Source organism: Chiloscyllium punctatum, chromosome 11 (assembly GCF_047496795.1).
Source record: "Chiloscyllium punctatum isolate Juve2018m chromosome 11, sChiPun1.3, whole genome shotgun sequence".
Taxonomy (NCBI): Eukaryota; Metazoa; Chordata; class Chondrichthyes; order Orectolobiformes; family Hemiscylliidae; genus Chiloscyllium; species Chiloscyllium punctatum.
The window spans coordinates 4,254,053-4,326,141 of NC_092749.1; the positions used below are offsets into that span (position 1 = coordinate 4,254,053).

Genomic DNA, 72,089 nt, shown 5'->3' on the forward strand with positions numbered 1-72,089 from the left:
AAATTGGCGAGCTGAAAGAAGACAGAGGGTGGTGGTTGATGGGAAATGTTCATCCTGGAGTTTAGTTACTAGTGGTGTACTGCAAGGATCTGTTTTGGGTCCACTGCAGCTTGTCATTTTTATAAATGACCTGGATGAGGGTGTAGAAGGATGGTTTAGTAAATTTGCGGATGACACTAAAGTCGGTGGAGTTGTGGACAGTGCAGAAGGATGTTGCAGGTTACAGAGGGACATAGATAAGCTGCAGAGCTGGGCTGAGAGGTGGCAAATGGAGTTTAATGTGAAAAAGTGAGGTGATTCACTTTGGAAGGAGTAACAGGAATACAGAGATATCTGTGTGTCAATGTGCAAAGATTCCTGAAATTTGCCACCCAGGTTGATAGGATTGTTAAGAAGGCGTACAGTGTGTTAGCATTTATTGGTAGAGGGATTGCGTTTTGGAGTCATGAGGTCATGCTTCAGCTGTACAAAATGCTGGATGGCCGCACTTGGGGTATTCCGTACAGGTCTGGTCACTGCATTATAGGAAGGATGTGGAAGCTTTGGAAAGGGTTCAGAGGAGATTTACCTGGATGTTGCCTGGAATGAAAGGAAGGTCTTATGGCAAAAGGCTGAGGGACTTGAGGCAGTTTTTGTCAGAGAGAAGAAGGTTAAGAAGTCTCTTAATAGAGATATATAAGATAATCAGAAGGTTAGATAGGGTGGACAGGTATGGTAGATATGGTGAGAGCCTTTTTTTCCTCAGATGGTGATGGCGAGCACGAGGGGACATAGCTTTAAATTGAGGGGTGATAGACATAGGACAGATGTCGGGGTAGATTCTTTACTCGGACAGTGGTAAGGGTGTGGAACACACTGCATGTAACAGTAGTAGACTTGCCAATTTTAAGTGCATTTAAATGGTCATTGGATAAACATATGGATGAGAATGGAATAGTGTGGATTAGATGGGCTTCAGATTGGTTTCACAGGTCAGCACAACATTAAGGGCTGAAGGGCCTGTACTGCGCAGTAATGTTCTGTGTTCTATGTGCTATTTTATTATAAAACCACCATCCTGCTCAACGTTTTTGTTCTGAAGTGATTCACATTTGTTCCTTTCTGTGAAAGAATAACCTTGCTAATACTGTCAGTGGAACAGTGCCCCTTTAATTAAAAACAGGAACAGAAACAGAAACGGTTACGTTGCAATGACTTTCTGCTGGCTGCACTATCAACAGGAAGCCAGTTGGTTTGAATAACATCTTTTTGAGAAATGGAAGCAGGAGGGAAGATATCCTGGCTGGAGGATGAGCTCTCATGCCCAATTTGTCAGGATATCTTCAAGGACCCTGTCTCTCCCCCGTGCCAACACAATTTCTGCTGGGCTTGTCTGACAAGCTACTGGAAGAAGAAAGGGAACTCTGAGTGTCCTGTTTGCAGGGAAATGTATTCCATCAAAGATTTAAAATGGAATCGCACACTGGCCAACATTGTGGAATCTTTTCTCAAGGAGTTTACAAAAGAGCAGGAGGTCAGTCAGCCAGACCCAGTGTGTAGTCTGCACAAGGAGCTTGTGAAGCTGTACTGTCAGGAGGACCAGGAGGTGATGTGTGTCGTTTGCCTGCATTCAAAAAAGCACGAAAACCATAGATGTCGTCCCTTGGAGGAAGCAACTAAAGAGTCAAAGGTATGGTGAGAGTAAGGATCAGTAAAGGAGAGGGTGGTCTGCTGTCCAAATACTTGGGAGCAATAATTATAAACACAGCACTTGAGGCACACTGACATATTTATACCGTATACTGCCTGAGTGGGAGAGTGGGAGAGGGTCAGCATTAACTGCACAGAATGGAATGTTCAAGAAGCTCTTGGCAGAGCACTGCCCTGGAAGGTCTGCTCAAAATCTATTTTTCCTCTTTTGTTTTTGTCTTGAGATTGAAAATCTGCCAACTGCCAACTGAACCAGAATCCATTGTATCATTGTGGAACAATGCATGATTTTCCAGAGGAGTATTACATGGCTATTACAGACAGCAGAAAAACAGACAGGCCATGCATGCAGCACACTGCTCAAACCCCAGCTCGGCTGCTCCATCCTTCTCCCTACTGTGTATGGCCCTGACTGTACATGATCTGAATAGAGTGCCCCTGGAACCCATCAGCAGCTTTATAGTTTTAAAGTTTGGATCTGGCCCTTTAACTTTGCATGTGGGCTTTTAGCCAAGGGTTTTAATAGGAACTTAAGTTCATCCCTTTCAGGAGCAGGAATAGACCTTTCAATCCCTTAAACCCACTCTGCCATTCTGTACTATTGTGGCTGATCAGGCTTTGGTCAAAGTTACATTGTCCTGTCAGTTCTGTCTCTTTGTCTAGCTCAACCCTGAATATTTTTAATGACCCAATCTCCAATGTTCTCTGAAGCAAGAGAATTCCACAAACCTGCGAGCTACTGAAAGGAGAAATTCCTCCTCGTGAGTAAACGAGACCCTCCTGATTCTGAAACAGTGCCCCCTTGATGTAAATCCAGTGTGAGGTCAATGGTTTCAGTTGGCTGCTGACCAGTCTGTCATAGCATGAGGGCTTGATGTTCAGAATGACCCTTCACCATTCCCCAAGTGTCACTGGCTACTGACCAGTGTTCAGCAATGTGTACGAATACCTCAGTAATGTGGACAGAACACCTCTGGGACACCCACACCAACCAACCCAACCGCCCCGTGGCTGAACACTTTAACTCCCCCTCCCACTCCGCCAAGGACATGCAGGTCCTTGGATTCCTCCGTCGCCAGACCATGGCAACACGATGCCTGGAGGAAGAGCACCTCATCTTCCGCCTAGGAACCCTCCAACCACAAGGGATGAATGCAGATTTCTCCAGCTTTCTCATTTCCCCTCCCCCCACCTTATCTCAGTCCCAACCCTCGGACTCAGCACCGTCTTCTTGACCCGCAATCTTCTTCCTGACCTCTCCGGCCCCACCCCCTCTCTGGCCTATCACCCTCACCTTAACCTCCTTCCACCTATCGCATTCCCAACACCCCTCCCCCAAGTCCCTCCTCCATACCTTTTATCTTAGCCTGCTTGGCACACTTTCCTCATTCCTGAAGAAGGGCTTATGCCCGAAACGTCAATTCTCCTGCTCCTTGGATGCTGCCTGACCTGCTGCACTTTTCCAGCAACACATTTTTCATCACTGACTGGAACAACATTTATTTGTTACCTGTCCCTCATTCCCAAAGGGCAGTTAAAAATTAATGAACTACATCGCTCTGGGCTTGGAATTGCCTCTAGATCAGCAGGTTTCCTTTCATTGAAGATATTAGTAAACCTGATGGATGCTGATAACAAAGACTGCGATGTTACTTTCTGCTTGCTCCCCAGCCCCTCACTGAATTTACATTTCACTGATTTGAATGGGAACGTTAGCCTGGTGTTCTGGAATTACTAATCTGGTGAGATTGCCACTCTGTCAATAGCTGCCCTTATCAAGGGTGGTCTGAACTCCTCTTCTTCCTTGTATTGTGAGAGTAAGGTAAAACATTTCAGCTTCCCTTGATCTTCATTAATCACTCCCTTACCCTGTCCTGCCATCCTCCATGATTTCAGTGCACACATAGCCAGGTCCCTCTGCTCCTGCAGCCCCTTTCCCATTGGATCCTGTAATTTAAATTGTCTCTCCGTGTTCTATCTCAGTGAATCACTGCACATTTCTCTGCATTAAACATAATTTGCCTTCCCAGCCTGTCTCTGTCCTCTTGAACTTCTACACGATCCTCCTAATCACAAAAAAGCTTCCAGGTTTTGTATCACCTGCAAATTTTGAAACTGTGTTAGAAGTTGTCAAGTTTTACCCTGTTCCTTACCCCTTTTTGTTGTCTGTACTACATTAAATTCTCCCATCCTCTCTGTCTCTCCCACTGACAGATTTGCCCAGTTTATTGTGGACAGTGTCTTATCACAATTAGATTAATCTCACCCAAAACTAGAATCTTAGCAGCTGTTTCACATTTTTCTCTCTCTTTCTTTCAAATATTATGTTGAATTTGTTCATATAATGATCACTCTTTGATAAATGTTTATGCAGCATTAGGCTGTAACTAACTCATTATTGTTGTTCATTACACTAACTCTCACATTTTCTGTTCACTTATTCTTGTTGAAAATTATGCCAGACACACTCAGGACATTCCAGACATACACCAATCTACCTGAAAGTTACAGTTCCCCATTAAAACGTCTTACTACCCATATACCTAATCCCAGCATCCGTGTAAAGGAGCACTTCAGCACTGACACCAAGTGACTCTGTAGCCAACTGTTACTGCAGCCCTAATCCCTTCCTTGTTCTGAATGCTTCCTGTAAAGCCACAATTTTCCTCTCATTATATTATTGCAACTGAGTTAGCAGGGAGTGAGTCAACTGATTCCTTATCCCTCGACTGGTCATTGCAAATTATAAAGGCCGATAATATTACCAATGATCTATGTATCAGGTTTATTCCATATAGTTTCAGAAATGATGCAACCACATTTCATTTGTTAACAAACTAACTCGTTACAAAGAAAACTTACTCAAGCAATGACATAAAGATTAATAACAAATTGTTCAAACCGTGCAATTACATAACTGCCCTTTTCTGTCTCTTTCTCTCACTTACACACACACTCACATGCACACACACACATACTCATACACACACACACACATATACACACAGACACACAGACACATACACTCTCTCTCTCTCACACACACACACATACTACACACAGAGACACAAGTGTGAAAAAGTAAAGGGTCTCGTCTTCAAAGAACTTTTACCAGGTGACAGTTGAAGTCAGGAGAAAGGGGTCATTAATGGATTGTCCCAAATGTTGACCTGTAGCTGAAGTTACTTTTACATCCAAGCTGTTGGAACAAGGGTGTCTTCCTGGATCAGTTGTGGCTGGTCAAAGTCTACTTTTGGGAGACAGTTAGGTAAATGCATGTTTTCTTTAGGAGCCCTGCATGAGTGGTGAAGCACTGTTGTCAGTTCACACACTTTGATGATAAGAGTTTCAACAATTGAGAGAGAGGGCAAAGGGCCTCTCAGCCACATTATCTCCGACTCTGTCTATCTGCATTCAAAATTCAGTGGCTTCATTCCCCCCCAGAATGGGCCGCTGTGATATCTCTGTGAAAGTCTTGTGGATGGGTTGTCTCTATTCAATCCCTGTTCCTTGCTGCTGCAGCCTCTTTGCTGTTGAAGCGAGCTTTCTTGACATTGAAGAGTATTCTTTTTAAAAAGTTCAAGATTTAAGCATGTGTTTTGTCAATTATATTTCAAAAAGCACACCTTCATCACAATATCCTCTCTTTTCATTGCAGTGATTTCATCCTGATTCACAAACTTTACTTGTGCCCCTGTATCAATAGACTTGCTCTGTTAGTCCATGTCCTGATTGCCTTGAGCCCTGTCTCAGCAATAGCAACTCCGCGATCCCCCCAACTCTGAGTTTGTGGCTGCAAAGTATTCGATTGTTACATCATTCATTCATGGGATGTGGGTGTCACTGGCTGGAACAGTATTTACTGCCTGTCCCTAGTTGCCCCTTGAGAAGGTGGGGGTGAGCTGCCTTCTTGAACCGCTGCAGTCTGTGTTCTGTATGTCATTAGGGAGGGAATTCTAGGATTTGGACCCAGTGACATTGAAGGAACGGGGATATATTTTCAAGTCAGGATGGTGAGGGGCTTGAAGGGGAACTTGCAGGGCCTGGTGTTCCCATTATCTGTTGCCTTTGTCCTTCTAGATGCAAATAGTTGTGCATTTGGAAGGTGTCATGTAAGGAATTGACCCTCATTTGTTCCTCATGCTCTGATGATGTTATCAAAAATATTTTACAACATGAATTAGCACTTCAACAGGTTTGGGTTCAGCTGCCTGACCTAAAACATCTGTTAATATCAGAAAAGGTTGGATATGGCTCTCCACAGTGTGTAATTAATCTCAGGTTAAATTGGCCATCTGTCCACTTCCATCCAACTTGTAGGATCGAAATCATTCCCACATATTTATCTGCCTGTTTAAATTGAATCGATGTTAAATATATCTTCAATGTATCTTGCAAGTGATTGAGAACATAAGTTTTCATGTCACTCACTTAGAATACATTCCTGAATTACCAGCCCATTGAACAGAAGCCTAAAGTTAGCCAGACTTTCTGAAACTTCTGTCCTTGGAGTTGAGGAGAAACTACTTGTCCCAAAGAGTTATGAATCTGTGGAACTTGTTACCCCAAAGTGCGGTGGATGCTGAGACAGGGAGTAAATTTAAGGAGGAGTTAGACAGAAGTTTAATTGGTAATAGGTTGAAGGGATATGGAGAGAGGGTGGGAAAATGGGGGTGTGGAGCATATCAGCCATGATCGAATGGTGGAGCAGACTTGATGGGTTGAATGGTCTACTTCTGCTCCTATATCTTATAAAGGTATGGTGTGTCCATCGGGCTTGGGAAGTCTGTAGTGAGGTGGTTGTACAGACTTGATGGGCCAATGGATCTTGTATGCTTTCGCGCTCTATGGCACTAACCCTGTGGTTCTGTTCACTCTGTTATTCAAAATACACCTTTCCACTTGTAGAGAAATGGTCAGCATCAATGTGTGAGCCTTCTTGCTAGCATCACAATGGTAACTTATAACCATTTATTTATTTAAAGCATCAATGTGAGAAACTCACAAAGTGTCAGACCTCGGTATAATTTGCAGCTGTTTCCTGTGGCCGTGAAAAAATAGCATCTCTGTGTGTCGACTTGAGTAATCTCTGTTGAACACACTGGTCCCTGATGTCTTGCCTATAGTCCCCAAGCCTGAGCTGTTGTTATCACACTCATACTCTCTTCCTCTTGCTTTAGGCAATGAGCCATTATAAAACTGAATTTTTCAACAATTATTCTTTCAGGAAGAGTTGAAGATCCTGATGAAGTCTCTACAATCCAAGGTGGTAAAATTCGGTGCAATCAGAAATGAGTGTGAGCTCACCTTAAAGCACATCAAAGTAAGTTCCCAGGGATTACGCTCAATGCAGAACTAACCTTGAAGATTAGGTTCATCAAGCCTTGTTCTGAAATAAAGTAAAACTTTTTGTCCCTCTTCAGAATTAGAATTCTAAATCCGTGGTCTGTAAGTGAATAAGGATAAGATTGTCATGAATGTTTGTGAATATGCAGTTTTGTTGTTTTAGATGACCCAGTCTTCACTCACTCACTCACATAGTGCTCCCCACACGGACTGATAGTTCAAAAGTTACATGTAAACCACAAAATCTGCAAAGCAGATCTGGATACGTTAAATACTAATTCCACCGAAATTTGAGTAAGGTTAACATGTCCAAATTATCACGGATGCACATAAATATTCAGTGAAGGCAATAACAAAAATAAAATGATCACCTTAACTACTGAAGCCAACCATAGAGCAACTAATGCCAGATCTGGTATTGAGCAATGAGTCAGGCTTAACTAATGATCTCATAGTGAAGGTCCGGAGTTTAGATTAGAGTGGTGCTGGAAAAACACATCAGGCAGCTCCTGATGAAGGGCTGATGCCCAAAACGTCGATTTTCCTGCTCCTCGGATGCTGCCTGACCTGCTGTGCTTTTCCAGCACTACTCTAATCTAAACTCTGGTTTCCAGAATCTGCAGTCCTCACTTTTGCCTCTTAGTGAAGGTCCCACTAGGCAGCAACAAACACAATTTGATTGAATTTTACATTCACTTCAAGGGAGAGAAAAGTGGGCCCAAGACTTTTTTTGAAATTAAATAAGGGCATGAAAGCAAGGTTGACTAATTGAGATTTCAGGATAGGTCGCTAGGGATACAAAGGCCAAGATGTAAGGAAATACTTTGAATGCATGGAATAGTTACATTCCAATGTGTAACAAATATTTCTCGGGACAGATCTAATATCTGTGGTTAACCAGAAATGTTAAAGTTAGTATGAGAGTTAGTCACAGGTCAGAAGTGGACAAAGTATAAAATGTAACAACTATCTTCCAAACCCACGACCACTTCCATCGAGAAGGACAAAGGCAGCGGATAGATGGGAACACGACCCCCTGCAAGTTCCCCTCCAAGCCACTCACCACCCTGACTTGGAAATGTGTCACTGTTCATTCCCTGTCACTGGGTCAAAATCCTGGAATTCCCCTCCTTAAGGGCATTGTGGGTCAACCCATAGCACATGGACTGCAGTGGTTTGAGAAGGCAGCTTCCCCCCCCCACTTCACAAGGTACAATTAGGGACGGGCAATAAATGCTGTCCCAGACAGCAATGCCCATATCTTGTAATTAAATAACATCATAAAGCATGATCATGTTTCAATTAAATAAAACAAAGAACTAAAGATGCTGGAATTCTGCACCTTAAACAGAAACTTCTGGAAAAACTCAGCAGATTTGGCAGCAAGTGTGGAGAGAGAAAACAGAGTTAATGTTTCAGGTCCAGTGACCCTTCTTCAGAGCTGATAGCAGTTGGGAAAGATGGTATTTATGCTGAAGATGGGGGTGTGGGAACATTGAGGAAGGAGTGAGTTGAATAGATGGTTCCTGTGCTGAAAAATGTGTTGCTAGAAAAGCACAGCAGGTCAGGCAGCATCCAAGGAGCAGGAGAATCGACGTTTCGGGCATAAGCCCTTTTTTAGGAAGATTCCTGAAGAAGGGCTTATGCCCGAAACGTCGATTCTCCTGCTCCTTGGATGCTGCCTGACCTGCTGCGCTTTTCCAGCAACACATTTTTCAGCTCTGAGCTCCAGCATCTGCAGTCCTCACTTTCTCCTAGATGGTTCCTGTGCCCAGATAGAGAGGGAAAAAAATACAGGGAAACAGGCTTTGTCTTAACTCCTCAGAAGCTGAATAATTACCCCGTGAGTGGAGTTGGCATTTTCAGGTCGTTTAGAAAAAGCTTTATCAATGACTACAAGTGTGGATGGTGAAGTGAGATAGTCTCTCTCATCTCAAAGCTAGAATCCTTAGCCAATCTGATACAGAAACACAACAATTCAAACAGAAACTCAGCAGGTTGTAGACAATTGTAGAGTCCTACAGCACCGAGACAGGCCCTTTGGCCCAAACTGGTACATGCTGACTGAAATGTCCATCCACACTAATCCCATTTCCCATCACTTGGCCCATTTCCTCCTAATCCTTTCCTATCCATGTATTTGTCCAAATGCCTTTTAAATGTTGTTAACATACCCACCTAACCACTTCCGCTGGCAGCTTATTCCATATGCGTACCACCCTCTGTGTAAAACAAGTTGCCCCTCAGGTTCCCTTTTATTCTTTCCCCTCTAACCTTAAACTGATGTCCTCTAGTCCTCGATTCCCCAACCCTGGGAAAAAAGACCTGAGTGCATTCAGCCTGTCCATGCCTCTCATGATCTTATACACCTCTATAATGTCCCCCCTCAGTCTCCTATGCTCTGAAGAGAAAGATCCTAGTTTGCCCAACCTCTCCCATTGACTCCAGGTAACAACCTTGTAAATTTCTGCTGCACTCTTTCCAGTTTAATAACATCCTTTAATAGTATCAAATAGGTCTGGCAGTATCTATGGAGAGAGAAACAGGGTTGACAATTCGATTTGGCCTGACTGTTTGCCAGAACTGCTAGTTTATATTTTCAGTCTCTAGCATTGTCAGAATTTTACTTTCATTTTCATGTTGATAGACTATGGATCAGGACCTTGACTCCAAACACACAATGTAACATTTCTCATTCCACTGAATTGAAGTTCGATTTCTCCTCAGTCAATGTGCATAGCTTCCCAGATCTGGATGACGATGTTAAGGAGAGTGGGCTAATGCCAGCACAATATATCCCACTATCCTTTCTCAGTGACAATATAGTGTTTGTGTGCACCCCTTGTTCCCCCTCACAGCATCTCCTCACCACCCATTGATCTCAGGCTGAGTTTGTTTGGATCTGAGAAATGTGAAACTAGTTATTGTTCAGTGTTTTCCTTGGCTGTGTGTTGCTGCCTGACTCACACACCCAGCTGTGACTGATCCAGACCCTGGCAAAAACAGCCTGTAATTTACCAGGGATAACTCTCCCACAAATATAACCCTCCAGCAAATGGAACATATCCTCTTTGCAATAATCCACCAAAGCTAAAGCTCATTTCAACAGCCCCCAACTCCTAAAAACATCTCACACTGCAGTTTCCACCCAGTCAAGAAGGATCTGCCAAGTGCAAATCCTTCAGACTCAAAAAAAAAGAGAAAGTGTTGGAGAAACTCAGCAGGTCAGGTAGTGTCTGTGGAGAGAGAAACAGAGTTTACGTTACAAGTCTGATGTGACTCTGCTTCAGATGAGTTCTGATGAAGAGTTGTACCAGACCTGAAGGAAGGGTCACTCAAACCGAAATGTTAACTCTGACTTCTTTCTACGGATTTTGCCAGACCCGCTGAGTTTCTTCAGCACTTTCTGTTATATTTCAGATCCCTAGCATCTGCAGTATTTTGCATTTGTTTGTCAGACTCAAACTGTTTTGGTTTCTAACAGAGCCAGGCTTCGGGAACTGAGAAACAGATCAAACAGGAATTTCAGAAGCTTCACTGTTTCCTTCACCAGGAAGAGAGGATTCTCATGAGCAATCTCCAAAAAGAGGAAGAACATCATGTTCAGTTAATGAAACAAAAAATCAAGGAGGTCTCTGAGGATATTTCCTCATTAGAAGCTACCATTCAGTCAATCGAGAGTGAGCTCAGTCAAAGGGACTCAGCCCTTTTCTTACTGGTAAGTAACAGTAGCTCAGGGAGCATGAGGTTACAGGCAGAGGGTTTGGGTTAGTGGGAAACTAACCAGCAGAGAGATGGAAGGAAGGATTGATTTAATGTCCTTTTATTTAACAACCTCTGTGTTTGGTTCCATCTGTAACACACCATATTTGATTTATTTATTTTTACACCATACAGTGAAAAGTGTTGTATAATGTTGCCACACTCAGGGGCATCTTAAAACACAGAAAAATAAACCAAAACATAGAATATAAAGGCAGAAAAATAAAGAAATAAAGAAAAAGTGTTAAACATTACACTCCTTCTTAAGTGCTCCACCATGGCCACCACACCACCGCTGCAGAAACTAAAGACACCAGCCTTCAGCGCCATCTCACATCCACCAGTGCCCTCACCACTGAGTCCTCACTGGACCTCGCCAGTACAGACCGTACCAATGTCACCGGGTACCACATCAGCTCAAACATGACTCCACCACCATAGCCATATCAATGCCTGCCGGTGATATTTATGTCAGTGTGATTTGCTATCACAGCGAGATCCCAAACACTTTGAGCTGAGGAGCTGTCTGGTCAGATTCGGGTGGGGGGGTGGTTTAGGGAGAGCTGTTAACACAGACACTAAAGAAGCTGGTGCGCTACACCACCATGTGATGTTCTCGGTGAGGCATTCAACCTCAGATTGTCAGCTGCATTACATTTACCCCATGTCAACCCTGGATGTTCAAGCACACATTTTATTGCACAATAAATACACATGCATCGTATATTATATGTATATACATTGTATATTCAGTGGATTGTTTTACTTTCCTTTGTTTGGTAAATTTTATTTTGGTTTGTTCAAAACCACCATATCTTTATTCTCTTACTACCTGCCTTAGTCAAACATTGTCTATTTTACGTGCAGTGTAATGTTTGGGAGACATTAGCCTAATGGTATTATCACTGGACTGTAATGTAATGATCTGAGGACCCAAGTTTGAATCCTGCCAGGGCAGATAGTGGGAATTGAATTAAATAGAAATCTGGAATTAAGGATCTAATGGCGAATCATTATAATAATTCATAAACCATGAATCCATTGTTGATTGTCAGGAAAAACCCATCTGGGCCACTAATGTCCTTTAGGGAAGGAAGCTGCCTTCCTTACCTGGTCTGGCCTACATGTGACTCCAGACCCATAGCAATGTGGGTGACTCTTAAGTGCCCTCTGGTGAATTAGGGATGGGCAATAAATGCTGGGCTGGCCAGAGACACCCCCACATCCCATGAATGAAAGCATAGATAAATAAACCTTGTCCCTTGTCAGTCCGTTACATAGATTTGTCAGTCAGTTCTCGTTAAGGATCATCAGAAGAAGTTTTGGGAATTGGATGAACAAGTTTGTCCGTGTTACTCAGCATTTCACCCTTTCTGTTTTCTCTTTCAGAATCTTCCAGCAACAAGGAAAAGGTATGAACAGCTCCTGGCTGCCCCTCGTTTTCTGAATTTTTCCAGACTCCATACTTAGAAGTGATATGGCGGCTCAGTGGTTAGCACTGCTGCCTCACAGTACCAGGGTCCCAGGTTCGGTTCCAGCCTCCGGCGACTGTCTGTGTGGAGTTTGCACATTCTCCCTGTGTCAGTGTGGGTTTCCTCCGGGTGCTCCGGTTTCCTCACACAGTCCAAAGATGTGCAGGTGAGGTGAATTGGCCATGCTAAATTGTCCATAGTCCAGCAGAGGGAAATGGGTCTGGGTGGGTTACTCTCTGGAGGGTCGGTGTGGACTTGTTGGGCCGAAGGGCCTGTTTCCACACTGTAGGGAATCTAATCTAATCTTAGCTCCTTCCCTGAGTGAGTTCATGGAGGTGAACCATCAGACTCCTGACCCTGTGATGATGGGCAGAGGTTTGATGAGGCCAGCTAACCTCTTTCTCGGGAGTGCTGAGAAACCCCGATACTGAAATTATTGGAGCTGAGCCTGGTCTGAGCTGCTCTGCAGCAGGAGCCGGAACATTTGAGCTCAAAGGTTGTGGGAGGAAATCTCAGACACAAACACGACTGAGTGTCTCCTGCAGCACTGAGGAATGTAGCATGGCATGGCCTGATCAGGCCATTCAGCCCTGCTATCACTCCCAGCTGTGATGATAAACTGAGGCCACATCTGTCCTGTTAGATAGAGAAGGAATATCTCCCAGCCACTGGAAGCAGAGGGTGCCTCCCAATGCCCTGACTAATATTTAACCTTCACTAACTATCATTCAGCAAGGTGATCTGGCCATTGCTGTTTGCAGATGCTTGAATTTATATTGCGTCTGTTATCACCACAGAGCACCTCCAAGTGCTTTAAGCTAATGAGCTGCGTTAGCTATGCACTCACTGTCATGATGTGGAATCTGTAAAAACTGATTGCTTCACTCCCTGCATTACAACCTGTGGTTGTGTTACAGAAATACCTCATTGGCTGTGAGAGTTCAGAGACTTCGAGTTGAGTCTTGTCAGGACATCAGCAGAATTTGAACCACGTGATTGTGTTGATTTGTGCCTGGTCTCCATGTGCACTGATCACGAAAAGAGCTGGGGAAAGTTAGGGTGATGTTTATGGATAAAGAGGTACTTGAGTTTATTATTGGAAGGACAGAAAATGAAAGCAAAGCAATGATGGTGAGCTTCAGTCTCGCTGCTCAGCAGGATCACAGAGGACATCCAGATCAGTAAAAGCTGTCAGCCAACTCTCAGCTACAGGCTCCAGGTGGAATCAAAGATGCTGCATTTGTGCTGTGTTTCAAAATGTATATAAACTCCTTAAGAAGAGTTCAAGTGATAGTCAGCTGAACCTTTTTCCTTTGTTTTGGTTCTTAAATTACTTGCTCCCATCTCAGGGAGAGGCAGAGTTTAAATCAGCAGTTCCTCATTTTTAATGTACAAGAGTGACCTCAGAATGCGTGTGAAGGAGAACAGCATTAACGCCTCCAACACGTTGTCTGCTTACAGAGCAAACTGCACTCCCCAGTGTCCAGAGACAGTCTCTGCCATGATTAATGTCGGTCGCTATGTTGGATCATTGCAATACAAAGTCTGGAAGAAGATGCTGAACATTATCAATCCAGGTGTGTAACATATTGACAATGCATCTTTATCCAGCTGTAAAATTATCCCACTCTGTTATAATAGAACGAAAGGATAAACTCTATTAAGTCTTGCTGAAGCTGTACAAGTTGCTGGCAAGACCACGTTTGGATTATTTATTTTAGGGAAGGTATCATTTCATTGGAGTTAGCTCAGAGAAAATTCACTGGGATGATCCCTGGGATGGAGGGATTGTCTTATGAGCAAAGGTTAAATAGGTTGGGACTCTTACTGGGGTTTAGAAGTGTGAGAGGCGATCTCATTGAAACCTACAGGACTGTTAAGGGGCTTGACAGGGTCAGTGCTGAGGGAGTGTTCCCTCTCATGGGAGAGTCTAGGGCCAGAGGGAACAGTGTCAGAATAAAGGGGCGCCAATTTCAGACTGAGATGAGGAGGAATTCCTTCTCTCACAGGGCTGTGAGTCTATGAAACTCCTTACCACAGAGAACTGTGGGGGCCTGTCTGTATTTAAGACTGAGATAGAGAGATTCTCGGTCAGTTAGGGAAACATGGGTTACTGGGCAGCAGAATGGACCGGGAGCAATGTCGGATCAGCTGTGAACCTGTTGAATGGTGGAGAAGGTTTGAGGGGCTGAATGACTTCCTCCTGTATCTTTTGTTGTAATCTTAATGAACCTTTCTTTGGAAGATAAGCATGCACATTTTACCATTAAATACTAACTTCAATTTCAGCATTTCAATTTTCTAACAAATAATATATACGTTGAGCTGAGAATGGATTATTGGATGTATGGAAATCTGTGACAGTAACTCTCATTTTTAATCAAGCCAAGAGAATCAAACATCTCACCAGCTAAGAAGTGTGCCTGCTATTTGCCTGACTGTAGTATTAAGCTGACCCAGGCTGCTCGCAATCATCCTGGAGGCTTTAGTTGATGCTCTGCAAACCTCCGTTGCCATGACCACCAACTTCCATCTTTGTAACATTGTCCCAGTCCTGCTCAAATTCCATCTGTGTGCAGCTGAAACTCTCATCAGTGTGTGTGTTACCTCCAAACGTGACCATTCTAACTCTCTCTCTGTTTGGCTGCCTTTATCCCACCTTCCAAAATCCCACTGCCTGAAATCCTGCTGCCTCTATATGAGCTCCCACCAAATCCCGCTCACCATTCCCTCTGTGCTCACTCACCCACGCTGACTCTGGTCAAGTAATGCAGCAATTGTAACAGTTCACACAGAGTGAATCTCCATCAAACTGAAATATCAACCGACTCTCTGCTGATAGAGCCAGTGACAGGAACTGGCTTCCATGCTTGTTGACTTGCTGCTTCACCAGATGGTTGCCACTTCCAAATCCTTCCATTCCCCAGCTCCTCCTACCTCCCTCCAGCCTCCATGACCCTCCAGCCCCCATCACCCCCAGCCCCAGACCCCTCCAAGGTGTCTACGCACCAGGAATTCTGGCCTCTTGAGCATTCCCCCTCCAATTCCCATTGCTCTGTCTTTGTCAGCTGTACATTGAGCTGATGAGGACCTAACTTGGGAATTCCCTGCCAGAAACTCCTTGTCCTCCTTCAATCTTATCTCTTTGAACAAGTTTTGGGCCAAATATGCTCCTTGTTCAGCTCAATGTCAAGTGTAAACTTATTACACTCCTGTGATGGTACCAAGCTTAGATAAACTCAATTGTTATTGGAATAAGTAGGAATAGAAATGAGAAAAGTTATATGTTCACAAGTGATTGGCTCCTCTGGATTATTGTCCAGACAGGAGGAACACTTTCTATTATTCTGAGTGTCGCTGCTTGGGCCAGCACTTATTGATCATTCCTCATCACCCAGAGGGGAGGTAAGTCAACCACGTTCCCCTGGGTCTGGAGTCTCACATAGGTCAGACAAGGTAAGGAAGGTGGATTGCCTTCCCTGAAGGACATTTGTGTTATGTTTTTGGGACAGTTAACAATGATTACTTGGTTACTGTATGGCCACCTCTTATTCCAGATTTATTTATCAATTGAATTCAAATGTCACTGTCTGCCATGATGGGATTCAAACCTATGTCCTTTAGAACATGACCTGGAATTCTGGATTCTAGCCCAGTGACAGCCCCAGTACCTCTTCATGAACTCCTCCAGGACATGATCTGCTTTCCAGATCCCTGCAGCCTGTTATTAGACATATACATGTATGTGTGTGACCAGCAGTACTCTCATTTGACATTTAACACTTTATGAAGAGCTCAGCCTTAACTTCTCGTTCTCTGTCCCTTCAGCCTCTGTGACCCTGGACCCAAACACAGCAGCCCCTTGGCTCTCTCTGTCGCAGGATTTGACCATGATGGGATACAGCCCCAACAAACAACTGCTACCAGACAATCCAGAGCGGTTTGACTCCTGTGTTTCGGTGCTGGGATTGGAGGGGTACAGTTCAGGTCAGCACCACTGGGACGTGGACGTGAGGGGGCAGAGCAGTTGGTGTTTAGGAGTGGCCCAAGAATCCATCCAGAGGAAAGGAATCATCAAGGTGGATCCAGAGAATGGTTTCTGGGCCATTGGGCTGATGGATGGGAATGAATACTATGCGTGTACCTCACCTTGGCGCACGGAGCTCAGCATTAATCCCAAGATCATCCGTGTTTGTCTGGATTACAAAGCTGGACAGGTGTCTTTTTATAGCCTTGAAGACATGACCCTACTCTACACCTTCACAGACACCTTTACAGAGAAGCTATATCCTTATTTCTGTCCGTACCTCCTCCAAGACACTAATAACATTTCACTCATGAAGATCTATCCTCGGAAGGTGATTTTACAGGATTAATGCCGTTAGACTGGACACAGTCAAACGATTTCTCAAGCACTTGTTCTCCGGTGAAATTCCCAGTATTATCGCACTTTGGGCGAAGAGAGAGCAGCACTTAATTTCCCTTCAAACACAGAGTGCTACCTAAGGCTAAAGGACACCCTCGGTGTGTGTGTGGGTGTGAGTGTGTGTGTGTGTCTGTGTGTTGTGTGTGTCTGTGTGTGTGGGTGTATGTGTATGTGTGTATGTGTATGTGTGTATATCTGTGTGTATGTCTGTGTGTATGTCTGTGTGTTATGTGTGTGTGTCTGTGTATGTCTGTGTGTGTCTGTGTGTGTGTGTGTGTGTGTGTGTGTGTGTGTGTCTGTGTGTGTGTGTGTATGTCTGTGTGTGTGTGTGTGTGTAGCACACCTATCCTGCTCTCTGTCCCTCAACAGAATCCCATCAGAATGTAATGACAATGGATCCCATAAAGAAACCTTTAGAAATAGCTTAAATAGAATTGGAAAGAGGCCATGAGACCCACTAAACCTGTGCCAGCCCAGTAAATGATTGTAGTCCATTTACCCATCCTTTGCTAAAGAGCCTTTTCCTTTGGATACGTTCACTCTCTTCATTTCAAAGGGATTCTAATTGCATTGCTGAGTATTCTCTGACCTGATCTCATGCAGAATGTTTTATATTCTCTTAACCCTTCCCTTTGATCTGTACCCAATGGCATGAAATTTCTGATTTTTAATGCCAGATGACCAAATCTTGGGCCAGTTTAAATAGTTTCTCTAAGCTTATCTGGTCAGAGCCTTTCAAAATGTGAACTTCTCCATTTAGTTTTGTTTTAATTTAAAAAATCTAGCTTCCCTCCGTCCTCACCATTTGAACCTTTGACCTGGAATCGTCTTTCTCCAATATGTTTTTCCTAAAGTAAGGAAGCCAGACCTGGGCAAATATCCAATCTCTGGGCCCCTATTTATAAACCCTGTGTGAGAAAGGTCTGGAACTTGATGTTAGATGATCAAACCACTGCCACAGGTCAATTGGCACAAATTAATATTTTCCCATAAGAGACATCTGCTGGCAGAACATGGTAATATCAGAGGAGCAGGCAGAGACCATTCAGCCCCTCCTGTCAGCTCAAGACAAAAAAACTGCAGATGCTGGAATCCAAGGTAGACAAGCAGGAGGCTGGAAGAACACAGCAAGCCAGGCAGCATCTGGAGGTGGAGAAGTCAACATTTTGGGTTTTGAAGATGAGTCCTGACTTCTCCACCTCCTGATTCTGCCTGGCTTGCTGTGTTCTTCCAGCCTCCTGCTTGTCTGCCACCCATCTGCTCAGCAATTCAGTTACGTCATGGCTGATCTGCTCCTTAATACCATTCACCAGTTCTCCTGCAACTCTGGGAATCCAACAAAATTAAATGTCCATCTCAATCTCCAAACAGCTTCTAATCTGGATTCATTTACATTTGGTAATTCTTCCATCCGCGTTATCTGCCCCAGCCACCACCTCCCCCCGCCACCCCACCGGTGATCAGTTATTGATAACCAATGATTTGGACTCGAAATTCAACTGAGTACGGGCCCAACAACTCAAACTCTCCTCATAACACAGCTCTCCATACTTTATATTGACCAAGCTGGTCATATCCAGACAGCCTCCTGAAGGGATACTTGCACTGATCTGCACCTTTCCAGGGAAGCTGTCTCCCCTAGCTCCTCACCCCTGAATCCCCACCCTCCCTATGAGGAGAGGTTGAGTAGGTTGGGCCTGAACTCATTGTAGTTTGGCAGAGTGAAGCACCATGACGCATATAAGACCCTTAAGGTTTTGACAGGCTTGATATGGAGACAGTTGCTTTGAGAGAGTTTATACCAGAGGGTGTAACACACTTAAAAAGAGATGAGGAGAAATCTCCCCTATCAGAGGGAAGTGAATAGGTGGGAATTCCTTACTACAGAGGGCTGTTGAGACTGGGTCATTAATTATATCTAAGGCTGAGACTGACAGATTTTTAATCAGGAAGGGAATCAAGGGTTACAAGGAAAAGGGAGGAAAGTAGAGCTGATGATCAGCCATGATCTTATTGAATGGTGGAGCAGATTTGACGGGCTGAATGGCCTGGAAAAGTGCAGATTGGAGCAAGTATCCCTTCAGGAGGCCTTCTGGACGTGATCAGCTTGGTTGATACAGGGTATGGAGAGGCTGTCTTATGAGGAGAGTTTGAGTAGTTTGGGCCTGCACTCATTTGAATTTCAAGTCCAAGTCCGTGGTTAACAATATCTCATCATCTGCTCCAATGTTTCATGGCGCCCCATGGTCAGTGCTGAAAATATCACAATTTTGAGATGGTCATCAAACATCAGGAGCAGATAACTGTGAGGATTTGTGCACAGCCTGAGGTCAGAGCCATCTCCTGAAACACAGGCAGATCACACACAGGAACAGCACAGACCACATCAAACAGTACATTCACTGACAGTCTGCTCACAAAGTGATCAAGGGGCTTTAGTCACTTCAGGATAAAATGAATACAGCAATGTACCAGATTTGTAGCCGAGTGAAATGAGGCCTCATTTGTGGTTATCTGAGAGAAAGCTGTTTGTCCTGCGAATTGCTCTATCCCTGCCAATGCCACGATGCTAAGAGTGTTCCCTGTGGGGCAGGCTGGTCAAATGGTGATGACTGTTAGTTTGATGGAACAGGAATAGGATCTAATTGAGTCACGCTGGATGCTGGCTTCACTTTGAAAAGGCTTCTGTTTCAACATTGATTCAGAGTGACTGGAAAACTGGATATTAACCACAGTGACTCCTCATCTCATGGAGCACATTGAATGTTTCAAACGTGCAAAAGAGCTTCACAGAGACAAGGAGTGACCAAAAGAAAAGGAGCTTTGTATTTGTGTGTGAACAGAATGTGGGGCGTGGCTGGTTGGCCCAGCATTTATTGCCTGTCCCTAGTTGTCCCTTGAGAAGGTGGGGGTGAGCTACCTTCTTGAACCGCTGCAGTCCATGTGCTGTGGGTTGACCCACAATGCCCTTAGGGAGGGAATTCCAGGATTTTGACCCAGCAGCATGTGAAGGAATGGTGATATATCACCAAGTCCGGATGGTGAGTGCAGAGGAACTTAGTGAGGATGGTGTTCCCATGTATCTACTGCCCTTGCCCTTCTAGATGGAAGTGATTGTGGGTTTGGAAGGTGCTGTCGGAGGATCTTTGGTGAATTTCTGCAGTGCATCTTGTAGATAGTACACACTGCTGCTACTGAGCAGTGTATGCTATCTACAAGATGCACTGCAGAAATTCACCAAATTCACCAATTCACTGTCGGCGGGGAAGGGAGTGGATGCTTGAGGATGTGGTGCCAATCAAGCAGCTGCTTTGTCCTGGACAGTGTCAAGCTTCTTGAGAGTTGCTGGAGCTGCACCTATCCAGGCAAGTGGGGAGTATAGGGCAATCTCAATTATCCAAACGACACAGGCAGAGCATATTTTGTTTGGATAATCAAATGTTCAGATAACACAATTTACCCAAGCATCAAGACCTTGAGATCTTATTCGGATAATCTGAAATTTGGATAAATTGATGTTCGGATAACCGAGGTTGTACTGTATTCCATCACACTCCTGACTTGCCTCAGAGAATGGTGAAACTTTGCAATTCATTGTCTCAGATGACTGTGGAGTCTTAGTCACTGAGGATAGAGATCAATACATTTCTGGTTTCTAATGTCACCAAGGGATATGGAGATGGTTTGGGATTATGACATTGAGGTGAATGATCTGCCTGATCCAGAATGACCGAGCAGGATTGAGGGGCTGAATGGACAACTCCTGCTTGTATTTCCAGTGTGGCTATCCCACTGCTGATTGGGTGGTGGAATTAGGAAGCAAAGTGTGGATATGTCAGGCAGGTAACCAATACTGGGTGCTATACTTTAAGAAGCTTTTCAGTGAAGAAGGGCTGAGAGGAGTGAAGTGATTCAGAGAGGTGGCCCCCTGATATCAGAATAGGGAATGACTCTTATCCATCTCGGGAAACGAGGAATGCTCCAACCGGCAGGGTCAGGAAGCAGGGCCATGGATGGGGGCAGGGTGAGTACGATCAGGTAGGGTGGGCTGAACTATGCAGAGCTTTGAAACTGAAGGCGACAATATTGAAAGGGGTGTTATTAAATCAACACAAAGAGCCAATATCCAGGGGCTTCCCTTTTGTGGTGCCACTGTGGCTGTCTCCCAATTTTTATTTACAACAATTTCATAGTTAAAAAGCACAGGAGGAGACACTTTGGCCCGTCAATCCCACCTACATTTATCCATCTAATCCTGTTTCAATTCTATGGCTCCATCTCACACTCTCCCAACTTGTGAGAATTTTTATCCTGAATACCAGGTTTCAGTAGATCTCCACGTACTTTCCATTTGAATGTCACTCTAATGACCTGAGTCTTTCCAGTTTGTTCCCATTAGGTGGAATTGCAACGCGTTTCATCTCGATCCAATGTCCTGAGGAGTGAGGCAGTGAACACAGAGAGATGACCAGGCCACACTCTCCGTGATCCACCTCAGTCTTGTTTTAAAACAAAAAATACTGGAGAAACTCAGCAGATCAGGCAGCAGCTGTGGAGAGAGAAACACAGTTAACGTTTCAAGTCCTGTGAGCCTCCATCAGCATTTGTCAGATGCTGTGAGAGCTGTTGAGTTTCTCCAGTATTTTCTGATTTAGTTGCAGAGCTGCAGCATCTGCAGTATATTATATTCTCTCCCTTGTTTCTGTGATGCTGGGTTTACACAGCCCTGATTTTCATACCATTGGTATACTTTATGTTTGAATCTTCACTTGCTCTTCGGGCTCAGGAATTTCTCCTTCTTTGGGATTGGACTGAAAGTGTGGCCATGTTTTTGGGAATTGCACTGTCTTGGTGAGTTGCTGTTGCATCTGGAAGCCAGAAGGTGGCAGGTTCAAATCATGCTCCAGGCCATCTCTGCCTGAGTCTAACTACCGGGGCTCGTGTGGCCTGTGGGTGGGTGTCTGGGCCCAGCAAGGGTCATGGTAGAGGTCAAGTAACAGGAAAGTTGTCTGGCTGTAAAACATTACCCACAAGCAAGGAGTTGTACCATGGAGCAATCAGATATGGTTGGAACGTAAAACCACCAGAAGGGAATCACATTCTGTGATCTAAACACGTCCTCATTTGGATGTGGGAAGGATGTAACAGGGTGTGTTTAGGAGCAGAAAGCAAAGGGATCCTGGTATTGTCTGCAGGATGCCCCTGAAACTAAGTTCCCGTTCATTGCTGTGCTCTGTGGGACCTGTTCAATCTCAGCCAGTTTCTCGAGAATTCTGAAACATATTCTTTCTGAGCATGTCCTTGGTTTAGTTAGAAAGGTTAATGTTCCTGTGATTGTTGCAGGTCAGTAATACCTCAGGCAGAGCCTTCTCACTGTGATATTTGTTCTCCTTTATTGAAGCTCCATGAGACCGTGACAGGGTTACGACAAAGTGGGAAAGCAACTGCTCCCACAATGAGGCTCTGGAACAAGCAAAGTCCCCAAAGTGGACAAAGTTTGTGAATTATACAAATTAAAATAAAGATTGATTTTATTTCATTGTTGTCTGGCTGTTTACAGAATCTATTCTACCTTTATCCTCACTCTTTCCACACACGCAGTCTACAGCACAGTCCATCCAGTACAACTCGGCAATGGTGCTCCACACCAACATCCTCCCAGCTTCCATCATTAAACATTAACAGCACATTGGAATACATGTGTGTGTGTGTCTGTGTGTGTCTGTGTGTGTGTGTGCACTTATGACTGTGCAAATCTGTCTCTGTGTGTCTGTTTGAGTGATTATGTGATTATGTCTGTGTGTCTGTATGTGTATCTGTGTTTGTGCATCTGTCTGAGTGTGTGGTTACGTGTGTGTCTGTGTCTGTGTGTGTGTGTGCTTGTGTCTGTTTGTATAAATCTGTCTTTGTGTATGTGTGAGTGTGTGTATCTGCCTGTATGTTTGTGTGTGTGTGTGTGTCTGCCTGTATGTTTGTGTGTGTGTGTGTGTGTGTGTGTTTCTTGTGTATGTGTATTTCTTTGCTCCCATGTACAATTTATATTAGCCCTTTCTCCAATTTCAGTCTTAGCTTTCTTTACTAGCAATCTCCTCTGTAGTCCCTTCTCCTCGAGCTCTTTCTCCTCCCCCCCCCCCCATCTGTCCTTCTGCTAGTTTGCTACTAACTGTCTCCTTTCCCTTTGTTCTTCCTCCACTGTCACCCTCCCCTCTGGTCTCCTCATTCGCCAGCATCCTTCTGTTTCAATTTCTCTGTTTGTCCTTCGCTCTCTCTCTGTCCACACTCTCAGTTGCCCCTTGTGCTTTTTACACTTCACTCTCTCAGGGATGTGGCTGTTGCCGATTGGGCCACCATTTCTTGCTCTAGTTGTTGCCCCTGAATGGAGTGTCTCACTTGTCAGAGGGCCATGAGGAGTCAGCCCCGATGCTGTGGGTCTGGAGGCACATCAAGGCCAGACTGGGTAAGAACAGCAAATATTCCTTCTTGAAGGAACCAGAGAATTTTTGCAGCAACTGATGGTGGTTGCCATGTCAACCATTGAGAATAATGAGAACCAAAACAAACTGGGACATTCCAATCAGTCGTTTCTCTGCCATTTCTATCTCTTGCCCCTCCCCCGTCGAGACATAACGGTTCCCTCCTGTCCTTGTGTCAAGCTGACATCATGCTCTCATTGTATTAATTATACAACTTCAAATAAATAGGGATTTTATTTCAATGTTGTCTGGGTGTTTAGAGAATCTATTCTATCTTTGTCCTCACTGTGTCCACAGACAGAATCTATACCACAGCCCATCCAATGTCAGCGGGTGTGCCCCATTAAAGACCATAACCTCGGTATCTCTCTCCCTCCTTTCAGAACCTGCTTAAAGCCTGCCTATTCGACCACGGTATGAATCATCTGTCCTAATGCCGTCATCTTAAATTCAATGTCAAATTTTAATCAGAACATAACTTATTCAGATTTAGATGGTTTTGGCTGCAGAGTGTATAGAATTTATGATAAAATATTCCTGGTGCCTTTACTTCCTTCATTTCCCAGGAGTGAGTCTGCAGCTGTCCAAGGCATTGGCCTGTTCTCATCAGCTATGTCTGATGCTGCAATTTGCTGCAAAGCCCTTATCTGTATTCAGCCGCTGAGCTCAGACAGATCACTCCCAGTACCAGCCGCAGTCAGGCACTCAGCAGCATCATAGTCACTCATTAACAGCAGCCAGGAGCATTGAGCAAATCAAGAATACACACACACACACAAACAGACAATCCTGCACACTGCTACATAGGCAAACATATCATTTACATGCACAAACACACACTGACACACAGACACACATACACAGACATCCACACTGACACATACACATGCAGCATTTACATGGGAACACCACCCCCCTGCAAGTTCCCCTCCAAGCCATTCACCATCCTGACTTGGAAATAAATCACCATTCCTTCAGTGTCGCAGGGTCAAAATCCTGGAATTCCCTCCCTATGGGCATTGTGGGTCTACCTACAGCATGTGGACTGCAGTGGTTCAAGAAGGCAGCCTATCCCCATTTTCTCAAGGGGCAACTAGGGACAGGCAATAAAGGCTGGGCCCAGCCAGTGTTACTCAGATCTGTGAATGAATAAACATATAAAATAGAATCTTAAACACAGAGGAATATACAAACAATCCCACAAAGGAATACATAAACAATTTCACACACTATAATAGACAACACATACAATGGAATATGAAATCACACACGGAAATGTGCAAACAAGTCCCACTGCAATGATTTGAGCATGAAATTTAAATCTGACCCTCCAATCCAGAGTTGAGGGGATGCTGCATTGCCAAAGGTCTAGTGTTAATGGCTTCTGATCCAAAACAATTACACTTGATGACATATGCCAATGACCAGTCACAGCTTCATGAAGAGACAGAAACGTTATGGATCCGAGTTAGTCAATACATCAGACAGAAACTGCTGGAGAAACTCAGCAGGTCTGGCAGCATCTGTGGAGAGAAACAGAGTTAATATTGTGAGTGCCCAATGACTTCAGAACTGAAAGAAGCTGGATTGCTAGTATTTTGTGATGCTATTAACAGAAGGGGGAGGAGGAGCAAGTGGAACAGATAATGAAGGTGCACAAAGTAAAAGACAAAGGTAATAATGATGCTGGTAAAGGAGGAATAGAGATCTAAAATAGGTGTAAATGATCAGTGGGAAAATAGGTCCACCCTGCTAGGGCAAAGCGAACAAGATAGAAACAAGACCCAGCCAGGGATGATGTAGGACGTAAGTAAAATAGAGGACAGAGGTCATCCATTTGTGGGTCTCAATATTGAGATCTAAATGCCATAACGTTATGAGGGAATATTGTATAAATTAGTTGCTTTCACTATAACTGAAAAGGTTAAGTCTTGATATTAACAAAGTTGTCAAGATATCAGCAGGAAAAGATAGGGTAGATAGAGACAAATTATTTCCACTGGTCAAGGATTCCTGAACTAGAGGCATAGTCCGAGAATTAGGGCCAGACCATTCGGGAGAGATGTCAGGAAGCATTTCCACACACAACGGGTGGGAGAGGTTTGGAATTCTCTTCCAAAAGGGCAGTGGTTGCTGGGTCAGTAGTTAATTTTAAATCTGAGCGAGATAATTTTTTGTTGAACAAAGTTATTAGGGATATAGACTTGGGCCACAGATCAGCCATGATCTCATTGAAAAGTGGAATAGGTCTGAGGGGCTGAATGGCCTCCTCTTGCTCCTATTGCCCAAGTGCAAAATGAGGTATTATGTCCCCCCGGGCACCCCCCTTCCCCAGCTTGCATTGCAGCAAAAGGATCACTATTTTCCAGCAGCTTCTGAGGAAGGGTCACTGGCTCAAAATGTTAATTCTGTTTTTCTCTCCACAGATGCTGCCAGACCTGTTGAGTCTCACCAGCATTCTCTTTTTTTCATTTCAGATTATGTATTTGGTTTTCATTATCCAATATACATGCTGGGTAAAGTTTAACATTACTCTTTAACAGAAACTGTTTTTTTATCCTCTCTGTCCCATTTCCACCTACCCTGCATTTGTGTAGCCTACATAATCTTTATGATCAGGTCTTTTACTGGTTTGTCTGTGAGTTGTTGTTGGCTGTTTGTCTGGTTGCTACACATTCCCGAAGAGACAAACGTTCTCCCAGAAACACGATTTAGTTTGTGACAACACTCTGGATGCAATCATCCCGTTATCCTTGCTGCAGGAAAATAGCTCCATGTCCTCCTTCGCTGGCATCTCATTGCCTGATGAGTTCACCTCTGCAGTACACCTCAGAGGGCCATCAGTCTGTAAAATTCTTTACAGTGGAGGGCTGTCAAGACTGGGTCATTCAGTATATTCAAGGCTGAGAGAGAAAGATTTTTAATCAACAGGGGAATCAGGAGTTATGGGGAAGATACGTAAAATCTCCCAGAAATACTGGAGAACAAAGGATCTTATGAAAATTAGGAACCAAAATAAATTAGGATTCATAAAATTGAGATAAAAAGCGTGGCTGGTCAGGCAGTATCCGAGGAGTAGGAGAGTCGACATTTCAAGCATAAGCTCTTCATCACATTCCTCATGAAGAGTTTATCTTCTGCTCCTCGGATGCTGCCTGACCTGCTGTGCTTTTCCAGCACCACACGTTTGACCCTGATCTCCAGCATCTGCAGTCCTCACTTCCTCCTTCATAAAATTAATATCAATAAGTATGGAGATGGTACTCAAAACATTAACTGGATTGAAGGTTGTTAAATTCCCAAAGACTAGATGCCATGGAAATCAGAGTGTTGAAGGTGGGGAATTTGGAGATGGTGGATACATTGGATCATATTTCAAAATTCAAAATCTTGGAGTAGTCTCTGCAGATCGGAAAGAAATACGTAACTGCGCTATTTAAAGAGTGAGGGCGAGAGAGAATGGAATAGTACAGACCTGTTAGCTTGATGTCTTCAGCAGGAAAATGGTAGATGTGATAAAAGATGTGATAACTGGGTATTTAAAACAATTGATCAGTCAACGTGGATTTACAAAAAGTAAATTATGCTTAACAAATTTGCTCGGGTGTTATTAAGGATGTTACTTGTATCATAGAGAAAGCAGAACTAGTGAATGTGGGGCATTTGGATTTTCAGATGGCTTTTGATAAGGTCTCAAACTAAGAGGTTAGTAAATAAAATGAAAGCACATGGGACCGGGATTCATGTACCAGCTAGCATTGCGAATTAATTAACAGAGACTAGGATTATTCTCAGGATGTGAGGTAGTGAGCAAGCAGGAGGTCACAGCACTTCACAATCTGAATCAATGATTTGGATGTCAATTCCTATCGTAGTGTTTCTAAATTTACAGAAGACAGTAAACAGGGAGGGGATTGAAGTTGTGAGGAGATGAAGAGGAGCTTCAGGAGAACTTTGAGTGGGTTAAGTGTATGAGCTAAATAGAATACCATGTTAAGAACTGTGAGGTTATTCACTTCAGACATAAGACACAGAAAGGCAGAATATTGAGGAGTATGACTGTTCAAAGGGATGAGTAGGCAGAGGGCAGATGATGAACACAAAGGGACTGGTGGTCTGAGGTGCACTTATTTTAATGTGAGAAGTGTAGAAGGTAAGGCAGCTAAATTAGGGCTTGGATTAGTACCTGGGAGTATGATGTTATTGCTATTACTGAGACTTGGTTCAGGGAAGGGCATGACTGGGGACTAAATATCCCAGGATATCAATGCTTCAGGAGGAATAGAGAGGGAGGTAAAAGGGGTGGAGGAGTTGCATTACTGGTCAGAGAGGATATCACAGCTGTGCTGAAAGAGGGCACTATGGCGGACACAAACAGTGAAGCATTGTGGGTAGAGCTCAGGAATAGGAAGGGTGCAGTAACAATGTTGGGGTGTACTGCAGGGCTCCCAACAGCGAGTGTGAGGTAGGGGTACAAATATGTAAACAAGTTATTGGAAAGATGTAGGAGCAACAGGGTGGTGGTGATAGGAGATTTTAATTTTCCCAACATTGATGGGGCCATACTGGACCTGGTGTTGGGGAATGAGCCCGGCCAGGTGGTTGAAGTTTCAGTAGGAGAATGCTTTGGGAATAGTGATCACAATTCCTAAGTTTTAGAATACTCATGGACAAAGATGAGAGTGGTCTGAAAGGAAGTGTGCTAAATTTGGGGTAGACCAACTATCGAAAAATTGGCCAGGAGATGGGGAATTTAGATTGGGAGCAGCTGTTTGAAGGTAAATCCACATTTGATATGTGAGAGGCTTTTAATGAGAGGTTGATTAGAGTGCAGGATAGACGTATTTCTGGGAAAATTAGGGATAGAAAGGGCAAAATTAGGGAACCTTGGATGACAGGTGAAATTGTGAGATGAGCTAAGAGGGAAAAGGAAGCATGCATATAGTCTAGGCGACTGAAAACAGACCTGAAAAATGTGTTGCTGGAAAAACGCAGCAGGGCAGGCAGCATCCAAGGAGCAGGAGAATCGACGTTTCGGGCATAAGCCCTTCTTCAGGACAAACCTTTGGAAGAATATTGGGAATGTAGGACCAATCTGAAACAAGGAATTAAGAGGGCCTAAAGGGGTCATGAAATATCTTTCGCAAGCAGGGTTAAGGAAAATCCCAAAGCCTTTTATTCATATATAAGGAGCAAGAGGGTAACTAGAGAAAGGGTTGGCCCACTCAAGGACAAAGGAGGAAAGTTATGTGTGGAATCAGAGAAAATGGGTGAGATTCATAATGAGTACTTTGCATTGGTATTCACCGAGGAGAGGGACATGAGCTTGAGGTTAGGGATAGATGTTTGATTACTCTAGGTCAAGATGGCATAAAGGGGGAGAAGTGTTGGGTATTCCAAATGGCAATGAGGTGGAGGTCCCCAGGTCTGGATGGGATCTATCCCAGGTTACTGAGGGAAGTGGGAGAGGAAATAGATGGGGCTTTAAAAGGCTGGGATAATCCAGGTGATTACAGACAGGCAAGCCTGATGTCAATTGTAGGGAAGCTGCTGGAAAAGATACTGAGGGGTAGGATCTATTCCCATTTGGAAAACAAAGGATTATCAGTGATAGGCAGCATGGTCTTGTGCAGGAAGGTAATGTCTTATCAACTTTATAGAATTCTTTGAGGAAGTGACAAAGTTGATTGATGAGGGAAGGGCTGGAGATGTCATATAAATGGACTTCAGTAAGATGTTGATAGGCTGATAGCGAAGGTGAAGCCGGTGGGGTCCAGGGTGTTCTAGCTAGATGGATGGAGAATGGGCTGGGCAACAGGAGACAGAGAGTAGTAGTGGAAGGGAGTTTCTCAAAATGGAGACCTGTGACCAGTGGTGTTCCACAGGGACCCGTGCTGGGACCACTGTTATTTGTAATATATATAAATGATCTGGAGAAAGGTATAGGTAGTCTGATTAGCAAGTTTGCAGATGACATTAAGATTGGGGAAGTAGCAGATAGTGAAGGGGTCTGTCAGAGAATGCAGCAGAATATCGATAAATTGGAGAGTTGGGCAGAGAAATGGCAGATGGAGTTCAATCTGGGCAAATGCGAGGTGATGCATTTTTGAACATTCAATTCTAGAGCTAACTATACAGAAAAGGGAAAAGACCTGGGGCAAATTGATATATAGATAAACCTGGGCGCTCAGGTCAATTGTACCCTGAAGGTGGCAACACAGGTCGATAGAGTGGTCAAGAAGGCGTACGGTGTGCTTTCCTTCATCGGACCAGGTATTGAGTACAAGAATTGGCAGGTCACGTTACAGTTGCATGAGACTTTGGTTCGGCCACATTTGGAAGAATGTGTACAGTTCTGATCACCACATTACCAACAGGATGTGGATTTTTGGAGAGGGTGCAGAGGAGGTTCATCAGGCTGTTGCCTGGTATGGAGGGCGCTAGCTATGAGGAGAGGTTGAGTAGATTAGGATTATTTTCATTAGAAAGACAGAGGTTGAGGGGGGACCTGATTGAGGCCTACAAAGTCATGAGAGGTATAGGCAGGATGGATAACAAGAAGCTATTTCCCAGAGTGGGGGACTCAATTACTAGGGGTCAGGAGTTCAAAGTGAGAGGGGAAAGGTTTAGAGGAAATATGCATGGAAAGATCTTTACGCAGAGGGTGGTGGGAGCCTGGAACGTGTTGGCAGTGGAGGTGGCAGAAGCGGGCACTATAGCATGATTTAAGATGTATCTAGACAGATACATGAATGGGCAGGGAGCAGAGGGACACAGATCCTTAGAAAATAGGTGACAGGTTTAGACAGAGGATCTGGATCAGTGCAGGCTTGGAGGGCCGAAGGGCCTGTTCTTGTGCTGTAATATTCTCTGTTCTTTGAAATCTATACATTTCAGGAGACTAATGGTATAGGATTTTAGATTTCTGAGCAACGTTAGGCCATTTGGCCCATCAAGTCTGCTCCACTATTCAACTGTAGCCGACATGTTCCTCAACCCTGTTCTCTTGCCTTCCTGCCGTAACCCTTGACCCCTTTATGAATGAAGAACCTATCATCATGGGAATACAGAGACAGCATGGGCTTAGTGGAATCAGGGCAGATGATCAGCCACCCTCCTGTTCAATAGCAGGACAGGGCTCCTCCCCCTCCTGATGATTCTCTGAAATGATGATGTCGCTGTTGTCACTGGTCCATTTCCTGGAAGACTGAGATCAAGCTGTACTCAGTCACCAGAGGGAACATCCCTGCTCAGACCCGAAGATATCAACGTAGCAACAGGAAGCAGCCTGGACCACATCCAGTTTGCTGCATGTGTTAGAGATTAAATCAGTTACTCTCGAAACAGCATGGAATGTGATCAATCTAAATGACATCAGCCCCTTGTATTCAGGCTCAGAATTAACCTGTAAGAATCATAGAACCCCCTCCAGTACAGAAAGAGGTCATTCAGCCCATCATGCCTGCACTGACCCTCTGAACAGCATCCCACCCAGCCCCCTCCCCTTTCCCAAGGCTAATTCACCTGACCTGCACATTTTGGACTGGGCATAGCAACCAGAGCAAACCCACACAGACATGGGAAGAACGTGCAAACTCCACACAGACAGCCCCCTTGAGGCTGGAATTGAACCCAGGAGCCTGGTGCTGTGAGACAGCACTGCTAACCACTGAGCCACTGTGCCATCCTAAAGAGGGTGAGGTATGTTTCCCCAAACCACAGGGGCGAGATGGGAGGCATCATACTTGCAACCAAACTGATTCAGCTGTCACAGGAACATAGAAACAGGGGTAGGACATTCAGCCCCTCAAACCTGCTCTACTGGCAGCACGTTGGATCTGTGGTTAGCATTGCTACCTAACAGCACCAGGGACCCAGGTTCAATTCCAGCCTCAGGTGACTGTGTGGGGTTTACACATTCTCCCCGTGTCTGTGTGAATTTCCTCCGGGTGCTCCAGTTTCCTCCCACAGTCCAAAGATGTGCAGGTCAGGTGAATTGGCCATGCTAAATTGCCCGTAGTGTTCAGGGATATATAGGTTAGGTGTATTAGTCAGGGGTTAAATGGAGGGAAATGGGTCTGAGTGGGTTACCCTTTGGAGGGTCAGTATGGACTTGTTGGCCCAAAGAGCCTGTTTCCACACTGTAGGGATTCTGTTCAATGAGGTCATGGCTAATTTGTGGCCTAACACCATATCCCTTCCTTTGTTCCACATCCCTTAATACCTTTATTAACAAAAGATGATCTCTCTCAGATTTCAAAATTAGCAACTGATCCAGCATCCCTTGCCCTCTGTGGAAGAGAGTTCCAAACTTCTCCCACCCTTTGTGTGTAAAAGTACTTCCTGACATCTTTCCGGAACATTCCGGCCCTAATTCTCAGACTATGCCCTTAGGTCTAGAATCGGTAACCAGTGGAAATGGTTTATCTTTATGTAGCCTGTCTTTTCCTGCTAATATCTTGACAACTTTATAGGTGCGCCATCGAGAGCATTCTGTCTGGATGTATCACTACCTGGTATAGTAACTGTACCATTCAAGATCGGAGCCGGTTACAGAGAGTGGTGAACTCGGCCCGGACAATCACAAAGGCCAACCTCCCATCTATAGAATCCATCTACCAGGCCCGCTGTCAAGGAAAGGCCGCCAGCATTCTCAAAGATCATTCCCACCCTGGCAATGTTTTTCTACAACCTCTACCATCGGGGAGAAGGTACAGAAGCCTGAACACATGCACCAGCCGGTTTCAAAACAGTTTATACCCTACTGTTGTTAGAATACTGAATGGACTCACAAACTCTTAACATTCGCCTGTAACTGTGTTTTTGTTTTTGCCGCTTTTTACCTATTATTTACTTATCTATGCGACTTAACTCAGTGATCTGCCTGTGCTGCATGCAAGACAAAGCTTTTCACTGTGACTCGGTACCTGCAACAATAAATTCAGTTCAATATCAGCCCTTACCTTCCAAATTCTAGTGAAAATAGGTCTAATTTGTCCAATTTCTCCTCATAACCCCTGAAGTGCAGGTCTCATTCTTGTAAACCTGCAGTGTACTCCCTCCAAGGTCAATCTTTTCTTCCAAAGGTGTGGTGCACATATCTGCTCATGGTGCTCCAAGTGGGGTCTACCCAGGGTTTTGCATAGTTACAGTGTAACTTCTGCATCCTTGTACTCCAGACCTTGAGATATAAAGACCTGCATTCCATTAGCCTTCTTGATTATTTTCTACGCCTGATTATGACATTTTAAAGATCTACACACCTGAATCCCCAAGTCTATTTGGAAACACACTCTGTAGAACTTCATGTCATCGAGGAAGTCCCCTGATCTCTCCTTTATCACTCCAAAATGGATAACCTCACACTTACTGACATTGAACTCCATCTGTCACAGTTATGCCCATTCCCTGAGTCTATCAATATCCATTTGTCGGTTTATGGTATCATTTATGCTGCTGGCTAATTTTGTGTCATCAGCGAATTTGGATAATTGACTTTCTATGCCAGCATCCAAGTCATTAGTAAACAATGTGAAGACATTGGTGAGACCACATTTGGAGTACTGCATGCAATTCTAGCTGCCCTGTTTTATGAAGGATGTTATTAAATTGGAAAGGGTGCAAAAAAGATTTCTGAAGATGTTGCTGGGAATACAGGGTTTGAGCTACAGGGAGGAGCTGAATAAGCTGCGACTATTTTCCCCGGAGCGTCGGAGATTGAGAGGTGACCTTGTAGAGGTTTTTAAAAACATAAAAGGTGTAGATAGGTCTTTTCCCCAGGGGATGGGAGTCCAGAACTATAGGACATAGGTTTAGGGTGAGAGGGGAATGATATAAAAGGAACCTAAGGGGCAACGTTTTCACACAGAGGGCGGTATGGAATGAGGCTGCCAGAAGAAGTGGTGGAGATGGGTACAATTACAACATTTAATAGACATTTGGACAGGTACATAAATTGGAAAGATTTAGAGGGATATGTTCAAGCACTGACAAATGGGTATGGCTTGGTTTAGGAAATCAGGTTGGCATGGACGAGATGGGCTGAAAGGCCTGTTTCCATCCTGTATGACTCTATTAGGGAGAATGGTGTCTGAGATTAATGTCGAGGGAATTACTGGGCCAAGGAACAGTGATTGTCACAGAGACAATACTGATTCCAAGCAAAGCAATATTTGTATTCATTCACAGCATGTGGGTGTCACTGGCTGGGCCCAGCATTTATTGCCCCGTCCCTAGTTGCCTCTTGAGAAGGTGGGGGTGAGCTGCCTTCTTGAACCACTACAGTCCATGTGCTGTGGGTTGACCCACAATGCTCTTAGGGAGGGAATTCCAGGATTTTGACCCAGCAGCATGTGAAGGAACGGCGACGTATTTCCGGGTCAGGATGGTGAGTGGCTTGGTGGGAACTTGCAGGGGATTGTGTTCCCATGTATCTGCTGCCCTTGTCCTTCCAGGTGGAAGTGGTCATGGGTTTGGAGCTGTCTAAGGATCTTTGGCGAATTTCTGCAGTGCAGCTTATAGGTAGTACACACTGCTGCTATTGAGCGTCGGATGGGGTGGGGGGCAGTAGATGTTTGTGACTGTTGTGCTAATCAATTATAGGAAGGATGTGTAAGCTTTGGAAAGGGCTCAGAGGAGATTTATCAGGATGTTGCCTGGTATGGAGGGAAGATCTTATGAGGAAAGGCTGAGGGACTTATGGCTATTTTCATTGGAGAGAAGAAGGTTGAGAAGTGACTTAATCGAGACGTATAAGATAATCAGAGGGTTAGGTAGGGTGGACAGTGAGAGTCCTTTGCCTCAGATGGTGATGGCTAGCACAAGGGGCATAGCTTTCAATTGAAACCACTGCCGATTGTCATAAAACCCATCCGGTTCACTAATGCCCAATAGGGATGGAAACTGGGCTGGCCCACATGTGACTCCAGACCTGCAGCTCTCTGGTTAACTCTGAAGCATCATCTGGGATGAGCAATAAATGCTGGCCCAGCCAGCCACACCCTCATCCTGTGAGTGAATTTTTTTAAAACCCCTCTGGTCCTAGACTCTCCCTTGAGGAGAAACACCCTCTCAGCATTGACCCTGTCACACTCCTTAGGAATCCTGTGGGTCTCAATGTGATCACCTCTCATTCCCCTAAACTCCAGTGAATGGAGTCCCAACCTGTTTAGCGTTTGCTCATAAGACAATCTCTCCATCCTAGAGATCATCCCAGTGAAACTTCTCTGACCCGCCTCCAATGAAATGATATCATTCACTTAAATTTGGCACCAAAACTGCTCACAGTACTCCATATGTGGTCTCCCCACCACCTTGTTGCATGCTTTTGAAAGTCAAGGAGCAAAGATTAGATTCTCTCTTGTGATCATTGTTGGGAATGTATGTGGTACAAAAGTTATTTGCTGCTTTTCATCCCAAATCTGGACATTGAACAAATCTTACTGCACTTGGATTTGGGCTGGCTCTTTTTAAATTCATTCCCAGGATAAGGGCAACGTTGGCTTGGCCATCACTAATTGCCTGTCACACGGTTTAGAGTCAATTACATTGCTGTGGGTCTGGAGTTACATGTAAGTCAGGCCAGATAAGGATGGCAGTTTCCCCAAAGGACATCAATGAACCAGGTGGAGTTCATTCTGAAAATTGACAATGGTTTTGTGATCATCATTAGATTCCTAACTCCAAATTTTTATTGATTCCAAATTCCACCATCTGCCATGGTGTGATTTGAATCTCAGTCCCCAGAACATTGCCTGGGTCTCTGGATAATATCACTAAGACCATCACCTCTCCACTTCAGTATCTAAGGAATTATGGATGGTGCTGAACATCGAGAAACACAGTAGAAAATCACACAACACCAGGTTAGAGTCCAACAGGTTTATTTGGAAGCACTAGCTTTCATAGCGCTGCTCCTTCATCAGGTGGTTGTGGAGTATATTATAGTGGAGTATATATAAGTTCTTATTATCCACAACCATCTGATGAAGGAACCATCCAAAAGCTGGAGCTTCCAATTAAACCTATTGGACGATAACCTGGTATTGTGAGATTTTTAACTTTGTCCACCCGAGTCCAACGCCGGCTCCACCACATCAGGAAAAAAGGAGTGTGCATAGGCCACTCAGCCCCTCAGACCTGGTCTACTTCAGTGTAAAGTCTACACCATCTCAAATGGCCATGAGGGCTGCTTTCTCATTAGACAGGTACGGTTTGGTGCTGGTTTAACGCAAGGGTCACCATGCCTCCAATCAACTGCACTAACTGACCCCCGCCAGTCTGTCTACCATTTAACTAGATCATGGTTAGTTTGATAAACCTCAATGTCATCTTTCTACATTATGAGCCCACCACTTAACTCCCCTGGACCCAAGAATCTGAAAAGGCCTGGGGCAAGAGGTTAATTTGGGTTTCTTTTTCTGAGGGGATTGTGATGTGCAGGAAATGGTTGATTTGTCACTCTCACATCCTTCCCACTGACCAGGTTGTGGTTCTGACTGAGTTGGCTCAGGGGATGATGAGTGGAGAGCAGGAAGGGGAAGGGGCAAGGCTTGGGTCTGCTGAGGGTTAATGCCCCAAAACCCAACCTTCCATCCAGTGGCCAATCAGTGTTCAGCTTGCCTGTGATCCAATGAGGTGGTGGAGAAGTGATGTAATGAGAGGGGCTGGAGTTGAGCAGTTGATTCCGACATGACAGAATCCTCTTCTGCTCTTTGACAGGTTCAGGGCTGTGGTAAGTACAGACAGAACAAAGCAAGCAGCAAGGGCTTGGAACACATCACTCGATCTTCAGTCAAGTGTGACCAGCCTCTGCCACTGCAGTAATGACGATTATCTGAAATCTGAATATGTATTTATATTTGATAATAACTGGATGATTTTCTTTTATTTAAAATTAATTTAAAACGGGTTTCTCTGCTTTGAGCAGTGAAAATTGATTTTTGCATTGTTGAATATTTATGGTTGAGATTTTTTTAGTCAGTAATTCGGCAGAGGCGTTGATCAAGTAAAATGCTTTTAAAAGAAAATCAGAGACATGATCCATTGAGATTTTGTGTTCAATATGCAGAATTGGAATGAATTCTGGAAGGTTAATTATATTGTGTGTTGGGAATACGCCAGGGCGGAAGACAAGATTGTGGCATATTTCAATAATTAATGTCTGCTCTCAGAGGAGATTCCTAGCTTAACACTTCTTTTAAAAAAGGAGATTTAGTTTAATTTTTGTTGAAGGATAATGAGTCAGTGAATTAGGCAAATAAGAACAGTCTAGGTATCTGTGTGTCTATGTCTAGCTGTGTACGTGTCTGTCTGTATGTGTCTGTGTATCTGTGTGTGTGTGTCTACATGCCTGTGTAAATTGTGTATATGTATTCGCCTTTGTTTGTGTGTGTGTCTGTCTGTTATCTAAGCTGTCTGTGTGTGTCCAGTGTGTGTGTGTGGCTAGTGTGTGTATTGTCTATTTGTGACCTGCAATGAGGACAATTTCTAAAATGTAATCTTAATCTCCTGCTCTGACTCCTGCAAATCCTCATGCTGCCTGAGCCAGCCATCCTGTGACATCTCGTTTAACTGTGCGCTGGTGCCTGAGCTCTGAGACAGTCAGGCTCCAGGGTGTGCGTATCCCGATGGGATATTGTCACACTCAGTGACTCCTCAACCTGCTGAATTGGGCTGGTGTGCTTTACTGGGACTGAAGCACAAGGTTTGGTTCTGATATTACACCTCCCTGGTTATGGTCACAGGAACAGTGTCTGAAAGGTGACCTATGGACAGCACTGCAGACAGCGTAACATCAGAGACAGGGTGTTGTCAATTGAGACAAATCGATTAACTGAAAGCTTCTTCCAAGCTCCAGCCTCTCCTTTGTGAACCAAGCAAATTATCAATTTTTAATTCCCTAAACTCATCATTTTCCAATTTTCTCTCAGATTATATCTCCTTTCGTTGTAATTGTTAACCATCTGTTCAGGAGCGTTCCTGTCATAGACTGCAGGATTATTCATGACTTAATAGTGTGTCCCCAATCAAACACTCCAGAACAGGGACAGCTCAGGGTTAGGTACAGAGTAAATCTCCCTCTACACTGTCCCCCATCAAACACTCCAGGACGGGGACAGCACAGGGTTAGATAGAGAGTAAAGCTCCCTCTACACTGTCCCCCCCATCAAACACTCCCAGGACAGGGACAGCACGCGGTTAGATACAGAGTAAAGCTCCCTCTGCACTGTCCCCCATCAAACACTCCCAGGACAGGAACAACACAGGTTTAAGTACAGAGTAAAGTTTCCCCTACACTGTCCCCATCAAACACTCCCAGGACAGGGACAGCACAGGGTTAGGCACAGAGTAAAGCTCCCACTGCACTGTGACCATCAAATATGCCCAGGGCAACAAGGGGTTAGGCACAGAGTAAAGCTTCCTCTCTGCTGTCCCTTTAAATATTACCATATCTGCTGGATTCAGTATAGCATTGATCGCAATGCACTTGTTCCATCTCTGAATTTGCCCATTCCCATCAGTCTGACTGTAACTTTAACACCATTTCACCATCTGTAAAACCTGATGGTGGACCGGTGACTTTCAGAAATTTTCTCGTACTTATTGGTCATGATATTTTGTTCAGTTTAAAACCATGGCATAAGTTTTAGGTGTTTATCCTTCGGTTCTCTTTCCAGTGGTGAGCAGTTTAGTGATTTCAATCAGAAACGTCTACACTGGAGGTGAAAGGTAGGATCTGATGTCACCCTCACTGTCATAATCCAGCTGCCTCCTTTAACGTGGCTGTGTACTCATTCCCAAACAGTGCCAGAGAGCACAGAAATGATCCAGTCAATTTGAATATATTTGGGGCGATGGGGTTTAGATGAAATGTATCCTGTGGAGATTGTCAGTGCAGTGAGGAGCTGACCAACCTGTAACTGAGTGGAAGTGTTATTGCAGTGGATTTGCTGTTTTGTGAAGGATTTTCAATATTTCCCAACTTTGTGTCAAGGGATTTTATTCCAAGGTTATATCGTTGCCGGATCTTTTATCACTTTATCTCTCCAGTGGGAATACTGAGAGAGGACAGAATGTAATGAGATTAGAAAGCTGGATAGGTGGTGGAAAGGAGTGATCCACTGCCTGAGCCCAGTCAGTGCGGACTCAGGGACAACTTCCTGACTGTGTTTCAGTTTGGGGATGTGGGTGTTGCTGGTTGGCCACTTACGATACTGCCCTAATCACCCTTGATGATGATCTGCCCTCTTGAACCTCTGTCATACATTGAAGCAGTTTATTACAACTCAGGAGCTTTCTGCACCATTTCAGAGCCAGTCACATGGCTGTAGGTGTGGAGTCACGTGTAGGCCAGACCAAGTACAGAGGACCCCCATTCAGAGATGGTGGCGAACCAGATGGGTTTCTAAATGACAATCTGGTGTTGTCATGGTCACCATAACTGCGGCTAGGTTTGACAATCTGCGTTTTGAATATGAAGTCCCAATTACCCTGCTGTCATCTCCATACCATGGCTTGGTACCATCACCAGGGTGTTACCATTCACACATTGCTCCTGTGGTTTTATGTCACAGCTACACATCACAGTTCTCTAATCTGGGAATTTGGAGGTTCCTAAGCTGAAGGAAAGTGATAGATCCCTCCTCCATATAGGCAACCCCCTCCCACCTTTGGTAATTTGTCAATCCCGGTGAGTGACTTGGAGGCAGCTTACAGGGGGTGGTGTTCCCATGTATCTGCTGCCCTTGTCCTTCAGGATGGGAGTGGTCATGGGGTTTGAAAGGTGCTGTGTACAATTACAGTCAATTAGTGGGTAAAGGAGGTCAAATCCTGGTGCCATCTTTCTCTGCATATTCCTGTCTTTGCCTTCATTGGACATTTTGACAATTTGAACACGGCTGTTTCTAGTGTGCTTGAACTGTTATAGCTGTTCAACTTGGTAAGACTGCACACCGAGAGCAGAGTGCACGTTGTCTTACTCGGTTGGGGGGGGTGGGGGGGGTTGCGGGTGGTATGTTGTAGTGGTATCTGCTGGTGTCAGGGAGCCGACATTCCCCTCTGAAGTTCACTGACAGCAGTGTGTAGATCAGGGAGCGATAGGGGGTGGGGAGCGGACACTCAACATCAGCAAGACCAACGATAAAGGTCGGGGCATCGAGACTTGAGACCTTCCACCAACATCAATAACCTCCTTAGCTCCACAATCACCAGCAGCACGTTCACTGAAGCCAAGATCAGGATTTCCCATTGTTCCGGGCTAACAGCAAAACTGAAGCGAAAGTACCAAGCTCTGCCTGACCCAGGGCTGGGTCCTCACCACCTCCCCAACAGCAGTGAAGTAGCTGAACAGATTGCCCCTGCACCGCCTCAGATAAAGATCAGGCTCAGAGGGCAGGATGCTGAGGCTGGAAGGATATTGGGAGCAGGGGGTTCCCCAGCATCTTCCCCCAGTGGGTCAGTGGTGGAGCCATGTGACAGAATCCCCATTGACAGGCCCCATGTTGAGCTCACTGCAACGGTTCGCCCAGGGTGTGTCATTCAACGTGGTCTTAGAAGGAGACCTCAAGCCGACCAGCATTGGAGTCAATGCGTCCTGGTAGCTGCCTGAGTGATGGCAGAAGAGGAGTCAGCAAGGAAGCAGCAAAGAGAGCCCACACAAAATCACAGCAATCAGCCTCAGGTCTGCTGAGGAAGGGCCTGTCTCTCAGCAGTCAGTGGTTAGCTCTGCTGCCTCACAGTGTCAGGGAACTGGGTTTGATTCCACCCTCACTCGACTGCCTGTATGGAGTTTGCACATTTTCCCCGTGTCTACTTGGGCTTCCTCCGGGTGCTCCGGTTTCCTCCCAAAGCTGTGCAGGTGAAGTGGATTCGCAATGGGAAATGTAGGGTATGGAGATTGGGTAGGTCTGAGTGGGAAGCTCTTCAGAGGGTCAGTGCTGACTTGATGGGCCGAATGGCCTCCTTCTGCATTGTAGGGATTCAGTGACAGACTACATTGTCACCAGGTTTGTTGATGATACAGGGATTGTGGGAATGTCAGCTGTGGGGAGGATACAGGAGTCTGAGAGATACAAATGGGTCAGGGGAGTGGGCAAAAAAGTGGCAGGTGGAATATAATGGGCCAAAATGTGAGGATGTCCACTTTGGCAGGAAGAATAGAAAATTGGAACATTATTTAAAAGGAGAAAGACTGTAGAACTCTGAGGTATAGAGGGATTTGTGTGTAGTGGTACATAGATTACAAGATGTGAAAATGCAGGTAAGTCTGGTGATCAGGAAAACCATGGGAACATTGGCCTGTGGTGTGAGTGAGCTGGAATATAGCAGTAGGGAGCTCCTGCGATAACTACACAGGGCATCATTGAGGCCACACTCAGAGCATTGTGAGTTAGTTTGGTCTCCTCCCATCAAGATGTGTAAGGTGGCACTGGGGTCAGTTCAGGGAAGGTTCCCTCAGCTGACTCCTGAGCTGTAGTTCAGGTTTGTTTATGGGGAAAGGTTGAGCAGATTGGGCCTGAGTACAGAAGTTTAGAAAAATGAAAAGCCTGAAACCTCCAGGCTTTAGCCCAAATGCTTCCTGCTGAATGTGGGAGCAGTGACTGAGCATATTGATCGCAGAGGGAATGACACATTAATCACTGCCAGACTCTGTTGAGCTCAGTCTCCATACTCTGTAGCAGCAATATCTCTCTGCATGGCTATCAGGAAATTCGATACACTCTTCCGTGACCCAGCGAAGCCAGTTCTGACTCAACAATTCTGTCAATTGCAGATGAAATCCAAAGGATTCAGGGAAAGTCAAGGCTGCCCAACCCACTCAGAAACCTATCTCCTTCAGATTAATGCTACTTTCAAAATATTACAATCACTGTTTCCTACCCCACCTCCTCGCTTCAATCAACACCCCAACGCATCACCTGGCTGCACACAAATCCAAAGACCCTCAATCTCCTCCTTACCAATTCATCTGCTGCAAATGGATCTGTCCAGAAAGCTATCAGTCAGAGAGCTCCAGTCCCTTTGAGATATAAACCTATCTTCACTTTGTGAATCTTCACTATCTTGTGTTATGTGGTACTATTACCGGACAGACTTCAAACAAACCTAACCGCTGAAAACTGGGCATCCGTGGCACACTGTGGGCCTTCAGGAACAGCAGCAGAATCGGCAAGCTCTTTTTGTTTTGATTCACTGGTGGGTGCTGCTGGCTGGCCCTTGAGAAAGTGGTTGTAATCTATGTGCTACTGAGACAGCCCATGTTCCAACACAACAGGACCTGGATAGTATTCAGTCTCGGGCTGAAAAGTGGCAATGAACATTCATGCCACACAAACTCCAGGCAATGACTATTTTCAATAACAGACAATCTAACTGCCCCTTGACATTCAATAGTGTTACCATCACTGAATCCTCTGCTATCAACATACAGAGGGTTACCATTGACCAGAAGCCCAACTGGATTAGCCATATAAACACAGTAGCGATAAGAGCAAGTCAGGGTGGTTAATACTGCAGTGAATTACTCCCCTCCTGACTGCCCAAAGCCTGCCCACCATCTACAAGGCACAAGTCTGGAGTGTGATAGAATACTCCCCACTTGTTTGGCGTGGTGCAACCCAACAACATTTAAGAAGTTTGATACCATCCAGGACAAAGCAGCCACTTGATTGGCACCACACCCACAAACATCCACTCCCTCCACCACCGATGCTCAGTAACACCAATGTGTACCATCTACAAGATGCACTGCAGAAAATCACCAAAGATCCTCAGACTGCACCATCCAAACCCATGAGCACTTCCATCTAGAAGGACAAGGGCAGCAGATACATGGGAACACCAACCCCTGCAAGTTCCCTCCAAGCCACTCCCCATCCTGACCTAGATATACATCACCATTCCTTCAGTATCGCTGGGTCAGAATCCTGGAATTCCCTCTCTAAGGGCATTGTGGGTCAACACACAGCACATGGACTGTAGGGGTTCAAAAAGGCAGCTCACCCCCACCTTCTCAAGGGGCAACTAGGGACAGGCAATAAATGCTGGGCCCAGCCAGTGATGCCCATGTCCTATGAATGAAGAGAAACACTCCACAATAAACCCCAAGACCCACAGCACTCTCCCCAACCTGCTACAGGTGGTCATATCAAGCACTGGTCTCTCTGCCCACTAACATGGCAAAAGGAAATTGTCTAGGAGCAGCCCCTATGCCATACTTACGATAATGGATTATTAACAGACCATTGTGTGTGGACGCAGTCACAAACCACAGGACAGCTTTGAAAAAAAGAGAAGCCAGATCTCATGAAATATTTACACTGTTCTGCCTCAGGTTCAGCACTTTCCTGCGAGATGAGAATGGCCACCTGGTGGCAGCACAGAGTCAAGGAACCCAGCATCACCCACCACTGAAACAATACAGTGTGATAGCAGACTGCAGGAACAATGAAGAGAACATCCTACTGCCGCAAACACTGACATTTCTATTCATTCACAGGACATGGGTGTTACTGGCTAGGCCCAGCATTTATTGCTCGTCCATAGTTGTCCCTTGAGAATGTGAGGGTGAGCTGCCTTCTTGAACCGCTACAGTCCATGTGCTGTGGGTTAATCGACAATGCCCTTAGGGATTGCAGGATTTTGACCCAGTGACATTGAAGGAACAGCGATATATGTCCAAGTCAGGATGGGGAGGGGCTTGGTGGGTAACTTGCAGGAGGTGGTGCTCCCCTGTGTCTCCTGCCCTTGTTCTTCTAGATGGAAATGGCTGTGGGTTTGGAAGGTGCAGTCTGAGGATCTTTGGTGTATTTCTGCAGAGCACCATGTAGATAGTACACACTGCTGCTACTGAGTATTGGTGATGGAGGGAGTGGATGTTTGTGGATGTGGTGCCAATCAAGCAGCTGGATGGTGTTAAGCTTTTTGAGTGTTGTTGGAGCTGCACCCAACTAGGCAAGTGGGGAAAATTCCATCACTCTCCTGACTTGTGTCTGAGAGATGGTGGACAGGATTTGAGCAGTCAGGAGGGGAGTTAGTCACCACAGTATTCCTATGGGGGAATCCAGTTGAGTTTCTGCTCACTGTATCCCCAGGACATTGATATCAGGGGATTCAGTGATGGTAGCACCATTGAATGTCAAAGGGAACTGATTAAATTGGCTCTTATTAGTGATGGTCATTGCCTGGCATTTGTGTATTGCAAAAAGTTACTTGTTACTTTTCAGCCCAAGCCTGGATATTGTATCGATCTTGTTAGATTTAGACATGGACTGCTTCAGTATCTGAGGAGTTACGAATGGTGCTGAACATTATGCAATCAACAATGACCATCCCCACTTCTGACGTGGAGGGAAGACCATTGATGAAGCAGCTGAAGATGGTTAGGTCTAGGACACTCCCCTGAGGAACTCCCATGACACCAGGTTATAGTCCAACAGGTTTATTTGAAATCACAAGCTTTCAGAGCATAGCCCGTTCATCATGTGAAAGAGCAGCGCTCTGAAAGCTTGTGATTTCAAATAAACCTGTTGGGACCATAACCTGGGGTCATGTGATTTTGGGCTTTGTCCACCCCAGTCCAACACCAGCCCCTCCGCATCTGAGGAACTCCTGCAGCGATGTCCTAGAGCTGGGATGACTGACCTCTAGCAACCTCCTATGTGACAGATATGACTCCAACCAGCTGAGGGTTTGCCCCCCTCCTCCAATTCCCATTGATTCCAGTTTTGTTAAGGCTCCTTCATACCACATTTGGTTGAGTGCAGCCTTGATGGTTAGGGCTGTTACTCTCACCTCTGGAATTCAGCTCTTGTGTCCATAGCATCCCGACAGTGTGAATGTAGGCCATTCGGCCAATTGAGGCCATGCCGTCCCACCCACACCCGCCACCCTACGCTATAACTCTGCACATTATGGGTAATTTAGCATGGCCAATTCACCTAACCTGCACATCTTTGGACTGTGGGAGTAAACAGGAGCACCCAGAGGAAACCCATACAGACGCGGGGAGAATGTGCAAATTCCGCACAATGACTCACCCAAGGCTGGAATCGAACCCGGGTCCCTGGTACTGTGAGGTAGCAGCACTAACCATTGAGCCACTGTGCTGCCATGTTTGAACCGAGGCTGTAATGTGGTCAGGAGCTGAGTGGCCCTGGTGGAACCCAAACTGGGCGTCACTGAGCAGGTTATTGCTGAGCAGGTGCTGCCTGATAGCTCTGTTACTGACACCGTCCATCACTCTACCGAGGATCGAGAGTAAACTGATGGGGCAGTAACTGACTGGGTTGAATTTTAAGTACAGGACATACCTGGTCAATTTTCCACATTGTCGGGTAGATGCCAGTGGTGTAACTACTGCAACAGCTTGGCTTGGGGAGCTGCAAGTTCTGGAGCACAAGCCTTCAGGACTATTGCCAGAATATTGCCAGGGCCCATAGCCTTTGCATTATCCAGTGTCTCCGACTGTTTCTTGATATCACGTGGAGTGAATCGACGTGGCTGGAGACTGGTACCTGTAATGCAGGGGACCACTGGAGGAGGCTTTTAGTAACAATGACTATTACATCCCATAGTCATAAATAGTGGCTGTAATAACAGGGTCTGGACCATTGCCTTGTTCCAAACAAAAACTGCAATATCCCATAACTGGGAACATTATAAGGACAGCATCTGGAATACCCATGATTCCACATTCTAGTAACTGGCTCTGTACTATCCCATTGGGCCAAACACTGACTGAAGTAGCCCCTGTATTATACACAGCAGCTAAACTCTCTGTACATTACCACATCATGAGTCAGAGGTAACATACAGAGAATACTGGAGAAACTCAGCAGGTCTGGCAACCACCGTGCAGCGAAATCAGAATTAAGGCTCCCAGTCCACTGTGATTCATCTTTGATTCGATCCTCTCGGGACGACCGGGGATGGACAACATAACAGAGTGTCTTCCTCCCTCTGCACAGATGCTGCCAGACCTGCTGAGTTCTTTCAGCACTTTCTGTTTCATTTCAGATTTCCAGCATCTGCGATACTTTGCTTTAGAGACTGTCAATCCAATTCTGTAGGAAACTGCCAGGATTTCTCTGATTCTGTTGCTGCGTTAAGTGCTCTAGCCTCTAGGTGAGATGTTGAGGTTTGCGTGTCTGCTGCTCCTGTTTCAGGATATTGAGACTCTACTCATCTTTTGCGTTTTTTTTTTGCAGGTGTTTATTCTGAACCTCGGTCTTCCATTCTGTATTTCTGGGTCAGCACGGCAGCAATTCATCCAGTTACCATGTCACTGTCTGGTATGTTTCACCCTGTCCCCCGCAATGCCATTTCAACACACCAGCCTGCCACAGATTACCCCAGATAGTGAGAACGAGACCGAGACAGTGCAGGCGAGCTTATTAACATGAGAAAGCAGACACATACGCAGCCATTTCACCATTACAGTGACACAAGCCAGTCCCGAAAAGAAAAGAATACTCCTTAAACCTCAAAAACATAATCATGAAATGTAACGTGTGTAGACTCCAGTCCCATCTCTCCGTGTGCATGAACAGGGTTTCTGATCACAACAGATATTTACCAATCAACCTGTCCAGAGACGTTATTACACACTGCTGGAGCAGATCAGACAGAACTCCATCCTCCTGTTTCAGAGATTGAGACACTACCACTACAACACCACAGCCCCCTTTCAATAACAGTATTGGTCACAGTTGTAATAATTATTTCAGTAACTGCCAAGTTCCAGTACATTGTTCTAACTCCAGATTTAAAAATAATTATTTTTCTTGAGACTCTGGTGTCCCTAGCTGCCATAATCTGAGTGTCTCACTTGGCCCTTTCAGAGTCACCCCATTGTAATGGGTCTGGAGTCACATGTAGGCCAGTGCAGGTAAGGGTGGAAGATTTCCTTTCCCAAAGGGCATTATTGAACCAGATCGTTTGTTATGACAATAGACTATTATTTATAATCGCGCAGGGCAATTAGGGATTGACAATAAAAACGGGTCTAGCTAGCAATGTCCACACCCCACAGGTGAATTTTAAAAATATTATCCTCCGCTACTGTCTCCCTATAAATGTTAACATGATTCTTTGGGAGTTTTGAGAAGATTTGTAGCTCAGGTTGAGGTTCTGGATGTAGGTTTGCTCACTGAGCTGGGACGTTCATTTCCAGACATTCCATCACCCTACTAGGTAACATCTTCAGTGGGCCTCAGGCGAAGCAGTGTACATGATTCCTACTTTCTATTTATATGTTTGGGTTTCTTTGGGTTGGTGATGTCATTTTCTGTGGTGATGTCATTTCCTGTTCTATTCTTGCAAAATAGTGTGCAAGAACTGTGATACACACTACATTGGACAAACAGGCAGAAAACTAGCCACCAGGATACATGATCACCAACTCGCCACAAAACGACATGACCCTCTGATTAGATTAGATTAGATTAGATCACCCACTGTGCCACTCTGTCACTAGTATCCTTACATATGGAAAAGGAAGGACACCATTTTGACTAGGACAACACATCCATCTTAGGACAAGCCAAACAGAGACACTCATGAGAATTCCTAGAAGCATTCCAACTGGAACTCTATCAACAAACACATTGAGTTAGACTCCATCTTCCACCCCCTGAGAAAAAGAACAGGAAATGAAATCACCAACACAAAGAAACCCAAACATATAAATAGAAAGTAGGAATCATGTACACTGCTTTGCCTGAAGACCACTGAAGATGTTACCTAGTAGGATGACAAAATGTCTGGAAATGAACCACCTAGCTCAGCGAGCAAACCTACATCCATGATTCTTTGGGACAGCATCCAAAAGATTACATAGAACATAGAACATAGAACATAGAAGAATACAGCGCAGTACAGGCCCTTCGGCCCTCGATGTTGCGCCGATCCAAGCCCACCTAACCTACACTAACCCACTATCCTCCATATACCTATCCAATGCCCGCTTAAATACCCATAAAGAGGGAGAGTCCACTACTGCTACTGGCAGGGCATTCCATGAACTTACGACTCGCTGAGTGAAGAACCTACCCCTAACATCAGTCCTATATCTACCCCCCCTTAATTTAAAGCTATGCCCCCTTGTAATAGCTGACTCCATACGTGGAAAAAGGTTCTCACTGTCAACCCTATCTAACCCCCTAATCATCTTGTACACCTCTATCAAGTCACCCCTAAACCTTCTTTTCTCCAATGAAAACAGCCCCAAGTGCCTCAGCCTTTCCTCATAGGATCTTCCTACCATACCTGGCAACATCCTGGTAAACTTCCTCTGCACCCGTTCCAGTGCCTCCACATCCTTCCTATAGTATGGCGACCAAAACTGCACACAATACTCCAGATGCGGCCGCACCAGAGTCTTATACAACTGCAACATGACCTCAGGACTCCGGAACTCAATTCCTCTACCAATAAAAGCCAGATAATTACGCTGTGATTGATGTGTTTCAGTGAGTGAGGGCTGAGGACATTGCTATCACACAATGTATTCTCATTGTTCTGTGTCTGTTCACTTCCAGCGTACAAACAGAAGATGAAAGAACTTCCTCTCTTTAACCTTCTCTGTTCCTGCTTCAACCCAGAGCCCCGTAATAAAACTCTCTATAAGTTTGAAGGTGAGTGATAGTGGAGTGGTCTCTGTGTTGTGAGGACAGGGCTTAAGACAGCGATATCTGCAGTGACAGCTGAGCCACAGTGTTTAGACAGTGCCACCACTGGTGGGAGGGTGCCATGTCAGTGTGTTCACATTGGAAAAGAACTGATTACATTTTTTATTTATTGTTTCTCGCGATGTGGGCATTACCAACTAGGTCAGCATTTGTTGCTCATCTCTAATTCCTCTTGAATTGTGTGGCTTGCCAGGGCCATTTCAGAGGGCAGTGAAGGGTCAAACCACATTGCTGTAGGTATGGAGTCACGTGTAGGCCTGACCAAGGAAACAAAGCAGGTTCTCTTCCCTAAGAGAGGACCAGATGTATTTTTATGACAATTGATGATAATTGCCAATGTCACAATCACAGAGACTTCAAATCCAGATTTATTGATTGAATTGGAAATTTTGGCTGTGGTGGGATTTGATACCATGGCCCCTAATCAGGAGGCTGACCTCTGGATGTACTGTGGCCCAGTTGCCTCAATTTCCAGTTCATCAGCATGACAGAGACTTGGGCCAACACCTTCCAGCACATTGATCAAGGCCAGGTGGAGGGACAATGACCTACTAACGTACTCCTGACACTGAGTGATGGGGCACAGTAAATACAATGGGTTACAGCAAGATACTGCAGAGGGGAACAGACAGCTGAAGGCAGTGATACAACTGTAGGAGGTTGGTGTGGAGTGCAGCAGCATATGGACTTAGCCTCTCTGGATCTGAGGAGGAAATCTGGGGTTCCTGTTGGGATGGCGAGGGATCAGGTAAGTGGGGTCTCCAGGCTACAAAAAGATTGCAGACAGGAACAACATATAATGAGGAAGATAAATGAATGTTAGCCTTTATCCTGATTTCCGGGATTCACAAAGAAAGAATTCATCTTGAAGTTGATGTTTGTCAGATCTGAGTCCGTTGTGAGTATTCCACCTCATGAAGGAGAGATTGGTTTTTGGAGATTCTCCAGGATTACAGCAAGACAGGTACTCACATCATGGTTAAGGTAGGGGAATGTAGAAAGAGAAATGGTTTCCTTTGCTGAGACCATCTGGAACTGAACCTATTCCTAAAATTAGAGACAGGGTCATTCTGGAGCAATGTCACATTGAAGTGCCCATTTATAGGCTGAGGTCCTAAGATTTTTTTTTGGATAAAGAGATCAAGAGAAATGGAAGATATCCAACATGATCTCATTGAATGGTGGAACAGACTCGATGGGCTGAATAGCTTCCTCTTGTTCCGGTGTAACAGGTTCAAGGAGGGGGCTGAATGGCCTACTACTGTTCCCGTGTAACAGACTCAAAGAGGGGGATAAATGGTTTCCTGCTGTTCCTTTGTAATAGACTTGAGGGGCTGAATGGCCTCCTGCTGTTCCTGTGAAACAGACTCAAAGAGGGGACTAAATTATTTCCTGCTGTTCCTTTGTAATAGACTTGAAGGACTGAATGGCCTCCTGCTGTTCCTGTGTAACAGACCTGAGGGGTTGAATGGCGTCCTGCTGTTCCTGTGTAACAGACCTGAGGGGCTGAATGGCCTCCTGCTGTTCCTGTGTAACATACCTGAGAGGCTGAATGGCCTCCTGCTGTTCCTGTGTAACAGACCTGAGGGACTGAATGGCCTCCTGCTGTTCCTGTGTAACATACCTGAGAGGCTGAATGGCCTCCTGCTGTTCCTGTGTAACAGACCTGAGGGACTGAATGGCCTCCTGCTGTTCCTGTGTAACATACCTGAGAGGCTGAATGGCCTCCTGCTGTTCCTGTGTAACATACCTGAGAGGCTGAATGGCCTCCTGCTGTTCCTGTGTAACATACCTGAGGGGCTGAATGGCCTCCTGCTGTTCCTGTGTAACATACCTGAAAGGCTGAATGGCCTCCTGCTGTTCCTATGTAACAGACCTGAGGGACTGAATGGCCTCCTGCTGTTCCATGTAACAGGCTGACTTGCTTTTCTTTCAGACCCCGTTGACCTGAACTGGTGCTTCATATCTGACATGGAGGTGAAGGAGCTGAACAAGAGAGCGTCGGGCCTGTCGTTCGAAGTCATCCTGAAACCACCGTCATTTGAGGGAGTCCCAGAATTCCACACTGCCTTGCCAAAGAAACGGGATCCTTCCCTTGAGGAGATCCAGAAAAAACTTGAGGCTGCTGAAGAGAGACGGAAGGTACAGTCCATGGAAATCCCAGATCACCGAGGGGAGTCTCTCAGGGAATATCCTGACACCAAGGGGAATCTCTCAGGACATTGTAGGTGGTGGCATGGTGGCTCAGTGGTTAGCACTGCTGCCTCACAGCACCAGGGTCCCAGGTTCAATTCTCAGCCTCAGGTGACTGTTTGCGTGGAGCTTGCATATTCTCCCTGTGTCTGCGTGGGTTTCCTCCCACAGTCCAAAGGTTATTTGGATTGGCCATGCTAAATTTCCCCATAGTGTTCGGTCAGTTAGTCCGAAGGGAATGGGTCTGGGTGGGCGACTCGTCAGAGGGTTGATGAGGACTGGTTGGGCCGAAGGGCCTGTTTCCACACTGTAGGGAATCTAAACAAAAAAATGGACTCTGGGGGAGTCTGTCAGGGAATATCTAGACACCGAGGGGAGATTCTCAGGGAAAAGCCAGACTCTGGGGGAGTCTCTTAGGAGGATGTATGGACTCTGTTGTTCCAACGTTTTTTTGACGGTAGTTTTTCTTGGTTTAGTGTCAGGAAGCGGAGTTACTGAAGCACCTGGCAGAAAAGAGGGAACACGAGCGAGATGTGATCCAGAAAGCTATCGAGGAGAACAACAACTTCATCAAGATGGCGAAGGAGAAACTGGAGTTGCGGAACGAGATCCAGAAGGAAAACCGTGAAGCCCACCTGGCGGCCATACTGGATCGACTGCAGGAGAAGGTGAGACGTTCTCGTCCCATCGACTGGACTGAGCCCAGGGGGAGGGACGGGTTCAACCGAATACACCTAAGGCCCACAGGGTGGGGGAATGGCCTGGGGCCATGAGGGGAGTGGGTAGACTATTATGTAGACTATTACATCACAAGGTTTCAGTGCAGTAGGCCATTCAGCCCCATTGATCCTGCTCTGCCAGGCAATGAGATCATGGCTAATCTGATGACCCTCTAACAAACAATAAACTGCAGATGTTGAAAGTCATAAACAAAAACAGATGTTATTAGGAAAACTCAGCAGGTCTGGCAGCATCTGTGGTAAGAAAGCAGAAGATTTGAGGTCCTCGGAACTTTGCTGCATTTTTCCAGCGATTTCTGCTAAGTCTCAATTCTACTTTCCTGCTTTATTCCCAAACTTCAGTTCCCTTTCTGATTAAAAATCCATCTTCCTCAGTCTTGAGTATACTTTCTCACCCAGCCATCACAGTCCTCTGTGGTAAAGAATTCCACAGACTCACAACCCTCTCTGTGAGAAGACATTCCTCCTCACCTCTGTCTTGAATATGTGAGCCCTTAGGCAGAGACTATGTTCTCTGGGCCTAGTCCCTCCCATAAGGGGAAACTATCTCTCTGCTTTGACCCTGTCAAGTCCCCTCAAAATCTTGTGTGTTTCAATAAGGTCGCCTGTCATTTTTCTATATTCTAATGAGTACAGGCCTAATCAATGTAATTTGACCTTACAAGACAGTCCCTCCATACCGAATGCCAGCCCAGTGAACCTGCTCCAGACAGCGTCCAATGCCAGGACACCTTTCCTCAGATAAGGAACCAAAGCTCTTCCCAGTATTCCAGTTGTGGTCAGACCAGTGCTATTTCTATTTCTTATTTTCTATTTCCTTTGAAATTTGCCTTCCCTATTACCCACGGAATTTTGCTTTTTGTGGTTTATGGGACAAAGACTCCCAAATCCCTCTGTTCGGAAGCTTTCTGCAGTCTTTCAATAATATTCAGCTCCTCTGTCTTTCTGCTAAAGGGAATGGCCTCACATTTCTTTAAGTTATATTCCATCTGCCAAGTTTTTGTCCACTCACTTCCTGTGTCAATATCCCAGTGCAAACTCTTCCTCATTACTTAGCTTCCCACCCTATTGTTGTGTTATTCACAAACCTGACGACAGTACATTCACTTTTCTCATTCAGGTCATTATTATATATTGCAAATAATTCTGGCCCCGCAATGATTCCTGTGACACTCCAACAGCTGCAGGTTTCCACCCTGAAAATGCCATCTTTATCCTCACTTTTAGCCTTCTATTAGTTAGCCAATCCTCTGTCCATACTGTGTGGGACCTTTACTGTGGAATGCGAGGGTTCTGCTCGGATGTGTGAACTCTGGATCATGTTGAATATTGAAGGTTATCACTGGTTAGTGAATGAGGATCTCACATTGACATTGTTGATATAGACTACCAGAGAGAAATGGAGGAAAGTCCCGCAAAAGAAAACATCAGTTAGTGAAGAATTGAGAAAGACACTGGACAGCAGTAAAGGGCAGGTACTGGGTATCTAACCCTGTGTGGTCCCTGTCCTGGGAGTGTTTGATGGGGACAGTTTGGAGGGAGCTTTACTCTGTATCTAACCCCGTGCTGTCCCTGTCCTGGGAGTGTTTGATGGGGGGGACAGTGTAGAGGGAGCTTTCCTCTGTATCTAACCCCGTGCTGTCCTTGTCCTGGGAGTGTTTGATGGGGACAGTTTGGAGGGAGCTTTACTCTGTATCTAACCCCATGCTGTCCCTGTCCTGGGAGTGTTTGATGGGGACAGTTTGGAGGGAGCTTTACTCTGTATCTAACCCCATGCTGTCCCTGTCCTGGGGAGTGTTAGATGGAGACAGTGTAGTGGGAGATTTACTCTGAATTGAACCTCGTGCTGTCCCTGTCCTGGGAGTGTTTGATGGGGTACACTACAGAGAGAGCTTTACTCTGTATCTAACCCGTGCTGTCTGTTTCCTGGGAATGTTTAATGGGGGACAGAATAGAGGGAACTTTACTCTGTATCTAACCCCGTGCTGTCCCTGTCCTGGGAGTGTTTGATGGGGGGACAGTGTAGAGGGCACTTTACTCTGTATCTAACCCTGTGCTGTCCCTGTCCTGGGAATGTTTGATTGGGGGCACAGTCTAGAGGGAGCTTTACTCTGTATTTAACTCCTTGCTGTCCCTGTCCTGGGAGTGTTTGATGGGGGGAGAGTGTAGAGGGAGCTTTACTCTGTATGTAACCCCGTGCTGTCCCTGTCCTGGGAGTGTTTGATGGGCGACAGTGTAGAGGGAGCTTTACTCTGTATCTAACTCCGTGCTGTCCCTGTCCTGGGAGTGTTTGATGGGGGACAGTGTAGAGAGAGCTTTACTCTGTATCTAACCCTGTGCTGTCCCTCTAACTTTCTAATAGCTGTTTTTTTATTCTAGGACAGGCGTGCAGAGGTGGTCCGAGAAAACAAAAGACTCCGAGCCAGTGCAGCGCAGTTGAGGATCCTGAATTAGGATCGGCTCTGGGCCCCTCTGGGTTTTTACTGTAAATAGTCGATTGAAATAAAGAGCGCAGCTGGCTTTATAGGGAGAGGAAACGCCATCGGCAGCGAGCGTGAACTGAAATGTAAACTCCATTCTTTAATCCAGACCAGTCTGGTCTAGTCGTGTCTCACTATCCGTCTTCTGTTACTGTGAGTCTCACTGACAGAGCCAGCTCTGATTGCTGAAAGTTCGATTCTCAGCTCACAGGCAGTCAGGGATGTTGGCTTTGCTCGTGACTCTCCCACTCTGAGAATGAATCAAACCAATGTATGATCTGCTTTGGTCACTGTCTATCATCTCGTCTGTCTGATTCCTGAATAATATTTCACACAATGATTGGAAAGTGATTTCTTCATTCATTGCAGAAACTAACTTACATTGTTTTCTTAAAAAAAAGTCATACAAGCTTCAGAAAAGCACAAACTACATTAGACTTGTCAAAAATAACTTAATTGTTTCATTTCCAGTGAGAACCTATCAACACAAACTCTGCTTAATAGGTCCCACTCCCCGATTTTACCAACCAATTTCAATCAGCACCCTTACTTTGTACATATGTATATTTTCAAATGATTTTTCATGTTATCCCTTTCAATCAAGTTTGTTATGATTTAAAAGATATAACCTCTGCAAACACTGATGTACACACACATCCTCTGATACAAACACATGAACATGCAAACTCCCTTTCTCTCTCTGTCTCTCTCTCTCACACACACACACAAACACACACTCTGATACAAACACATCAACATGCAAACTCCCTGGCTCTCTCTGTGTCTCTCTGTCTCTCTCTCACACACACAGACACACACACATCCTCTGACACAAACACATCAACATGCAAACTCCCTTTCACAAACACACATTCACACTCACACACATTCTCTTTCTCTCTCTCTCACACACACACACTTTCACACACACACACTCTCACACACACAGTCACACACACACACACTCTCTCACACACACACACCCTCTGATACACTCCAGCGCACTGTGATATGCACTTACCCTGTAACCCACATCCTCCAACACACTGACATCTTCCAAAGCACATGCATGCACACTCTAACATAGACACACTTGTGTACACACACCACATTCTTGCTCACAAACACACACAATCATAAACAAACTCACATGCTCACACACACTCATACAGGCTCTAACTCATTAGATACACTCTGTCACTGTCACACACACTACATACTCTCTAGCGCATGCGCGCGCACACACACACACACAAACATGAAAGAACTGAAGGATTTTAGAAGTGCAGAAGCAGTAATGAGGGGTAACATGACAGCAATCTGTACAAAGCAACCACCCACTAAACAATAAACCTGTCAACATGTTGAATGAGGGATAAATATGACCAGATTCCTGTAAACCGGTCTGAGAAGGGAGATGAAATTGCAGTTTAACATGCTGTGCAAAATAGTGCACCTCAGTGCAGTACTCCCTCAGTACCGATCCTCCAACAGCGTGGCATTCCCTCAGTACCGATCCTCCAACAGCGTGGCATTCCCTCAGTACTGATCCTCCAACAGCGTGGCATTCCCTCAGTACCGATCCTCCAGCACCATGGCATTCCCTCAGTACTGATCCTCCGACAGGGTAGCATTGCCTCAGTGCTGACCCTCCAACAGAGCAGCGCTCCCTCAGTACTGGCCCTCCGACAGTGTGGCGCACTCTCAGTATTGATCCTTTGACAGTGCGTTGTTCCCTCAGCACTGAGCCTCTGACAGTGCAGTACTCCCTCAGCACCGACCCTCCAACAATGCGGCACTCCCTCAGTACTGATAGTTAACATTGGGAAAAGTGACATCTTGCAATTGCAAGCATCACATAAATGTAACTGCTCACTTTCTAACTCAATAATGAGCCATTACTTCAACTCAATAAAGCATTGTCTGCTGTCCTAGACTCTGGCTCGAGATTGTCTCTCCACCTTGTGGTTCCCAGTGAGTCCAGAATATCACCAGAGGGCCTGTCTGCCAGCTCTCCAGAGTAAGTGAGCAATAACTGTACCTAAAATTAAGGCAGGGAGGGAGAGAGAGTGACATTGTAACCTCACAGTGGAGGGAGAGTAACAGCGTGAATGGAGAGAGGAGGGCCAGTGAAATTTTAAGCAGTTTGTGGAAGGGGCAATGACTATGTTAACAAAATGTATGGTGGGGGAACCAATAAGAGGGAAAAAATATACCTGACCTCACATTTACCAACCTGACAGTTGCAGAAGCATCTGTCCATGACAGTATTGGTAAGAGTGATCACTGCACTGTCCTTGTGGAGACAAAGTCCCGCCTTTATGTTGACAATATCCTTCATTGTGTTGTGTGACATGATCACCGTGCTAAATGGGCATCCATGAGGCACTGTGGGTCATCAACAGCAGCAGAACTGTGCTCCAGTACAATCTGTAACCTCATGGCCCGGTATATCCCCCACTCAACCATTACCATCAAACCAGGGGATCAACCCTGGGTTCAATGGAGAGTGCAGGAGGGCACGCCAGGAGCAGCACCAGGCAGACCTGAAGACGGGATGCCAACCTGGTGAAGCACTAAACAGGACTACCTGCGTTCCAAACAGCATAAACAGCAGGTGATATAAGCAATCCCACAATCAACAGATCTGATCTAAGCTCTGCAGTCCTGTCACATCCAGGCGTGAATGGTGGTGGACTGGAGGAGGACAAGGCTCCACAGATATCCTCATCCTCAATGATGGAGGAGCCCAGCACATCAGATAAAGATACGCTTGAAGCTTTCGCAGCAATCTTCAGCCAGAAGTGCTGAGTGGATGATCCATCTCAATCTCCTCCAGAGGTCCCCACCATCACAGATACCAGTCTTCAGCCAATTCGACTTACTCCACGTGATATTAAGAAATGGTTGGCGGCACTGGATACTGCAAAGGCAATGGGCTCTGATAACAATCCGGCAATAATGCTGAAGATGTGTGTTCCAGAACTTACCACTCCCCTCGCCAAGCTGTTCCAGTAGAGTTACAACACTGGCATCTATCCGACAATGTGGAAAATTGCCCAGGTATGCCCTGTACATGAAAAGCAGGACAAATCCAAACTGGCAATTCCTGCCCCATCAGTCTACTCTCGATCATCAGTAAAGTGACGGAAGGTGTCATCAACAGTACCATCAAGCAGCACCTGCTCAGCAATAACCTGCTCAGTGACACCTAGTTTGGGCTCCCCCAGGGTCACTCAGCTCCTGACCTCATTACAGCCTTGGGTCAAACATGGACAAAAGGAGCTGAATTCCAGAGGGGAGGGGAGAGGGATAGGCCTTGCCATCAAGGCTGCATTTGACCAAGTGTGGTATCAAGGAGCCCTGGCAGAATCAATGGGTATAAGGGGCTAACCCCCTGGTAGTTGGAGTGATACCTGGCACATGGGAGGATGGTTGTGATTGTTGGATGCTGCCTGAACTGCTGTGCTCTTCCAGCACCACTAATCCAGTATTTGCTTTCCAGCATCTGCAGTCATTGTTTTTACCTCATTGTTGGAGGTCAGTCATCTCAGCTCCAGGACACCTCTGCAGGAGTTCTTCAGGGAGAGTTCTAGGCCCAACCATCTTCAGCTGCTTCATCAATGACCTTCCCTTTGTCACAAGGTCAGAAGTGGGGATGTTCACCAATGATTGCACAATGTTCTGCACCATTCGCAACTCCTCGGATACTGAAGCAGTCCATATCCGAATGCAACATGACTTGGACATTCCCTCAGAGTCGCAGGGTCAAAATCCTGGAATTGCCACTCTATGGCAATCCTAGGTCTGCCCACAGCACACGGACAGGCAGCTCATCACCACCTTCTCAAGGGGCAACTCAAGACAGGCGATAAATGCTGGCCCAACCAGCAATGCCTACATCCTGTGAACAAATAAAGAAGGCAGAGAGAGAGGTGAGAGATTGTTATTTGGCAGTGAGGGGGGAGTACCTGTGATAACGTTGATAAGGAATTCTAACATTAACTACGTCGCGCTGAGTTTGGGGTTGAAAGTGTGGGAGAAAGCGGCAGTATGATGTGCAGTTTCAGTGTCTGGCCTAGCATCTGACAGCGGAACTCCGCAATGAGCTGTCCCAGTCTGGCAGCTCTCAGCGCCGTGTGAGTCTCAGCACACTCTGTATCCAGTGTGAATGGAGTGTCAGCATTGATGACGGGTCGATAGTTACATCCCGCTTGGTCAATGCAGGAACAATATACAATGCTGATGTCACAGAATCTCCAAGAACCTGACCCTGATCCAATCTCTGTGATATTAACAGGTTAGTGTGTTTACTCAGCATCTGACAGAGGTGGAAAGATACTCATTCTGTCGCTGAGTGGGCGCAATGATGTCAGGCCTGATATGAAGCTCATGACTGTATAACTGGGTCACCTCGATCCCCATCCTTCCATCAATTTCCCTTTTCAGTTCATAGAAATCGTCGCAGCTTACAGCACAAGCAGAGACCAGCCCACCGTCTCCATGCAGGCTGACAAGGAGGTCAATGGCCATTCACATTACTGTCCAGACATTTTTAAATGAGTTAAGGTTTATGCCTGTCCCACCCTTTCAGGCAGTGACTTTCAGACTCTTAAGAGTTCTGAAGAAGGGTCACTGGATCCGAAACATTATATAGAACATAGATAATTCCAGCGCAGTACAGTCCCTTCAGTCCTCAATGTTGCGTTAACCTATGAAATTAATCTGCTGCCCATCTAACCTACACCATTCCATTATTATCCATATATATGTCAATCCTATTTAAATGTTCTTAATGTCGGCGACTCTACTACTATTGTAGGCAGGCTATTCCACGCCCCTACTACTCTCTGAGTAAAGAAACTACCCCTGATATCTGTCCCAAATCTATCACCCCTCAATTTAAATCTATGACCCCTCATATTAGCCATCACCATCCAAGGAAAAAGGCTCTCACTGTCCACCCTACCTAACCCTCTGATTACCTTATATATCTCAATTAAGTTATCTCTCAAGCTTCTTCTCTTTAACAAAACCAGCCTCAGTTCCCTCAGCCTTTCCTCAGAAGACCTTCCCTCCATACCAGGCAACATCCTACTAAATCTCCTCTTCCACATCCTTCCTATCATGCGATGACCAGAACTGTCCACAATACTCCGGGTGCGGCCACACCAGTGCCTTGTTCAGCTGAAGCATGACCTCATGGCTCTGAAACTCAATCCCTCTACCAATAAATGCCAACACTCCATATGTCTTCTTAACAACCCTATCAACCTGGGTGGCAACTTTCAGGGATTTATGTACCTGGACACTAAGATCTCTCTGTTCATCTACACTGCCAAGAATTTTACCATTAGCCCAGTGTTCTGCATTCCTGTTACTTCTTCTGAAGTGAACTACCTCACCCTTTTCCGCATTAAACTCCATTTACCACTTCTCAGTCCAGCTCTGCCTCTTATCTATGTCCCTCTGTAACCCACAATATCCTTCAGCACTATCCACAACTCTGCCTACCTTAGTGTCATCCGCAAATTTACTAACCCATCCTTATACATCCATATCCAGATAATTTATAAAAATGACAAACAGCAGTGGCCCCAAAACAAATCCTTGCGGCACAATAAGTGGGTGGCACAGTGGCACAGTGGTTAGCACTGCTGCCTCACAGTGCCAGAGACCCAGGTTCAATTCCTGCCTCAGGCAACTGACTGTGTGGAGTTTGCACATTCTCCCTGTGTCTGCGTGGGTTTCCTCCGGGTGCTCCGGTTTCCTCCCACAGTCCAAAAGATGTGCAGGTCAGGTGAATTGGACATGCTAAATTGCCCGTAGTGTTAGGTAAGGGGTAAATGTAGGGGTATGGGTGGGTTGCGGGTCGGTGTGGACTTGTTGGGCCGAAGGGCCTGTTTCCACACTGTAAGTAATCTAAAAAAAAACTGGTAACTGAGCTCCAGGATGAACATTTCCCATCAACCACCACCCTCTGTCTTCTTTCAGCTCGCCAATTTCTGATCCAAACCAATAAATCACTCTCAATCCCATGGCTCCATATTTTGTGCAATAGCCTACCGTGGGGAACCTTATCAAATGCCTTGCTGAAGTCCATACAGACCATGTCAACCACTTTATCCTCATCTACCTGTTCTGTCACCTTCTCAAAGAACTCTATAAGGTTAGTTAGGCATGGCCTACCCTTCACAAAACCGTGTTGACTATCCCTAATCAAATTATTCCTTCCTAGATGATTATAAATCCTATCTCTTATAAGCTTTTCCAACCCACAACCGAAGTAAGGCTCACTGGCCTATAATTACCAGGATTGTCTCTACTCCCCTTCTTGAAAAAGGGGACAACATTTGCTATCCTCCAGTCTTCTGGCACTATTCCTGTTGACAATGATGACATAAAGATTAACTCTGATTTCTCTCCACAGATGCTGCCAGACCTGCAGAGCTTTTCCAGTAATTTCTGATTTTGTTTCCAGCATTGCTTCCCTGTTCTTATATTCTTTATACAATTAATAAAGGAAAGTATTTCATATTTCCTCTTAACTTCCTCATTGGCTTGGTCTGCTGCCTGTAGCCATGTTCACATTGGTCCCTCTGTTTCCCTACCGTCTCAGTATCCATCATTTATTGTGTCTTCCTTTACCTTGCTTGTCTTCTCCAAATAGAGCAGCTCCCTCTTCCCCACATTGAACCCCATTATTCCGTCCACAACACCAGACTCCACTACTTTGGCAGCCTCCAGCTTCCTCCCTTATTGTCAACCCCAGGGCCAATTTCCACAATATCTGCAAACACCTTAATCATCCCTCATCATTGACAGACACATAGGAGCAGGAGGGGGCCATTCAGCCCCTTTAACCTGCACTCACCCCCATTCAATACGAACATGCTGATCATCGTGCTCAATACCCGAATCCCACCCTCCCCCCAATATCCCTCCATTCCTTTAGCCATTAGACCTACTTCCCTCTTGTAAACACATCATGTTTTACCTTCAGCCACTCTCTGTGGCAGTAGATACCACAGGCTCCCCTCTCTCTGGGTGAAGACATTCCTCCTCATCTCAGTCCTAAAAGCTTTCCCACTATCCTTAGACCATCCCCCCTGGTTCTGGATTCCCACAGCATTAGGATATTCCTCCCTATATCGAACCTGTCTATTCTGAATAGAGTTTTACAGGTTTCTCTGAGATCCCACCCCTCATTCTTCTTAACACCAGTGAATCCTAACCGACTCAATCCCTCCCCACATGTCAGTCCTGCTATCCCGGCAACCAGTCTGTAAACCTGCACTACTCTCCCTCAGGAGCAAGAACACCTTTCCTCAGATATAGAGACACAAAGCTGCACACAATATTCCAGATGGGGCCTCACCAATGCTCTATATAATTGCAGCAAGACATCCTTGTTCCTGTACTCGAATCCTCTCACCATCAAGGCCAACATACAGTTTACCTTCTTCACCACCTGCTGCACCTGCACGCTTACTCTCAGCGACTGGTGCACGAGGACACCCAGGCCTTACCGAACATCCCCCTCCCTCACATTACAGCCGGTCAGGTAATAATCTGCCTTATTGTTTTAGTTACCAAGGAGGATGAAGTCACCTTTCTCCACATTATCCTGCATCTGCGATGCATTAGCCCACTCCCCCTGCTTGTCCAAATCACACTGCAACATCTCGGCATCCTCCACACAGCTCACCCTCCCACCCAGCTTTGTATCATCTGCAAAATTGGAGATATTACATTCAGTTCCCTCATCTAAATCAGTAATGGATATTGTGAATAGCTGGGATCCTAGCACTGATCCCTGCAGTATCCCACTGGTCACCAGCTCACTATCCCCAATCCCATGTGCCTTAATTTTACCCATTAATCTCTTATGGGGGACTTTCTAAAAGCCTTCTAAAATTCCAAATAAACCACATCCACTGGCTCACCCGATCTCAACCACTATTTACTTCCTCAAAAAATTATTGTCAAGCACAATTCTTTCTTTGGTAAATCCACGCTGACTATGTTGGATTCAATCATTATTTTCTAAGTGCTCTGCTATAAAATCCTTGATACTCAAGATGACTCAAGCATTTTCATACTCCCAATATCAGAGTGACTGGCCTATAATATCTTGGAAGTTGTACCACAATGCATCCATTATTTCCAGAGCCATCTCCTTAAGTGCTCTAAGATGTAGATGATCAAACCCTGGGGATTTATCAGCCTTCAGTCCCATCAATTTCTCCAACACTATTTCAGCACAAGTACAGATTTGGTTCAGTTCCTCCCTCTCACTAAACCCTGCATTCTCTATCATTTCTGGGACATTATTTGTGTCCTTTCTTTGTGAAGTCACAAAGAACAAAGAACAAAGAAAACATTCACAGCCCAGGAACAGGCCCTTCGGCCCTCCAAGCCTGAGCCGATCCAAAACTACTATCTAAACCTATCGCCAAATTCCTGAGCATCTGTATCCCTCTGCTTCCCACCTTCTCATGCATCTGTCCAGACACATCTTAAATGAATCTACCGTGCCTGCCTCTACCACCTCTGCTGGCAACGCGTTCCAAACACCCACCACCCTCTGTGTGAAGTACTTGCCACATGTATCCCCCTTAAACGTTTCACCTCTCACCTTGAAAGCATGACCTCTCGTTATTGAATCCTTCACCCTGGGAAAAAGCTTGTCTCTATCCACCCTGTCTATACCCTTCATGATTTTGTAAACCTCAATCAGGTCCCCCCTCAATCTCCTTTTTTCTAATGAAAACAAACCTAACCTACTCAACCTCTCTTCATAGCTAGCACCTTCCACACCAGGAAACATCCTCGTAAACCTTCTCTGCACCCTCTCCAAAGCCTCCACATCCGTTTGGTAATGTGGCGACCAGAACTGTACACAGTATTCTAAATGCAGCTGAACCAATGTCTTGTACAATGTTAATATGGCTTGCCAGCTCTTATACTCAATACCCCGTCCAATGAAGGCAAGCATACTATATGCCTTCTTGACCACTCTATCCACCTGTGCAGCAACCTTCAGGGTACAATGAACCTGAACTCCCAGATCTCTCTGCCCATCAACTTTTCCCAAGGCTCTTCCAATCGTTGGATAATTCACTCTAGAATTGGACTTGCCCAAATGCATCACCTCACATTTGTCTGGATTGAACTCCATCTGCCATGTTTCCGCCCAACTCTCCGTCTATCTATATCCTCCTGTATTCTTTGACAGTCCCTTATGCTTTTTGCTACTCCACCAATCTTTGTGTCATCTGCAAACTTGCTGATCATACCAACAGTACTCCCTTCCCGATCATTTATGTAAATTACAAACAACAGTGGCTCCAGCACTGACCCCTGTGGAACACCACTGGGCACCTTTCTCCATTTCGAGAAACTCCCTTCAACTACCACTCTCTGTCTCCTGTTGCTCAACCAGTTCTTTATCCACCTAGCTAGAGCACCCTGCACACCATGTGACTTCACCTTCTCCATTAGTCTACCATGGGGAACCTTATCAAATGCCTTACGAAAGTCCATGTATATGACATCAACAGCCCTTCCTTCATCAAAGAACTCTATTAAGTTGGTAATCTCCCCCGTAAAAAAACATGTTTCCTATCATTGATAAGCCCATTCTTTTCCAAATATAAATAAATTTTATCTATCAGTACCTTCTCCAGCAACTTCCCCACCACTGATGTCAGACTCATTGGTCTGTAGTTACCCGGAATATCCCTACTACCCTTCTTGTACAGGGGACAACATGAGCAACCCTCCAGTCCTCCGGCACCTCACCTGTGTTTAAGGATGCCACAAAGATATCTGTCAGGGCCCCAGTCTATTTCCTCTCTCGCTTCCCTCAGCAACCTGGGATAGATCCCATCCAGTCCTGGGGATGTGTCCACCTTAATAACCTCTAGCCTACCCAACACATCTTCCCTACTTATGTCAACGTGATCCAGACTAATCAAACTTCTATCTCGAATCTCAACATTTATCATGTTCCTCTCCTCAGTGAACGCTGATATAAAATAATCATTCAGAATCACACCCTTTCTCTCAGGTTCGAAGTATGAATTTAATTCACTAGCCATTTCTTTGTTCCCCATTATAAATTCCCTCATTTCTGACTGTAAGGGTCCCACTCACGTTTTTAACCAATATATTTCTTTTTTCATAGCTATAGAAATTTTTACTGTCAGTTCTTAAGTTCCCACCGCTCTCATCCTCAACTTTCCCCTTCTTAATAAATCCCTTGGTCCTCCTTTGGTGACTTCTAAACTGTTGTTTTATCTTGCCAATTTGTATGTCCCTTTTTGCATCTAGAACTATCTCCAACTTCCTTCCTCAGCCGTCGTTTGGTCATTGTGCTCTCTAAACTCTTGTCCCAGACAGGAATAAACAACTTTTGTCATTTGCCTACTTGTTCTTTGAATGTTTGGCATTGTCTATCCACTGTGATTCCTTTCAGTCACACTTCCCAAACCATCAGAGCCAGCTCATGTCTTATATTATCATAGTTTCCCTTATTCAGATTTAGGACTCGAAACACATTCAATTCCAAATCATATCAAACAAGGAACTGCAGATGCTGAAAATCTGAACCAGAGACTGGAACTGATGGAGAAACTGAGCAGAAACCTCCGATGCTGCTAGCTTTGCTGAGTTTCACCAGCAATTTCCGTTTTGATTCAATCCCAAATATTTGACATGTGCCTCAAAAGGTGAGGGCCCAGCTCTGGAAACGGCCCGCCTGTCACAAAAACACCCATTGACCAATACCTTTTCCTTCCTGCCTCGTAACCAATGCTGGATCCAACATTAGCTGCTCGAGACTGTCATGCCATTTAATGAGATCACAAATGACCTACCACCTAGCTCCACAAGTAGGGTCATCACCCTCACCAGGATCTGCCTTGGTATGAAAACATTACTGCACAGATAGACACAGCAACGAAAGGCCAAATTAATGTGCAAAATACCCTGAAGGGGATTAACACTTGAGCAGAGGTGATGTGGATAGGGTTAACTCTGAGGGAGGTCGCGTTGAGGGGGATAACTCTGAAGGAGGTGGTGTTGAGGGAGTTAATCTGAGGGAGGTGGTATTGATGCGGTTAACGCTGAAGGATGTGATATTGAGTGGGTTAACTCTGAGGGAGGTGATGTAGAGGGGGTTAACTCTGAGGGAGGTGGTGTTGAGGGGGTTAACTCTTAGGGATGTGGTGTTGAGGGGGTTAACTCTGAGGGAGGTGGTGTTGAAGGGGTTAACTCTGAGGGAGATGGTGTAGAGGGGGTTAACTCTGAGAGAGGTGGTGTTGAAGGGGTTAACTCTGAGGGAGATGGTGTAGAGGGGGTTAACTCTGAGGGAGGTGGTGCTGAAGGGGTTAACTCTGAGGGAGATGGTGTAGAGGGGGTTAACTCTGAGGGAGGTGGTGCTGAAGGGGTTAACTCTGAGGGAGATGGTGTAGAGGGGGTTAACTCTGAGAGAGGTGGTGTTGAGTGGCTTAAATGAGTGTTGACCCAAAATAATCAGTTTCTAAACGATCAGCGATTTCCACTCACAATGAATTGACTGGAAAGTTCCACTGAGCACCCGAACAAAAACAGGCCGCTATCCTGAACACCCTGACAAAAACAGACCACTATCCTGAGCACCCTGACAAAAACAGACCACTATCCTGAGCACCCTGACAAAAACAGACCACTATCCTGAACACCCTGACAAAAACAGACCACTATCCTGAACACCCTGACAAAAACAGGCCACTGTCCTGAGCACCCTGACAAAAACAGGCCACTGTCCTGAGCACCCTGACAAAAACAGGCCACTGTCCTGAACACCCTGACAAAAACAGGCCACTATCCTGAGCACCCTGACAAAAACAGGCCACTGTCCTGAACACCCTGACAAAAACAGACCACTATCCTGAGCACCCTGACAAAAACAGACCACTATCCTGCAGAGGAAGTACTCCTTTCAGGTTTGTTGCCCAGTATTTTTTGCGACCGGTCATGACCTTGCACATCATCCATTCCTGTAAGTGACTCTCAGACCCTGTGTGAATAGGGGAGTGCTCTTTCACCTGATTACAATGGTAATGACTATACAGGGAACTGTTGTCACAAAATCTGACTGACTGTGCACTGTAACCATTTCATCAGCTTCATGTGAACGGAGAGCTGTGTAACCAGGACTCCAGATAGGGCTTGAAACCAAGCCCTGGGGGTGGGAATGGCCAGCTACACAGAATTGCAAAATCCAAGGCAAAGGAGAGGGTTGGATTGTTGCTTAGTGATAGGTCTGATTGTTACCAGAAAGGAAAAAGAATGGACAGAACGTGCGAATGTCAAATGTACCAAAGAAATATAAAAGTGCAGGGAATCTCAATAACAGAACAAATATAAAGAATTTATACATTAATACACACACCATTCAGAATTAGGCAGATGAATTAATGGCGGAAATTGAGATAAATCGAGATCACGAGGGGTTTGAACTAGTTAAAGAGGGGAGGGCTTAAGAGAGGTTGTGAATGTTTCCAGAAGAACTTATAGGATTTAGAGTAGTCAGGAATCTAACTTCAGGCATAGCAGATAAAGGAGACAACTACGAGGAGGGGGACAGTCAATGCAGTAGGGTGTTGGACTTCAATACACGCAATATCCAAAACAAGGGTAATGAGCTTCTAGCACCGACTGCAGTTGGCAACGATACTGCGAGTATCACAGAGACGTGGCTGCAAGGGGATCTGGGCTGGGAACTGAGTATCCAAGCACACATCACATCATATGGAAAGGACAGGCAGGTGGGCAGAGGGGGTGGGATGGCCTTGTTAGGAAGGAATGAAATTAAATCAATAGCAAGAAGTGAGATAGAATGAGAAGGTGTAGAATCTGTGTGCAGGACGATGGAGAAAGTTGATGTTTGGGATCAGGCCTCCCTGCAGTAGTCAGGATGTAGGGAGGAAAATAAGTCACTGACAGAAAAGCAATATAAGACATACACTATTACAGTAAACATGAGGGATTTCAATATGCAGGTGGACTGGGAAAATCGAATTGGGAACTGATCTCAAGAAAAGGAATTTATGGAATGTTCACGAGATGGTTTTTGGAGCAGCTTGTGGTAGATCCCATTTGGGAAGAGCCAGGTCTGGATTTGGTGATGTGTAATGAGGCAGACTTGATTAGGGAGCTTATTAGGTGAAGGGAACCCCTAGGGGGCAGTGACCATAATATGATCGAATTCACCCTGCAGTTTGAGGGGAAGAAGCTGGAATCAGATCTACAGGGGAACCTTGATTATCCGAACATGACGGGTGGGAACTATTTTGTTTGGATAATCGATTATTTGGAAAATCGATTAAATGCCTTTTCTCTGGGGCTTGGAGTTTTTAAAGTCTGCTCCCCATTCAGGAGACTTCATTTGCACACAGCATGCAAGACCCCACCCCCGACCCCGCCCCCAACACCATCCCCTCTCACCCCCAACCCCATCCAACACCCCCTGTCCCCCAACTCTGTCCAACACCGCCGCCCTCACCCTCAACCCCATCCAACACCCCCGTCCCCCAAACCCTCCGGGTGCTCCAGTTTCCTCCCACAGTCCAAAGATGTGCAGGTCAGGTGAATTGGCCATGCTAAATTGCCCGTAGTGTTAGGTAAGAGGTAAATGTAGGGCGGCGGGGCGGTGTGGACTTGTTGGGCCGAAGGGCCTGTTTCCACACTGTAAGTAATCTAATCTAATCTAATCTAATCTAAACACTGCCCCCCCTCACCTCCAACCCCATCCAACACTGCCCCCTCTCACCCCCAATCCTGTCCAACACAACCCCCCCTCACCCTAACTCCATCCAGCACCACTCCCCCCTCACCCCCAACCCTGTCCAACACCCTCCCATCCCCTAACCCCATCCAACACCACCACTCCCCCCCCCAACTCCGCCCAGCATCAAAGCCGAAGAGAAAGCATAGACTGTGGTGAAGATTAGTGGAGAGTCAGAGGATTAGGAAGCCTTCAAAACCAGCAGAGAATAACTAAGAAGTAATAAGGGGCAGCATGGTGGCTCGGTTATTATGGTTATTAGCACTGCAGCCTCACAGCACCAGGGTCCCAGGTTTGATTCCAGCCACGGGCAACTGTCTGTGTGGAGTTTGCACATTCTCCCCGTGTCTGTGTGGGTTTCCTCTGGGTGCTCCGGTTTCCTCCCACAATCCAAAGATGTGCCAGTCAGGTGAATTGTCCAAATTGTTAGGTGCATTAATCAGAGGGGAATGGGTTACTCTTCGGAGGGTCAGTATGGACTTGTTGGACCAAAGGAGCTGTTTCCACACTGTAGGGAATCTAATCTAAACAAAAAGATCACATATGAGAGTAAGCTAACTCGTGATATAAAAGCAGATTGCAAGAAATGTTTCAGATTGATATAAGGTAAGGGAGAGGCTAGAGTGGACACTGGGTCACTGGAAAATGAGGCTGGAGAAGTAGTAATGGGGAACAAAGAAATGGTGGAAGAACTAAACAGGTGCTTTGCATCAATTTTCACAGTGGAAGAACAAACTGCATACCAGAACTTCAAGCGAGTCAGTGGTTAACACTGCTGCCTCATAGCATCAGGGACCTGTGTTCAATTTCACCCTCAGACAACCATCTGTGTGGAATTTTCACATTCTCTCTGTGCCGGCCAGGGTTTCCTCCGAGTGCTCCAGTTTTTTTCCCACAGTCCAAGGAAGTGCAGATGAGGTAGATTGGCCCTGCGAAACTGCCAATAGTGTCGAGGGAAGTGCAGGCTGGGTGGATTGGCCATGGGAAATGCAGGGTTAGGGGTATAGGGTGGGGTAGATGCTCTTCAGAGAGTCAGTGTAGACTGGATAGGCCGAATGACCTGCTCCACACTGTGGGCGATTCTATGACGAGCGTATTGGCCATCACGAAGGAGAAGGTGCTGGGGAAGCAAAAAAGTCTGAACATAGATAAATGATCTGGACCAGATGGGCTACACTGCAGAGTTAGGAGCTAGCTGAAGAGACTGTAAAGGTATTGGTGGTGATCTTCCAGGAGGCACTACAGTGAGGGAGGGTCCCAGAGGACTGGAAAATGGTTCATGTAACCCCCTGTTTAGCAAAGGAGGGAGGCAGAAAGACAGGAAATTATTAGCTGTCTAGCCTAATGATGGCTGTTAGTGAGATTTTACAGTGCATTATTAAATAGACAATAGACAATAGGTGCAGAAGTAGGCCATTCTGCCCTTCGAGCCTGCACCACCATTCATTATGATCATGGCCGATCATCCTCAATCAGTATCCTGTTCCTGCCTTATCTCCATAACCCTTGATTCCACTATCCTTGAGAGCTCTATCCAACTCTTTCTTAAATGAATCCAGAGACTGGGCCTCCACTGCCTTCTGGGGCAGAGCATTCCACACACCCACCACTCTCTGGGTGAAGAAGTTTCTCCTCACCTCTGTCCTAAATGGCCTATCCCTTATTTTTAAGCTGTGTCCTCTGATGAGATTGTGGAGTACTTGGACGTGCATGGTAAACTAGGGCTAGGTCAGTAACAACATTATCAAGGAGACGTCATGTCTGACAAAACTATTAGAATTCTTTGAGGAGGTAATGAACAAGTTAGACAATGGAGGAGAAAGTGAGGACTGCAGATGCTGGAGATCAGAGCTGAAAATGTGTTGCTGGAAAAGCGCAGCTGGTCAGGCAGCATCCAAGGAGCAGGAGAATCGACGTTTCAGGCATCAGCCCTTCTTCAGGAGGGCTTTCCTGAAGAAGGGATTATGCCCGAAACGTCGATTCTCCTGCTCCTTGGATGTTGCCTGATCTGCTGCGCTTTTCCAGCAACACATTTTCAAGTTAGACAATGGAGCCCTCTTCCATTGGGCAGAAGTTACAAAAGTTTGAGAACAAGTAGCAACAGATTCAAGAACAGCTTCTTCCTCCCTGTTATCAAACTTATGAACAGCCTGCTTCTATATTTGAGTTGATCTTTCTCTGCACGTTCTCTGTAGCTGTAACATTGCATTCTGTTCCTTTACCCTGATGTACTTGTGTAAGGTATAATCTCATTTGCATCCAAAACAATACTTTTCACAGTATCTCAGTACACATGACAATAATAAATTAAATCAATTCAAATCAAAATCAGTGGACATGATCTATTCTGATTTCCAGAAGGCCTTTGACAAGATGCCATACAGGAAGCTGCTAAACAAGCATAAGAGCCCATGATGTTCGGGACAAGGTATTAAAAACATGCAAGATCTGGACCATATCCAGGCTTGGACTGACTGATCACTGATATGGATAGAGGATTGGCTGACTGGCAGAAAGCAGAGAGTGGGGATAAATGTTTCACAATGGCAGACAGTGACTACTGAAGTTCCATAGGGGTCAGTGTTGGGACCACAACTATTCACATTAAACATTAACAAGCAGATAGTAGAAACCGAGGACATTGTTGATAACTTTGCAGATGACACAATGATAAGTGGGGAGATGAGTAACGTTGAGGAAGCAGGGAGGCTGCAGAAGGACTTGGACAGTTTAGGAGAGTGGGCAAAGAAGTGGAAGGTGGAATACAATATGGGAAACTGTGAGGTTATGCACTTTGGATGGAAAAACAGAGGCATAGACTATTTTCTAAATGGGGAAATCCTTTGAAAATCTGAAGTACAAAGGTACTTGGGAGTCCTATTTCAGGAATCTCTCAAGATTAACATTCAGGTTCAGTTGGCAGTTAGGAAGACAAATACAATGGGAGCATTCATTTCAAGAGGGCTAGAATAGAGGGGCAGGGATTTCCTATTGAGGACATATAAGGTTCAGATCAGAGCACACGTGGAATAATTTGAGCAGTTTTGGGCCAAGTATCTAAGGAAGGGTGTGCTGGAGTTGGAGTGGGTCCAGACAGGTTTCCAAGAATGATTTTGGGAATGAAGAGCTTATCATTTGAGGAGCAGTGGAAGATATTGGTCTGAACTTGATGGAGTTTCAAAAGATGAGAGGAATCTGATTGAAACTTAGAGAATACTGAGAGTCCTGGATAGAGTGGATGTGGAGAAGATGTTTCCACTAGTAGGAGAGACTAGGACCCAAGGGCACAGCCTCAGAGCAAAGGGACTTTAGAACTGAAATGAGGAGAAATTTCTTCAGCCAGAGGGTGGGGACCCTGTGGGACTCATTGCTGCAGAGGGCTGTGGAGACCAAGACATTGAGTGTATTTAAGAGAGAGAGAGATAGGTTCTTGATTAGTAAGGGGATCAAGGGTTATGGGGAGGAGGCAGGAGAATGAGGTTGAGTAAGATTTCAGAAATAACCGAATAGCGGATCAGACCCAATGAGCTGACTGGCCTGCTGCTTTATCTTACAGTCTTACATTCATAATAACATTTCACAATCTGAAAATAGCCCAAAACTCAGTCCACAGTCAGTGAAAAACTCTTTAACTAAGCACAGAAGCCAACTTGCACACAGGGAAATCCCAAAAACGAACAGTAATGTGCTAATAACCAGCTCCTTGTGTAATACTGATTCAAAATGAATGAGAAATATTGCCCGAAATACCAGTGAAAAACTGTTGACTTTTCTTCAAAATAGTTCTGTGGGATCTTTTGTGCGTCTGGCGGTGGGATGGAGAGGGTGATTTTATTGAGGCCCAGAGAGGAAGAGAACTTGTGAGTGCCATGTCAATGAGGCAGGATGTCAATTTCTATTTCCCGATGGAGAACAGTGATAAAGTGAGTGAGGTGTCTGTGACGTGTCAATGTCTCAAACGCATCTGTGGTTGATTCCTTTCAGTAATACATTTAAATGTCAGCAAAACTCATCAGCATGAAACCTTTTAGAACTCTCAGTGAACCTTCAAGATAAATTCAACAGTAAATAGGAATCCTGCAGCATTCAGTACCTTATGATTTCCGTTCAATAGGTCAGTATTTCGCCATAGTGTCTGAAGGTGCCTGGCTTTGCTTGTTGCATTGACCAAGATCCTTACTCCACCTGATGAAGGGTCAGCTATGAAAGCTTGTGATTTCAAATAAACCTGTTGGACTATAACCTGGTCTTGTGTGACTTCCGACCTTGTCTGCCCCAGTCCAATACCGGCATCTCCACATCAAAGATCCTCAGACAGCACCTTCCAAACCTATGACCACTTCCATCCAGAAGGACAAGGGCAGCAGATACATGGGAACACCACCCCCTGCAAGTTCCCTCCAAGCCACTCACCATCCTGACTTGAAAATATATCGCTGTTCCTTCACTGTCGCTGAGTCAGAATCCTGGAATTCCCTCCCTAAGGGCATTGTGGGTCAACCCACAGCACATGGACTGCAGTGGTTCAAGAAGGCAGCTCACCCCCACCTTCTCAAGGGGCAACTAGGGACAGGTAATAAATGCTGGAACAGGCCATGACAAGCCCAGCCCTTGTGTGAATTTTACAAAACCAGAACGTAAGAGGGCAGGAACCAGGGAATGGGAACTGGCAAGGAGGGGTGTGACGGATAAGGCTGAGGCAGTGGAGGAGGGGCATTAGTGGTTGGATTGAAATGTTGGGCTTCAGGTGTATAGAACTGTGGAGGTCAGAGGGAGAACTGCATTGTTGGACAGTCAGTACTGAGGGAGCGTCGCACTGTCGGAGAGTCAGTGCTGAGGGAGTGCCGCACTGTCGGAGGGTCAGTGCTGAGGGAGCGTCGCACTGTCGGAGGGTCAGTGCTGAGGGAGTGCCGCACTGTCGGAGAGTCAGTGCTGAGGGAGTGCCGCACTGTCGGAGGGTCAGTGCTGAGGGAGTGCCGCACTGT

The 72,089-nt window shown here is 45.5% G+C and overlaps 2 protein-coding genes across 5 annotated transcripts; both read left to right on the forward strand.

The window, feature by feature from the left end:
- The first annotated feature begins 1,233 nt into the window (after positions 1 to 1,233).
- Positions 1,234 to 23,354, forward strand: LOC140482685 (zinc-binding protein A33-like). 2 transcript variants are annotated; one of them, XM_072580201.1, is made up of 6 exons: positions 1,234 to 1,669; positions 6,917 to 7,012; positions 10,520 to 10,753; positions 12,187 to 12,209; positions 13,731 to 13,846; positions 16,098 to 23,354. In XM_072580201.1, the coding sequence occupies exons 1-6, from the start codon at positions 1,256 to 1,258 to the stop codon at positions 16,643 to 16,645; spliced, it is 1,431 nt and encodes a 476-aa protein (XP_072436302.1). In that variant the 5' UTR covers positions 1,234 to 1,255; the 3' UTR covers positions 16,646 to 23,354. The 2 variants fall into 2 exon arrangements, with proteins under 2 accessions (XP_072436302.1, XP_072436303.1); XM_072580202.1 differs by having other exon boundaries at positions 10,589 to 10,753.
- A 12,438-nt stretch (positions 23,355 to 35,792) lies between these two features.
- LOC140482687 (stathmin-4-like) lies at positions 35,793 to 55,204 on the forward strand. Of its 3 annotated transcripts, none has more exons than XM_072580204.1 (6): positions 35,793 to 35,901; positions 45,377 to 45,460; positions 47,708 to 47,803; positions 49,794 to 49,999; positions 50,527 to 50,718; positions 53,175 to 55,204. In XM_072580204.1, exons 2-6 carry the CDS (start codon positions 45,448 to 45,450, stop codon positions 53,277 to 53,279), a joined length of 612 nt encoding a protein of 203 aa, XP_072436305.1. In that variant the 5' UTR covers positions 35,793 to 35,901; positions 45,377 to 45,447; the 3' UTR covers positions 53,280 to 55,204. The 3 variants fall into 3 exon arrangements, with proteins under 3 accessions (XP_072436305.1, XP_072436306.1, XP_072436304.1); XM_072580205.1 differs by lacking the exon at positions 35,793 to 35,901 and adding an exon at positions 35,907 to 35,989 and having other exon boundaries at positions 53,170 to 55,204; XM_072580203.1 differs by lacking the exon at positions 35,793 to 35,901 and adding an exon at positions 35,907 to 35,989.
- Positions 55,205 to 72,089: the final 16,885 nt, after the last annotated feature.

Bases quoted from the DNA above. Each gene is read 5' to 3' on its own strand.
- LOC140482687 (XM_072580204.1), top strand. The intron at 47,804-49,793 runs GTGAGTGATAGT...CTTTTCTTTCAG, and splicing joins AACTCTCTATAAGTTTGAAG to ACCCCGTTGACCTGAACTGG. The intron at 50,000-50,526 runs GTACAGTCCATG...TTCTTGGTTTAG, and splicing joins CTGCTGAAGAGAGACGGAAG to TGTCAGGAAGCGGAGTTACT.
- LOC140482685 (XM_072580201.1), top strand. From the start codon at position 1,256: ATGGAAGCAGGAGGGAAGATATCCTGGCTGGAGGATGAGCTCTCATGC. The intron at 7,013-10,519 runs GTAAGTTCCCAG...GGTTTCTAACAG, and splicing joins TCACCTTAAAGCACATCAAA to AGCCAGGCTTCGGGAACTGA. The intron at 12,210-13,730 runs GTATGAACAGCT...GTCTGCTTACAG, and splicing joins CTTCCAGCAACAAGGAAAAG to AGCAAACTGCACTCCCCAGT.